At 38.4% G+C, this 60,948-nt stretch overlaps 2 protein-coding genes across 4 annotated transcripts; one reads left to right on the plus strand and one right to left on the minus strand.

Annotated features, from left to right (window-relative positions):
- The first annotated feature begins 20,285 nt into the window (after nucleotides 1-20,285).
- On the plus strand, nucleotides 20,286-42,913 carry LOC107827159 (serine/threonine-protein kinase TOUSLED). Of its 2 annotated transcripts, none has more exons than XM_075221877.1 (16): nucleotides 20,286-21,132; nucleotides 24,568-24,657; nucleotides 24,856-25,053; nucleotides 28,001-28,057; nucleotides 28,256-28,363; nucleotides 28,676-28,720; nucleotides 30,920-31,032; nucleotides 38,973-39,039; nucleotides 39,646-39,712; nucleotides 40,274-40,371; nucleotides 40,467-40,646; nucleotides 40,799-41,009; nucleotides 41,124-41,388; nucleotides 41,529-41,583; nucleotides 41,808-41,969; nucleotides 42,611-42,913. In XM_075221877.1, exons 1-16 carry the CDS (start codon nucleotides 20,902-20,904, stop codon nucleotides 42,704-42,706), a joined length of 2,043 nt encoding a protein of 680 aa, XP_075077978.1. In that variant the 5' UTR covers nucleotides 20,286-20,901; the 3' UTR covers nucleotides 42,707-42,913. The 2 variants fall into 2 exon arrangements, with proteins under 2 accessions (XP_075077978.1, XP_075077979.1); XM_075221878.1 differs by having other exon boundaries at nucleotides 20,297-21,132; nucleotides 28,007-28,057.
- A 6,220-nt stretch (nucleotides 42,914-49,133) lies between these two features.
- On the minus strand, nucleotides 49,134-60,689 carry LOC107827160 (putative pentatricopeptide repeat-containing protein At1g02420). Of its 2 annotated transcripts, XM_075221879.1 has the most exons (3): nucleotides 58,878-60,689; nucleotides 51,944-52,124; nucleotides 49,134-49,932 (listed from the first exon to the last, which is right to left on the minus strand). In XM_075221879.1, exon 1 carries the CDS (start codon nucleotides 60,549-60,551, stop codon nucleotides 59,055-59,057), a length of 1,497 nt encoding a protein of 498 aa, XP_075077980.1. In that variant the 5' UTR covers nucleotides 60,552-60,689; the 3' UTR covers nucleotides 49,134-49,932; nucleotides 51,944-52,124; nucleotides 58,878-59,054. The 2 variants fall into 2 exon arrangements, with proteins under 2 accessions (XP_075077980.1, XP_016509728.1); XM_016654242.2 differs by lacking the exon at nucleotides 51,944-52,124.
- Between the last annotated feature and the right edge of the window lie 259 nt (nucleotides 60,690-60,948).

Here is a 60,948-nt window from a genome sequence, read left to right on the forward strand (position 1 = left end):
CGATTGTTGCTATCCCAGTGTCCACCGTGCTGTATCAAAATCGGCAAAGTAGTCATTGAATCTGTTCTTCTATATAGAGAGATTGAAAACCTTCTTTAACCGATTTCTTTGAACTACAAAAATAAAGAATTTTGTTCTTGATGAAAGCACTAATTATTGAATCTGAATTCTGAAAATTGATATTCAGCTTCCATGATTGTTGAAAAAACTTCGAACCCTGTTTAATTTGTGAAGGAAATATAGTTTCTTATTTGGGTCGACTGGATAGTTACGCTTTTGAAGGGATACTTCGTGCAAGCGTGAAGGGTGGACAGAATCTTAAAAATCCCCCTATATTTGAGGGGTTATATAATCGTGTCTGTTGGGATTAGGCTATTTAATGCCAATTTTTTTGGGCTACTACTGCCAAACTAAATTTCAGGCCAATAAAAGGCCAATTATAGTTAAGCATTGTTATACGGTGTCAATTTCTCGTACAAAATTAACCGATTTGTAGCATATTAAAGATCCATATATGATGTAATGACCCAAAATATCATCTCTAAATTTAATAACTAATTATGTATTCTAAGACCTCAAAAAGTACTATTTATCATTCCTCAACTTGCGTGCGCAGTCCGTAAAATTTTCTGGAAAGTTTTTATGTGAAAATGGATTAAAATGTGGATTAAAGCTTTAAAACTCAATTGGGTTGACTTTGGTCAATATTTTAAGCAAACGGACTTGGATCAGTATTTTTATAGTTTCAGTAGGTCCGTATCGTGATTTGGGACTTGGGCGTATGCCCGGAATCAAATTCTGAGGTCCCTAGCCCGAGATATAAAATTTTGATGAAAAATTAAAATGTTTAAGTTCAAATAGTGACCGGACGTCTAATTATGTGAAAATAATCCCGGAATAGAATTTTGATGATTCCAACAGCTCCGTATGGTGATTTTGGACTTAGAAGCGTGTTTGAAATTTTATTTGGAAGTCCGTAATTAAATTAGGCTTGAAATGGCTAAAAATAAGAAGCTAAATTTGGAAGTTTGACCGAGGAGTTGACTTTTTGATATCGGGGTCGAAACCCAATTTTGAAAATTTTTACAGCTCCGTTATGTCATTTATGACTCGTGTGCAAAATTTGAGGTCAATCGGACTTGATTTGATAGGTTCCGGCATCGAATGTAGAAGTTGAAAATTTTTAGTTTCATTAAGCTTGAATTGGGGTATGATTCGTGGATTTAGCGTTGTTTGATGTGATTTACAGGTTCGACTAAGTTCGTATGATATTTTAGAACTTGTTGATATATTTGGTTGAAGTCCCGAGGGCCTCGAGTGAGTTTCGGATGGTTAACGGATCAAAAAATAGACTTAAACAGCTACTGCAATTTTTTTCTCTTCTGCTGGAAATTCTGGGTTATGATCGAGGCCCAAAAATCGAGCTCCCAAAAATCGAGCTCCCAAGATGGAACTCCCAAGATCGAGCTCCCCTGATCGAGCTCCCTGATCGAGCTTCCTGATCGGACTGGACAGATCTGTAAGTTATAAAAACAGAGGCATTCGACCCATTTGCCATTTTTGACAAACTAGAGCTTGAGCAGAGGCGAATTTTGACAGATTTTCAAGGAAAGACATTTGGGGTGAGTGATTCCAACTCGGATTTGGTCTATATACACAAATATATCATTATTTTCACCATTTAATTAGTGTTTTGAGATTGAAATTTGCAAAATTTTAGAAATCTCATAGAAATGAATTTTTGAGATTTCAGTATCGATTCAGAGTCGGATTTGAGTGAAACTGGTATGGTTGGACTCGTAATTGAATGAGTTGTCGGATTTCATAACTTTCGCCGGATTCCGAGAATGGGAACCCACGAACGAATTTTTTATTAATTTCGGGATTTTTATTAAAAATGTAGTATTTTCTTATATAATTGATTCCCATAAATTTTTAATGATTGTATCGAATTATTTTGGCTAGATTCGAGCCATACATAGTTGGATAATCGTGAAAAAGGCCTTATAGTGGATTAAATTAGAGCAAGACAAGGTAAGTCTCTTGTCTAATCTTGTGAGGGGAAAATTACCTCATAGGTGATTAAAATTAAATAATTGTTGCTAATTGTGGGGGCTACGTACGTACGAGGTTACGAGAGTCCGTGCGTAACTACTATTAATGCTAAAGTTCGGGTAGTTTAAAACTCAAAGCATGAATTACTTGTGTAAATTGTATTCTTTGTTTAATTAATATTATTTGATATATACATATATTGTGAATTGTTAGATAAAACTATTAAAGGATAAAAATCTCATATACTTGATTTTCTGTTTAAATTAATTATTGTTAAGAGAAATTGTTCTTCCTCCCGAATTTATCTTATAATAAATATACTCTCCTTCCGGAGGTACATAAGAAAATGTCCTCCTTTCTTGTGGAGCGGACCGAATGCCTCTGCAGGATATATGCATCTATGGATCGCGTCGCACGTCCTTCGGCAGTGTACACGACACTTTGGATCGGGCCGTACGTCCTCGGCAGAAATCGTGCTTAATAATAATAATTACACGATACTTTAATAATTTATTTTAGCTTGCGAAGCTAATTGATAAATTGAAAAATCCTTGGAATTTAATGAATTATTATTCTTGCTTGTTAAAGAATTAATTTTTATTCCTGTAAATGATATTTAATTGATAAATTAAAAATTATTTGAATTGAAGAAATTTAATTAATATATTGAGAAATGTTGCATTTGAAGGAATTTAATTATTTGCGTTGATTTAATAAATTATTTTAAATTCTGTAAATCATGCTGATTTAAATATCCTAATTGTATTTCATTTATTATTATTGACCCATAGTGAATGTCAAAGTCGGCCATCTCGTCTCTACCACTTCGAGATTAGGCTTGATACTTGCTTTGTACACGTTGTTTACGTACTCATACTACACTTGCTGCACTTTTTGTGCAGGACCTGAGGCAAGTACTAGTGGGGATCTATCGTCTTACACCCACGCTATCCAAGGGCATAGTGGTGAGCTGCCTTTCTGAGCCGTACTGCAGCTACTAGTGTCTCTCCTTGTATCTTTTTATTCTGTCTATTTTATTTCAAACAGTATTTGAGGTTTTGTATAATCTACTAGATGCTCATACACTTGTGACACCAGGTCTTGGCACACACATTGGTAGAATTTGGGCTTTATTATTTTTTTTGGTTTTAAATTTTGTCAATGAATGATTAATTTATTAACGGGGCTTGCCTAGCTGTAGTGTTGGGCGCCATCACGACCTATAGGTGAAATTGGGTCGTGACAACATGGTATCAAAGCACTAGGTTCACTTAGGTCTCACAAGTTATGAGCAGGCTTAATAGAGTCTTGCAGATCGGTACGGAAACGTCTGTACTTATCTTCGAGAGGCTATAGGGTCTTAGGAAATTACCTTTCTTCATATTCCATCGTGTAATTAATGTAGTACTAAATATCCTTTTCTTATTCTCTCACAGATGGTGAGAACGCGCTCAAATGAAGTTCCAGACCAAGGAAGAGCTACTCCCGCAGTTGCTAGAGGCCGAGGCCGAGGCAGAGGGAGGGCTCCAGCCCGTGGTAAGGGGCGAGGACATCCCAGGACTGTTCTAGTTATGCCACCAGTGGGTCCAGCAGAGAATCCTGTTATTGAGGAATAGGGTGAGGTGCCTGTGGCAGAGCCAGCTCCGGTGGATTTCACATCTGCACCAGGATTTCAGGATGTCATGGGTCGTATGCTGCGGTTCATGGATAGTATGACTCAGGCCGGTTTATCTCCGGCAGACCCAGCCACATCTCAGGAGGGCGGGGGAGCACAGACCCCTACCACGTATGCTCATGGACAGACAGTTGTTGTATATCATACCCAGGGTGCACTACCCGTGGGTGGAGCCCAGCCAGTGGCAACAGCGACACTTGAGCCCAGGCCAGCTGTAGCCGCCGATCCTCAGAAACTATTGGACAGATGGACTAGACTACATCCTCCTATCTTTAGGGGTGAGCGACATGAGGATCCACAGGACTTCATTGATCGTTGCAGGGACAGACTGCATAACATGAGGATATTAGAATCTCATGGGGTTGACTTTGCTACTTTTCAGCTAGAGGGCAGAGTCCGTAGATGGTGGCAGTCTTAAGCTCTTGGTAGACTAGCAGATTCTCCTCCCATGACTTGGGACAGGTTCACCCGTATCTTCCTGGACAGGTATATTCCACCCTCCCAAAGGGAAGAGTTGCGGTATCAGTTTGAGCAGCTCCAGCAGGGTCAGATGTCAGTGACTGATTATGAAGCGAGGTTTTCTGAATTATCTCGCAATGCACTTATGATACTCCCAACTGAGGCAGAGAGAGTGCGGAGGTTTGTAGCTGGTTTACATACTGGTAGGCCACTATGACTCTAAAGGTTGAGATGGGTACTTCTTATGAGCGTGTTGTGGAGATAGACCGGAGGGTTGAGGGTGTGCGTCAGCGGAGCCGAGAGTAGATTATGAGAGATAAGCGATTCAAGTACTCTGGAGAGTTCAGGGGTGCTCCGTCTGAGGGCAGAGGTCAGTTTGTGAGGGGGAAGTCCAGCAAACCCCAATATCCAGCACCACTACCTCCTCGAGGTGCTCCAGTGCGACCTTATCTCAGTGTTATACCAGAGAGTTCCTACCGCCCACCAGCTATTCAGGGTCCTCCCAGTGGGTATTCAGTTCCCCAGGGCCAGACACTTAGTCAGCATCTCATCGCACCGAAGAGTTGTTACGAGTTCGGGGATCCTAGTCACATACGGAGGTTTTGCCCCAAGCTTTGGGGTAGACCAGTACAGCAGGGTCAGCAGCCTATGCTTACCGGACCAGTTGCTCCACCAGTAGTCCGACCACCAAGAGGTGGAGGACAGGTGGGTAGGGGTCGTCCTAGAGGCGGAGGTCAGCCTGGCGGAGGCCAGCCAGTTAGCACTCCAGCTCGGTTCTATGCTTTTCCGGCTAGACCAGATGCAGAGGCCTCATATGCTGTGATTACAAGTATTATTTCTGTTTGCGGCAAAGATGCCTCAGTATTATTTGATCCAGGATCCATGTATTCATATGTGTCATCTCTATTTGCTCCATTCCTGGGTGTTTCTTGTGAGTCCTTGTGTACTCCTGTTTATGTGTCCAATATTGTAGGCGATTTTGTTATTGTGAACCGGATCTACCGGTCTTGTATTATTACATTCTGTGGTTGAAACTATAGCATATCTCTTATTGCTCGAGATGATCGATTTTGAAATTATTCTGGGTATAGACTGGTTATCTCCATATTATGCTATTCTAGATTGTCATGCCAAAACTGTTACCTTGGCTATTCCATCTTTGCCTAGGCTGGAGTGGAAGGGTTCGTCGGTTAGTTCATTTAATCGGGTTATTTCTTTTATAAAGGCTCAACACATGGTTGGGAAGGGTTGTTTGGCTTATCTAGCCTATGTTCGGGATACTACTGCAGAGACTCCGGCTATTGATTCAGTGCCAGTAGTTCGGGAGTTCTCCGATGTATTTCCTTGAGATCTTCCAGGTATGCCACCTAATCGTGATATTAATTTTTGTATTGACTTGGCTCCAGATACTCAGCCTATATCTATTCCACCATATCGCATGGCTCCGAAAGAATTGAAAGAGTTGAAAGAACAGCTTGAAGAGTTACTAGCCAAAGGGTTCGTCAGACCGAGTGTGTCACCTTAGGGTGAACCGGTATTATTTGTGAAAAAGAAGGATGGAACAATACGGATGTGTATTGATTATCGCCAATTGAACAAAGTCACTATTAAGAACAAGTACCCGTTGCCGCATATTGATGATCTATTTGACCAGTTGCAGGGTGCTAGGGTATTCTCTAAGATCGACTTGAGGTTGGGGTACCATCAGTTGAAGATTCGGGATTCTGATGTTCTGAAGACTGCTTTTTGGACTAGATATGGTCATTATGAGTTTCTGGTGATGTTCTTCGGTTTAACTAATGCCCCAACAACATTTATGGATCTGATGAACAAGGTATTCAGGCCATATATTGATTTGTTTGTCATTGTCTTCATTGATGACATATTGATCTACTCGCGTAGTAAGGAGGAACATGAGCAGCATATGAGAGTAGTGCTTCAGACATTGCGGGAACAAAAGCTATATGCCAAGTTCTCTAAATGTGAGTTTTGGCTAGAGTCTATAGCATTTTTGGGACATATTGTATCGGGCGAAGGTATTAAAGTTGATCCCAAAAAGATTGAGACAGTTCAGAATTGGCATCGCCTCACTTCGGCGACTGAGATCAGGTTTTTTCTGGGTTTAGTAGGTTATTATCGTCGATTCGTGGAAGGTTTTTCATCTATTGCAGCACCTTTGACCAAATTAACCCAGAAGGGTGTTCAGTTCCGATGGTCCGATGATTATGAGTCAAGCTTTCAGAAACTCAAGACAACATTAACTACAACACCCGTGTTAGTGTTACCTTCTGGTTCGGGAATATATACAGTGTATTGCGATGCTTTGTGTGTTGGCTTGGGTTGTGTATTGATGTAGGAAGGGCGAGTTATTGCATATGCTTCACGTCAGCTGAAGCCTCAAGAGAAGAATTATCCGGTACATGATTTGGAGTTAGCTGCGATTGTTCACGCTCTTAAAATTTGGAGGCATTATCTTTATGGGGTGTCTTGTGAAGTTTACATTGATCATCGCAGTTTGCAGCATTTGTTCAAGCAGAGGGACCTAAATTTGAGGCAGCGCAGATGGCCGGAGTTACTAAAAGATTATGATATTACTATCCTGTATCATCCGGGCAAAGAAAATGTGGTTGCAGATGCCTTGAGCAGAAAGACGGAGAGTATGGGTAGTTTGGATTTCATTTCAGCAGAGGAAAGGCCATTAGCCTCGGATATTCAGTCCTTGGCTAACAGACTTGTGAGGCTAGATATTTCAGAGCCCAGCCGAGTTCTTGCATGTGTTATGGCCCAATCTTTACTATTTGAGCAGATCAAGGCTCGCCAGTATGATGACCCACACTTGATGGTTCTTCGTGAAACGGTACTACGAGGTGGTGCCAAGGAAGTTACTATTAATGCGAATGGTGTTCTGCGACGCCCAGGGTCGTCTATGTATTCCTAATGTGGATGGACTGAGGAAAAAGATCCTAGAGGAGGCACACAGTTCTCAGTATTCTATTTATCCAGGTGCTACTAAGATGTATCGTGACTTGAGGCAGCATTATTGGTGGCGACGAATGAAAAAGGACATAGTTGAGTATGTATCTAGGTGTCTAAATAGCCAGCAAGTTAAATATGAGCACCAGAGGCCATGTGGCCTACTTCAGCAGATGACTATACCAGAGTGGAAATGGGAATGAATTACTATGGACTTTGTAGTTGGGTTGCCGCGGACCTTGAGGAAGTTTGATGCAGTTTGGGTGATTGTTGACAGGTTGACCAAGTCGGCACATTTTATTCCTGTTGTGACTACGTATACTTCAGAGAGGTTGGCCCAGATTTATATTCAGGAGATAGTTCGGTTGCACGATGTGCCAATTTCCATCATATCAGATAGAAGCCCTCAGTTTACTTCACATTTCTGGAGAGCAATACAGAGTGAGTTGGGGACCCGTGTAGAGCTCAGCACAGCCTTTCATCTGCAGAACGACGGGCAGTTAGAGCGAAAAGTTCAAATTTTGGAGGATATGCTCAGGGCATGTGTGATTGACTTTGGAGGTTAGTGGGATCGTTTCCTACCTTTGGCCGAGTTTTCTTATAGTAACAGTTACCAATTCAGTATCGAGATGGCTCCATTTGAGGCTTTATATGGCCGTCGATGCCATTCACCTATAGGATGGTTTGAGCCCGGTGAGGCTAAGTTATATGGTACTGATTTGGTAAGGGATGCCTTGAAAAAGGTAAAGTTGATTCAGGAGCGACTTTGTACAGCACAGTCCAGACAGAAGAGTTACGCGGATCAGAAAGCTCGTGATATATCATTTATGGTAGGTGAAAAAGTTCTCTTGAAGGTTTCGCCGATGAAGAAAATTATGAGATTCGGGAAGAAGGGCAAGTTGAGCCCAAGGTTTATAGGCCCATTTGAGGTGTTGAGACGAGTTGGGGAGGTTGCTTATGAGCTTGCATTGCCTCCCAGCCTATCGGGAGTTCATCTGATTTTTCATGTATCTATACTCCGGAAGTATCATGTCGACCTATCACATATGTTAGACTTCAGTACAGTTCAGCTAAATAATAGCTTGGGTTATGAAGAGGAGCCAGTTGCCATTATTGATAAACAGGTTCATCAGTTGAGGTCCAAGAGGATTTCTGCAGTAAAAGTCCAGTGGAGGGTCCAACCAGTCGAGGAAGCGACTTGGGAGGCCGAAGAAAATATGCGGAGCAGATATCCACACTTATTCATCACTTCAGGTATAATTCTAAAACCGTTCGAGGACGAACGTTTGTTTAAGAGGTGGAAAATGTGATGACCCAAAATGTCATCTTTAAATTTAATAATTAATTATGTGTTCTAAGACCTCGAAAAGTACTATTTATCATTTCTCGACTTGCGTGCGCAGTCCGTAAAATTTTCTTTAAAGTTTTTATGTGAAAAATAGATTAAAATGTGGATTAGAGCTTTAAAACTCAATTGAGTTGACTTTGGTCAACATTTTGAGCAAACAGACTCGGATCAGTATTTTGACAGTTCCGGTAGGTCCGTATCGTGATTTGGGACTTGGGCGTATGCCCGGAATCAAATTCCGAGGTCCCTAGCCCGAGATATGGAATTTTGATGAAAAATTAAAATGTTTAAGTTCAAATAGTGACTGGATGTCTAATTAAGTGATTTTTGACTTAGGAACGTATTTGGAATTTTATTTGGAAGTCCGTAGTTAAATTAGGTTTGAAATGGCTAAAAACAAGAATTTAAGTTTGGAAGTATGACCGAGGAGTTGACTTTTTGATATCGGGGTCGGAACCCAGTTCTGAAAATTTTTACAGCTCCATTATGTCATTTATAGCTTGTGTGCAAAATTTGAGGTCAATCGGAGTTGATTTGATAGGTTTCGACATCGAATGTAGAAGTTGAAAATTCTTAGTTTCATTAAGCTTGAATTGGGGTATGATTCGTGGTTTTAGCATTGTTTGATGTGATTTAGAGGTTCGACTAAGTTCGTATGATGTTTTAGGACTTGTTGGTATATTTGATTGAGGCCCCGAGGGCCTCGGGTGAGTTTCGGATGGTTAACGGATCAAAAATTGGACTTAAACAGCTGCTACAATTTTTTTCTCTTCTGCTGGAAATTCTAGGCTGTGATCGAGCCCAAGATCGAGGCCGAAAAATCGAGCTCCCAAAAATCGAGCTCCCAAGATCGAGCTCCCTGATCAGACTGGACAGATCTGTAAGTTATAAAAACAGAGGCATTCGACCCATTTGCCATTTTTGACAAACTTAAGCTTGAGTAGAGGCTAATTTTGACAGATTTTCAAGGAAAGACATTTGGGGTGAGTGATTCCAACTCGGATTTGGTCTATATACACAAATATATCATTATTTTCACCATTTAATTAGTGTTTTGAGATTGAAATTTGCAAAAATTTAGAAATCTCATATAAACGAATTTTCGAGATTTCGGTATCGATTCGGAGTCGGATTTGAGTGAAACTAGTATGGTTGGACTCGTAATTGAATTGTCGGATTTCATAACTTTCGCCGGATTCCGAGACGTGGGCCCCAAAGACGAATTTTTTATTAATTTTGGGATTTTTATTCAAAAATATAGTATTTTCTTATAGAATTGATTCCTATAAATTTTTAGTGATTGTATCGAATTATTTTGGCTAGATTCGAGCCAGACAGAGTTGGATAATCGTGGAAAGGGCCTTATAGTGGATTAAATTGGAGCAAGACGAGATACGTCTCTTGTCTAATCTTGTGAGGGGCAAATTACCTCGTAGGTGATTAAAATTAAATAATTATTGCTAATTGTGGGGGCTACGTACGCACGAGGTGACGAGAGTCTGTGCGTAGCTACTATTAATGCTAAAGTTCGGGTAGTTTAGAACTCAAAGCATGAATTACTTGTGTAAATTATATTCTTTGTTTAATTAATATTATTTGATATATACATATATTGTGAATTGTTAGATAAAAATATTAAAGGATGAAAATCTCATATACGTGATTTTCTGTTTAAATTAATTAATTGTTAAGAGAAATTGTTCTTCCTCCCGAATTTATCTTATAATAAATATACTCTCCTTTCGAAGGTATATAATAAATATCCTCCTTTCTTGTGGAGCGGGCCGAACGCCTCGGCAGAATAAATGCATCTATGGATCGCGCCGCACGTCCCTCGGCAATGTACACGACACTCTGGATCGGGTTGTACGTCCTCGACAGAAATCGTGCTTAATAATAATAATTACACGATACTTTTATTTCAGCTTGCGAAGCTAATTGATAAATTGAAAAATTCTTGGAATTTAATGAATTATTATTCTTGCTTGTTAAAGAATTAATTTTTATTCATGTAAAGATTCAATGAACTTTGAAACTTTAACTTGCGCAAACGATGCCGAAACCTATCAAATCACATCCGATTGACCTCAAATTTTGCACACAAGTCACATTCAATATTACGGACCTGTTCCAACTTCTGGAATCAGAATCCGACCCCGATATCAAAAGGTCCACTCCCGGTCAAACTTTTCAAAATTTCAACTTTCGCCATTTCGAGCCAAATTCAACTACGGACCTCCAAATTACAATCCGGACGCGCTCCTAAGTCCGAAATCATCCAACAGAGCTAACGGAACCATTAAAATTACAATCCGAGATTAAATGCTAAAAAGTCAAACTTGGTCAACTCTTCCAATTTAAAGTTTCAACAATGAAATCCATTCTTCCAATTCGATTCCGAAATACCTGAAAACCAAAACCGACGATTTACACAAGTCAAAATACATCATACGGAGATACTCACACCCGTAAACTATCGAGCGAAGTGTAAACACTCAAAACGACCGATTGGATCGTTACACCACCAAAAGTGATTAATGGTCAATTTTTGGCTAAACTAGATAAATCAGAAATAGATTTAGAAATAGAAAAATGGAGAAGAGCACTGGTTATATATGTAATTTGGGAGACACCTGGATATAACTACATGAAGAGATACATGTCGCAGACTTGGAACAATATTGTTGAGCCAGAATTATACCTTCATGAAGACGGCTATTACATTGTTAAATTCCAAACCATTGATGATCTAAGGAAAATATTATATGGGGGACCATATAGTATTAACATCAGACCAATTGTGATAAAGCAGTGGACACCTGACTTTGATTTCAATGCTGAATTCCTAACTGAAGTGCCTCTATGGGTCAAGTTTTCAAAACTCCCTATGAGTTGCTAGGGCTGTAAAACACTAAGCAGAATGGCCAGTACCATTGGTACTCCACTGTTTGTTGATGCTTGTACAACAAATCAACATAGGATATCATATGCTAGAATCTTGATTGAGATAAATGTGACTAAAAACTTGCCTACAGAAGTGACTGTGATGGATCCATCCGGAAGGCAATTTCAGCAGGCAGTGGAATTTGAGTGAAAGCCGGAGTTTTGTACTGAATGCTTGAAAATTGGGAATGACTGTGCGAAGAGGAAAAAGGAGCAGGAAGGTCAACCACTGAAGAGAAGGAAGCCAACAAAAATAGTGCAAACATGGGTAGCAAAAAGGGTAATACAACAACAAAGTGCAGGAAGCCTAGGAATGTCTGACCAACAAGAAGTTGCAGGGATACTTTTGATAGATAAAGGTAAGGCAGCTGTAAGGGGAGCAGAAGGTGAGTGGTCACAACCAAAGAGTAAAGGCAATAGTCTAAGGCAGAGAACAGAATACCAAAAGGCTGAGGCAGAGAAAAATGAAAGGAATGAGGGCCATAAAGATGCAATGGCCAACTCAGAAGGAGTGTATGCAGTGTCAAAAAAGAATGGCTTCCAAGCTATTCTTATGCATGAGAAGTAAGTGGGTAATGCAATGCCTCCTGATACAAGAGGATGAGTAAACACCACTCAATGACTTGGTTGTTTTGAAATGTGAGGGGAATAAATAAGAGGTACAAACAGAAGAAAATTAAGAAGTACCTCATAGAAAATCACATAAAAATAGCAGGTCTTGTGGAAACAAAAGTCAAGGAGAATAATGCACAACATATTGTTGGGAAAATTGCATGTACATGGAGTTTGCTCAACAACTATGGTGATGCTAGTAATGGGAGAATTTGGATTATGTGGGATAGTAGAATCTACAATATCAAGAAATTGGCAAGCCAAGTACAATATATACAGTGTCATATCATAGGGAAGCACAATGGAGTGGATTTCTTAATAGCAGTTGTTTATGGCTTTAATACAATGGAGCAGAGAAAGACGTTATGGTCTCAGTTAAACTACCTGGCTTCAGGGATTAATAAGCCTTTGGTTAATATGTGGAGATTTCAATGCTATACATATCCTCAAGATAGACATTATGGAGTACCAGTGACACTGGCTGAAATTAAAGATTGCAGATTGCTATCACAATCTCTCAGTGAATGAACTTCCATGGAAGGAAAATTATTACACTTGGTCAAATAAGCAGTAAGAGAGTGATAGAATATATAGCAGACTAGACAGAGTAATGGCTAATGATGAATGGATGCTTCATTATGGGCACTTGAGAACAGAGTATGGGGAGCCATATATTTCTGATCATGCACCTATGCTTATCTAAATGAGAAGCACTATGAGAAACATAAAAGTCCCATTCAGGTTTTTAACATTTATGCAAACTGCATACAATTCAAACAGCTGGTGGAAGATGGATAGGCAAGGAACCAAACAAGAGAGAAAATGAAAAATGTTAGCTTAAAATGAAGCCTCTTAAAGTAGACCTTAAAAGATTGAATTCTGAGTTTAATGGGATAGCAGAGAAGATTAATCAAGCTAGAGAAGCACTAAAGGATATACAAGGGAGGATACAAAATCATTACTCAAATAGCTTAACTGATCAGGAGAAGGATTGCTTACAACAACTTGAAAAGTGGTATATGATTGAGGAAAGTGCACTGCAACAAAAATATAGAGCTAGCTGGATAAAGCTTGGGGACTCAAACAATAAATATTTCTCAACTGTGATGAAGGAAAAGTAACAGACCAAGCAAATTATGGAGATCAATTCTCTAGTAGGGACGAAGCTATTGAATATGGGAGACATAAAGAATGAAATTCTGGATTTCTATAAGTCTCTAATGGGGTCAGCTAATGCCTAGCTTCCAGCAGTAAACAGAATAGTTATGAAGTCTGGACCATGTTTGACACACAGAGCAAGTTGCATTATGTGCTGATGTAACAGATGAGGGGGTCTATGAAGGACTATGTTCGATAGGAGATGACAAAGCACTAGGAATAGATGGATTCAATGATGTGTTCTTCAAGAATTCATGGAATATAGTGAAACAAAAAGTATGTGACGCAATCAACGATTTCTTCATCATAGGGAAACTCTACAAGGCAATTAACTACACCACTCTCACTCTGATTCCAAATATACCTAATCCAACTACAATCAAATAATACATGCCCATAGCATGTTGCACTATACTATACAAACTAATATCAAAAGTGTTGGCTGCTAACTTACAGAAGGTGATGAGTTACATTATATCTGAGGCTCAGGTAGGGTTCATCCCAGGAAGGAGGATAGCATGCAATATAATTTTAGCTCATGACCTAGTTAAATCATATAATAGAAAACACATTTCACCATGTGCATGATAAAGGTTGATATACAAAAAGCGTATGACTTTGTAGAATGAGTGTATTTGCAACAAGTCATGGAAGGAGTGAGATTCCCTGAGAAGTTTATTGGATGGATAATGACTTGTGTCCAGACAGTTAACTACTCTATGCTTAATTGTGAATCTGTGGGACCTTTTAATGCAGGTAGAGGACTGAGGCTAGAGCATCTAGTATCCCCTTTTATCTTTGCTATTGCTATGGAATATTTGAGCAGGCTGCTTAATGGACTGAAGAAGGAGAAAGGGTATGAATTTCATCAGAAATATGGAAAGCTGGCATTACTCATCTGAGTTTTGCTGATGACCTGCTGTTATTTGCCAGAGGGGACAAAGAATCCATTCAAAAATCACAAGCATGCTTTACTACATTCTCAACAATATCAGGAATGAAGGCTAAAATGACTAAGAGTGCAGTGTATTATGGAGGCATCAGCACTAAGAAGAAAGATGAGATACTACAATTGTTAGGCTACAGTCAAGGAGAATTGCCATTTAAATACTTGGGAGTTCCACTTGACACAAAGAAGCTGACTGTAATAGGGAGAATAGTGTCCAAGATTACATCTTGGACTGCAAAAAAATTATCATATGCAGGAAGAATTCAACTGGTGCAATCAATAATCTTTGGCATGCAATCATACTGGTCCCAGATCTTCACATTGCTAGTTAAAGTCGCAAAGTTAATTGAAGCCTATTGCATAAGCTATATGTGGTAGAGGAGAAATGAGATTAATAAGAAAGCACTAATTGTCTGGGAGAAGATATGTCAACCTAACGTAGCAGAATGACTCAATTTACACAACCTGCAGGTGTGGAATAAAGCAGCAATCGCAAAGACATACTTGGATCTAAGCCAAAAGCAAGATAAGCTATGGATAAAATGAAAACATGCATACTACATCAAAGAGCAAAATGTAGATAGCATGACCATCCCACAAAGTGCAAGCTGGATGGTGAGGAAAATCCTAGGAGCCAGGAAGATAATTACATAGCTGAGCAGACCATTGAGTGAGCAAAAAAGGTTTGATCAAACAGATCTACTTACGAATGAGTCCATTTTATCCAAGGGTACAGTGGAGAAGGATGATGCACCACAACACTGTTAGACCAAAAGCCATTTTTACAATGTGGCTCCACAATAATGGAAGGATGCTAACCGCAGACAGACTGATAAAATAGGGACTCAATGTTAATCCCACATGTGTTTTCTGTCGAGCTGAGAATGAGACAAAGATCATCTCTTTGTAGAGTGTGGATATGTCAACCAAACTGTGGTGGATATTGTTCCTATGGCTACATATGCATCCTGCTGCAATTAATACTTGGGGGCAATTCATTTAGTGGTTCATAGAGCAAACAAAAGGAAAATCAAAGCATGCACACGTACTAAAAATGATATATGCTGAAACTACCTATGCATTGTGGAGGGAGAGAAACAACAGGATATTTGAAGTAACTTCGCGAGACTATGAAAGTTTAGCACGTGAGATTATATGTGTCTGCAACCTTAGAGCTGGAAGGAAGGTGAAAGGATGGGTACATCATCTTTATTACTAGACTTGTAAATAAAAACAGTAGCTTAGATAGTAAAGTTGTATAGGAATTAGTTTTTTTTTGTATACTGTCTTTAGTTGATATAGCTAAGCTGAGTTTAAGCATAGCTAATGCGCTATACTATTTTCACTAGTGATTAATGAAACTTTTAATTACCAAAAAAAAAGGGAATGAGTAAGCCTCCATCAAGATATTGAACTTTACATGGTTTATCATATTTGGCAATTATTGATTATCATTGCGTGAGTATTAATGTGTCGTAACTTTTTGAAAATTAGTAGTTTTAGAGATGTATTAGGTAGGACTGCGTGTCGCTTTAGAACTTGTAGTTGTTCTTCCAGCTGATTTCTTTCTAGCCTTCTTATGCTGGTAAGTAGGGGTGGCAAACGGGAAGGTCGTATCGGATATAGAACGGGTTAAAAATGGATAAATTATCCGACCCGACCTATGTTAAATACGAATAAAAAATAAATTAATCGGCGAATAATATGGATATTCATATTATCCATGGCTTCTTGGATATGATAACTTTTGAGAGAATTCCTAGTCTCCAAGTTTGAGAAACCCCCAATTCGAGGCTTTACAAATGTAAAGATTAAACTCATTAGTTATCTATTTGCTAAGTGGATAGTATGGTTCTTATCCATATTTGATATGTTTTTAAAAGGTTCATTATCCAACCCATTTTTAATGAATAATATGGGTGGATAAATGTTATCTTTTACCCATTTCTCCACCACTACTCGTAAGCGCTCTCTCTCTCTCTCTCTCTCTCTCTCTCTCTCTCTCTCTCTCTCTCTCTCTTGCATTAATAGTTTACAGTCGTCGAAGTTATGGTGTAATGACCCAATCGGTTGTTTTGAGCATTTGCACTTCGCTCGGTGGTTTGAGGGCATGAGTAGCTCTGTATTATGTATTATGATTTGTGTGCATCGTCGGTTTCGGTTTTTGGGTGATTCAGAATTAGTTTGGAAGAATGAATTTCATGTTTGAAGCTTTAAGTTGGAAGAGTTAACCAAGTTTGACTTTTGAGTATTTGACCTCGGACCAGAGTTTTGATGGTGTCGTTAGGTCCGGACGGTGATTTTGGACCTGGGCATATGCCCGGATTAGCATTTGGATATTTTTAGAAAGTTTTGATACTATTTGGCGAAAGCTGAAAATTTGAAGGTTTGAAATGTTCATAGGTTTGATCAGGAGTTTACTTTGATGATATCAGGTTTGTATTATGGTTCCGGGAATTGAAATAGATTCGTTATGTCATTTGAAACTTGTGTGCAAAATTTGAGGTCATTCCGAGTTGATTTGATATGGTTCGGCACGAGTTTTGGAAGTTGAAAGTTCAAAAGTTCATTAAGTTCGATTTGAGGTGCGACTCGTGGTTTTGATATTTTATGCGTGATTTGAGGCCTCGAGTAAGTCCTTTTTATGATATGTGACTTGTTGGTATGTTCGGATGGGGTCCCGAGGGGCTTGGGTGCGTTTCGAATAGATTTGGGTTGTGTTGCGCTCATTTTTTATGTTTCGACGTCATTTCTTCAAGCATAAATGGTACCACACTAATCAAATAAGCTCCAATTTCTGTTTTGATTGAAACATTAGATACGTATTGTAATTACGTAGCCATAGAAAAAAAATCGTCAAATTTGGATATCGTATAAGGGAGTTATGCTCATTTTAGTGTCGGAGAAGAGAGTTGGTGCTGGTGCTTCGCAGATGCGAAGTTGGGTCCGCATCTGCGACCCCGCAGGTGCGAAAAATGGTCTGCAAAAGCGAAAACGACAACTGGAAATGGGCAGGTGCGGAGTTTTTGTCGCAGAAGCGAAAATCCCTATGTATAAAAAATCAGACTGCGTTTTTTTGGTATTTTGAGCATATCTTGAGTTCTAGAGCTCCGATTGAGATGATTTTCGCGGCGTTTCTTCTCGTCTTTTCATGGGGGTCAGTATCTAACTACGTTTTGTATTTAATATGATCACATAAGTTTATTTTTGAATTAATTCATATTTTAATTGGAGAATTGGGGGTTTTTATCAAAAACTTTTCTAAAGTGAATAATTGAGTTTTGAATATTGATTCGGAGTCAGAATTGAATGAAATTAATATGGTTGGACTCGTAATTAAATGGGTTGTCAGATTTTGTGAGTTTTGTCAAGTTTTGAGGTGCGGGCAGGATTTAACTTTTTGGTTGACTTTGGATTTTGATTTAAAGATTCAACCTTTATCGATTGGGTTTATTCCTTTGGCATTATTTGATGTTCTTGAGTTGCTTTTGGCTAGTTTTGAGCCGTTCATAGGTTGGTACGCGTGAGATGGTATTTCTAGAGTATTGTTTGGCTTGCTCGGTATTAAATTTGGCTTGTTTGAGGTAAATATCTTATCTAAACTTAGTTGAGGCACTAGTTTCGTGAATGATTTGTGATAGCTACGTGCTACGGGTGCGCATATGTGTGGGGTTTAAGCCCATGTGCGAGCACCGAGGTATTTATTCTTGCTCGGGGTGGTGCTTAGGCTATGATATGCCTAGAGTTGACTGTTAAGCTTTAAACTATAATATTTCTCATATTTGTACCATTGTTGTGAACTATCTGAGTCACACTTGAGGTTACGAAGAGGCTGATTCCCTGAATAAACTTGATAATTACTATTTCTGTGATAAATTACCGATTTGAGCTATGATAGTACACATTGCACATGCCTACACTTTAGCATGTTATTATACAGTCCTAGAGTATGAAATATGATATTTATCCATCATTTATATGTATTCGTGTATACTTACTTCTGTGTGATATGAGTCGGACTGTATGCTTGTGACCACATCAGGTAGATTGTGTTGTTATGCTTGTGACCATGCTAGGCGGATTATGATATTGTGCATGTGACTACGCCGGACACATTGTGTTGTTATACTTGTGACCATGTCGAGCGGATCATGATATTGTGCCTGTGACCACGCTAGGCGGATTGGTATTATTAGCACGTGAGTTGTCAGTGCATCACATGAGTTGTCCGTACGGATTCATATATTGATATTATTATCACGTGAGTTGTCCATGCGGATCCAGATATTGATATTATAGCACGTAAGTTGTCCGTGCAACACCTGAGTTATCTGTGCGGTTGATATTATTAGCACGTGAGTTATCCGTGCAGCACGTGAGTTGTCCGTGCAGCGTGTGGATACGGATCTATCCCCTAGGGTCACTCTCTCATGTTCCTCTCTTGATGGTGTACACGCGAATTGTGAGAAACTGATGGGTTTCTGGTTGATGTGAGCTCTAGGAGAGCTGGTTACTATATTTGGATCGGGTTACGCACCGCAACAAACTGATATTTGGTTATGGCATTTTATCTTTACTTGCAATTTCCTTGACTGTTTACCTGATTTACTTGCATATCTTCCTTATATGCTGGGTTGTTAACTGAGTAGAATACTTTGAAATAAAGAATTGTGAGTATCAAAGTGGTTTTACCTGAGATTTCTTAATTTGATCATCTATCTGTTTTATACTTGTTGAAATTATGAACTGCTCAGGTGTTAGTGAGTATCATCTATAATTCTTGCTTCTTTTATCTCGCCGAGGTTAGTTAGGATACTTATTGAGTACATGAGGTCGGTTGTACTCATACTACGCTTCTGCACCTTGCGTGCAGATCTTGGAGTTGATGTTGTTGTGTACGACGAGAGCTGACATTGAAGATGTACTTGCGTTCCAGTTATGGCCATCACTTGTCCTTGGTAGCTTTAGATTTAGATTATGTTCATTTACATTTCAAATAGATGTTGTAATTATTTTAATTCAGTTTTGTAAAAATCTAAGTTTTAGTGGCTCATGACTTGTACTATCAGCCCTTGGGAAGTTGTATAAAAATTCAGCTATTTTATTTTTGACTCTTATCATTATCACTATATTTTATTTTATTGTTATTTGACTTACCTAGCGGGTTGGATTAGGTGTCATCACGCCGGGTTGGATTTTGGGACGTGACATGTGGCTTTTAATAGTTGTTATCTTGTTCCATTGAAGGCTTTCTCTCGATAAAATGGATAATATGATCAAGTCGCCTATTCAAAATGTTGGGGCTCCAAGAGTGCAGGTAATTCATGAAGCTGGTTATAACTCTAGCAATACTTGGGAAATTTTGAGAGTTGGAGGCGCGACTTGAGATATACGAGGGAGTTCATTCAAACATCTTATTGCCATCACCGAATTCTTCAAGAAGTTTGAGCTGTCTAAGATGAAATATTACGGCGAAATCTATTATAATTGGCTAAATGTGCACAAGCTTTAGAATTTTAGAGAACTATTAACGCACCACGTAATATAATATGGACTAATTTGAGTGAAAGCTAAAACAAAGGGACGATTCAAACCTTTTATGGACCAAAATTATACTAGTTTTTGGATTAAAAAAAAACAGTTTTAGAAACAAAAAAAGGTATTTCCCCTCCAGGTTCAAGAATAACGATGATTTTGAGTAATGGCCAAAATTTAGGGACTATTTTGGTTTTTTTTCTCTTTATTATGGGAAACAAACATCTTTGCTTCACTATCTTTATTTTCATTTCCACTTTGTATTTCAAACAAGAGAGGAATATTTATGTTTCTTTCCCTTCCTCTCTGTCCTCTCCAAAACAAAGTTAAAATATCACTCGATTCTCATTGCGTGACTATCAATGTATCATAACTTTTAGAAATTAGAAGTTTTAGAGATGTATTAGGTCAGACTACGTGCCACTTCAGAATTTGCAGTGGAGCAACTCCTTTGGCAAATGAGGGAGGAATAAGGAGAGTACCCATTACTTAAGAATTCCTATTTTGTGGAAATGGGAAGAATTAGGGACTATTTTGGTCTTTTTCTCTTTATTATGGGAAGCAAACATCTTCAGTGGCACGTAGTACTACTCCTTATTCCTTCCCTCTACAACTCCTTATTCCTTACTTAAGGAGTTGTAGAGTGGAGCAACTCCTTTGGCAAACATCTTCAGAATTTCCCTTCCTCTCTCCCCTCTCACAAACGAAGTTAAGATTTCACTTGTAAACACTTTGGCTTTCCCTCAAAATCTTACCCCTTTCCCCGTAAGCCCCAATTCTATTAAGTAGCTTTTTGGATATAACAGCACATAGGAAACAAAATTGACCTCCTCAAAAATAACGACTCTTCTGATTTCAAAAATCTCCCCCTCACCACCCACTCTACAACTCCTTATTCCTTCCCTCCCTTTAATTCTTCCCATTTCCACAAAATAAGAATTTAACCCTAAATCTCCACAGTACCCATTCACTTGCTTTCTTGTTGTCAAAAGGGTTGAGTTCATTTGAGGGACACTGGCGTTTTTTGGTTTTACAACTCTTTTTGACTAAAAGGGGTCTCCCAAAATCGCTTCGAATCTTAAAAAAAGATACCCAAGTTCTCTCTTTTATGTTTTTGGTCTTGAAAGGCATTATATTTTGTTCTTTAAGGTAGCATTTTGAAAAATGTCAGATGATATGGTCGCATTTTGAAAAATGTCAGATGATATGGTCATTCATTTTGCATCCAATTCTTCAAACCAATCAGACCAGTCTCTGCCCACAAAGATTGCAAAACTTGAGGCAAGAATGGTGGGCAAAGCCTCAACTACTACATCTACATCCCAGGCTACTTCCTGGTCTGCCCCAGCCAACTTTGGGCTTGGGCCTGGGCCTGCTGACAATGTTGCTGAGCCTGCTGTCTCTAGTGATTCTGATGATGATGATGTAAGTATTTGTGAAATTCAGCTTTTTCTTTCTTTTAATTAGCGTAGCTATGGAAAAATGCAATTCTTATTGTTGTTTAAGTTTGTGCACGGACAGTGTAAAAAATGTGTGATGTCACTTAAAAGGTAATTGTAGGTAACTTTATTCATGTAACCTGCTATAACATGTTAAATTAGTCTGATAGTGCTAAAATTTATTTCATTGTCAGTGTATATAACTTAAATCCTTACAAAATGGGGTTTGCTAAATACAGCAAAATCTTGTAAATCACATCATTATCTGTAATGCTGGTGCATTGAAAACCTTAGAATTAACTTATTTGGACTTCTCTACATATGTGTCAACTTAATTACTTTCTCTACTAGTTTATTGGTCCGCGTTCCATGTAGACACGTACCTCTGCAAACATTTTTACTTGTGCAACACTAAAGTAGTAGAGAATAATTGTAGAGAACTAGAGATCTATTAGCTTTTGCAGAATGAGTATGAGTAGAAGTAATTTGACTTCTTGAACGAGTGCAATAGTACTACTGCTCTATATGGTTGGTGCATCTTGGACTTTTATGAATAACTTGCTATTTATAACTTGTATGTTCTTGTATATTCGGATAGTAGGTTGAAATTTTGAATGACTAATTTGGGAAGTCAGGAAAAGAGAATTGACAACTTTGTTTGGAATAGTTCTCCACCAGCGCTAGACGCGCCTCGGTGAGAACCTGTCTAGCTTCAGCATTGCCCCAAGTGCGAGATAGAATTGACAACTTTGTTAGCTAGTTGTCAAATTGGAAATGGTGACTGTGGCTGTACTATAAATGCTAGTTATGACTAGGTGTATCACTTATCTTACCCAGCCTACACTGAGAAGATAATAGAACGTCAATGCTCCTATAATTTTGGCATTGCATTGTCAAGGTATTTCACATTTTCTTTCAGGGGTGTGTTGGTCTCCTTATATATATATATATGAATCCAAATCTGCAGAATCACTCATGTGCCGAATCACTCATGTTATGATCTTCTACATCATGGGTCTTTCCGTTCCTTCATCTATGTTCTTCATGTAGAATTCAGACTGAATGATTATGAAGTTACGTTGAAACTTCCACATATTATGGGTAACGTAGGAGACATCTCTATTTTTTCCCCGAGGAATCTTTACAGTTCCCACCGCTTAACTTTCAACTCCGTTTTTGGTTCTGATGAATCTACATAGATCATGATCACCAGAAATACTAGTTATCTCCACTTCTTGGAGTTTTGAGTTTTCATATCATGGTTGGAGACACACTTGAAAGCTCATGGCACGTGGGGTTGGATTTGCTGTGTATGTTGCTTAAGTTCAGGTGCAATGATTTTATAAAGCAGTATCAGGTTCAAGGATATTATTCATAAATGCGTTATCAATAAAAAAAATTGTGTTAAAAGATTCTAGAATAGCGCTTCTCAATTGCAGGAAGAGGTAAACTGTGTACAATTCTAGGGAAAACTAACTGATAGAAAAGAAAAAGAATGCTTGTTATGAGGATGACAGTAAAAGGTGGGGCAGGAAGCATGATACCAGAAATGATGCATGATCATAATAAAGTGAACCATGGCTAGTACACGAGACATTTTTCTTCAAGGCTTGCTGGCAATTTTTCGTGGATGTCTAGATGCCTTTATCCCTGTGTTAGCTAATATGACCCCTCAATGTAGAGAGAAATTGCTAATTATTATACCAAAAAATGGAAGCTAAATGTGCAATTCTTAATGATCCATACATGGAAGATTACATTTGGTTTTTAGCCGTTCAAAAAGAATGCAATTGTTTTGAATCTCCGGCCTAGAGAAGGTAGGCAAGGTGGATTTGGGGGCAGCAATCTGCATTGACCACTTTGCTTTTCTTCTGTTGCAAATAAAACCCAATCACATGCTTGGTGACTGCCTTTGGAATAGTTGAAATGGGATAAAAGAATATCCTTCTGGACGGGGTGGTGTCACCATACACTCATCCTTCAGCTTCTATAACTTATATCAGCAGTATTAGGCTGTCATTGCCTTTAATTCTTTCATTCATACTATTAAGTATTGAAGCTGCTTAAGTAAGAGGTTCACCGAGAAAATAAAAAAAATAAAAAAAAAGCCAGAATGAATAATTTTGTTGCTGGTTATTTCCAATTCCCAATAGGAAATTAGAATGACTGTTGCGCATGAAATTAACAGTACTACACCTTCTTTAAACCTTTTGAAGCACGAGGCTAGATCAATAGCATCATTAGGTCGCATAGAGCCCTGCTTTAGTGGCACAACAAGCCTAGTAGGAGGATAGTCCATATGAGTTATGTGATATGTATGATAGAAATAAAGTGACTATAATACTCTACAAACAGTGAAAGGTTAGCAGAAGATGTTGTACTGTTAATTTCATGTGAAATAGAATTCTCTTTGTACTTTAGAATTAGAATTACTGTTGCGTGTGAAATTAATAGCACTACATATTCTGCTAACTTTTCCCACTTGTGGGATTTCACTGGGTTTGTTGTTGTTGTTGTTGTATTCTGCTAACTTTCACTTTTTTGTAGAGTATCCTTTTTACTTTATGTCTGTGTCAGAGCTATATGCATATCACATAACTGGTATGGACTATCATACTCTGCTTATTGTGCCTCTAAATAAGGGCTCTATATGACCTAGTGTTGATACTAATCTAACCTCGTTTTTCACATGGTTCTTTCTATGCATTTGAAATATGTGGCCGCATACCTATATTTCCCAATGTAATTGTGTACTAAGTACCATTCTCTTTGTATTTTGTCTATCAGTTACGTATGCACGCCTTGTTTCCATCTCCTCTCTTTTTGTACAAGCTAAATTTCTGCAGGAAAATTCTACAACTCATTCTAGAGAAGTTTAATAGTTTCTGGCATTCAATTGCCAGTAATTATGTTCAAGAAAAAACTTATCCAGTCGTATTAATGGGAACTGTCTTCCGTAAAAAGCTTTCATACCTTGTAGGTTTCAAACTTCAACCAGTTCACATCTACTAAAGTTTCTTCCTTCCAAATTCCGATCCAATAGTTCTGAACAGAAAGTCTTTTTGAGTCATCAGAACCTAGTAGTTTGTGACCTCAGCATCTCGAAAGAAACACAACTCTGAATTGATTATAAGGTGCATTGGATGATTTTCCCCCCTATGCTTTTTAATGAGAAATCTGGATCCGAATATCTTCAATCTTGGAATAAATCTAATATCTACTTTAATAAGCCAGGTTTTGCTCTGGTATAATAACAAATATTCCTGGCTATGATCAAGAAGAATTAATTACTCTGTATGAACTGCACAAACTACTGATTGCAAATTTGCTAGTTTCCAGTGCTGCAAATCGTTCTCCATCTTCTGCTCTTAAAGCAAGATTTTCTTTCTCGTTGCTGACATTTCCCCTTCCCCTCAACCAGAATGGAAGGGAATTTCTCATACAAGCAAACACTCAGAAGCGGCGCAAACTCGAGGATGACAACAGCTCAACTTCATTTGAACATGTGGAGGTATATCTTATATTTATATGCTATGTTTTATATATAACGTCTTGCTCTTCTTGGCAGTTTCTTTAGGTGTAAAGCATTCTAATAACTGAGATACTCTCTTTTACAACTGTTGATTTGTTAGCCATGTTATCTTAGGGTGTTTTTCTTACCCTTCTGGAAGAATGTATATGCTAATGCTGAAGGAAATACTTTTTGTAGACAGCAGCTGATACTGTGAAAAAGATAGTAGACAATACAGACACAAGCAACGTGGGTTCAGATGTGAGTAGACGGAAACAAAGCCGTGTCAAGGGACAAACTAATTCTGGTAGAGGACGTGGTTCCCGAATTAGTGATCAGACCAAGCCACAAGCAGTTTCTGTGTCAAATGGTCAGCTCGAGAACTCTTACCAGAAGGTGAGTTTTTCCTGGCATGATTTTAGGTTTGTTTTAGGATAATATGAGTATTAGTAGTGATTGAGCTTGAAAAGATAAGTGTAAAATATACTGGCAAATGTTTGTCCAATACCATTGACAGTGCATATGGATAGTACTAGAGAAGATCCTGCTTTATCAATGTCAATTCTGAAATATTTAAGCTTAATATTAATACATATTAGTGTTACGGCTGATATTTTCTGCTGTTCATTTCTTTGTTGTACCTTTACAATGGTTGAAATCTGGACTTATGCTGCTAGTTCTACATTCTATATGCTGAAACAAATTTAGTTTTCATTGTTGTAATGTGTTTCCTTTTTTCTTATGTCATCCTTTATACCTTAGCTACTCTTGTTTCAGCAGATTACTGGGACAATTTGATAATAGCTATTCAATGTTTAATGGATTATCACTTAAGATGACTACAATTGAACAAATTTGTAACTGGATGAGATATTTTTGGGTGGTATCATCAATTTACTCTTGTGATTTAGTAAGTTTAAAGATGAGTCGGTTTATCCTGCTTATTAGTCAGCATTTCTCCGTCATAGTATTACTGGCTAAAATCATGATTTTAAACATTGAGTAGACCAGGTTCGCATCGGCCTAACGAGCACATTGCCCATCCTTCTTCTTTTTTTTTTCTTGTGGGGAGACGAGTTGGGAAACCTATTGTACTGGATTAAGCATAAATATCCTTTTACCCCTTTCCCTTACCACCGATCATTCCCCAACATGAGCACTAACTCTTCACCATGCCTGCTCACGTATCGCTGCTCGCACCCCTACACCGCCCTGCCATCACGCCTAATTTTTGTACTATTCTTTTTTAGCTTTAATTATACAAAATTTGGTATGATAATTAAATGAGTGTAATTTCTTCTTTTTGCTCTTATGGTCTCTTAGATGTGCTTATCATAATCGGGAAATGTTGTATTTCATCTTTATACCGTCCATGACTCAAAAAGCCCAGCCCCCCTATTGGCAATGATGACTAAAGCAGCAGAACTTCTTCAATCATGGAGAAGAGGGTTCTGAAAAATGAGGGGACTACTCTTTGACATGGTTATGGATATGCAAAGTCTTTATCTGATTGGTGAGTTCGATGAATTGGCAAAAACAATCTAGGACAGTGCTTTAGAGATGGAGAATATGGTAATATTTGTGGAAGAACACTCCTTGCTCGTAAGAGATAGAAACACTAATATGGTGTAAGGAGAGGTGTCTAGTGGGCAGATTGAGTCAAATTTGGTTGCTTGATCAGGGTAGAACCAGTGTAAGTATGCACGGGTCTAACAGCCCCTTGTAGAGGTTGGAGCTACCTTCTTATTCGAGAAAGGATAGGCAGGTCAGTATTGCTTATGGAAAACTTTAAGTCAGACCCAATCCACCCAATGTTTGCTTGGCCACTATGGGGTTGGGTCAACAATGGGTTTAGGTGGGTGATAAACTAACCTGCCCAAAAGACCTTCTCAACTAGCCTCAATATATCAATATGAACAACAACAACAACAAAAAACCCGAGTCCCACTATTGGGGTAAATATATCAATATGAACAAATTAATTAAAAAAGAGATTTATATCTATTGCACTTTTTGCAATCATATCTGCGAAAGGGTTGACACTCTGCCAGTATTACAGCCCAAAAAAAGAAAAATTAGAAACATTAGACATGGGCTATTTTGGGCAGGTTAGAAAGTGATCTGTGAACAGAATATGACTAGGGACTAGGGTCACTATGGGTTGGGCTAAAGGTGACCCAAAGTGAAAAGCATCACTCACCAAACTCATAAGTGCTTGGGCAGGTTGCTGGTTACTAATTTCTGTGTTGATCTTGTCACTTCTATGTTATACGAGATGTGAGACTTTGTATGACATAATAGTTAAAGGTTTTGGCCTTTGGGGAAATACCAGGTCAGAACATTTGGTAGAAAATGAGGAGAAACAAGAGAGATACTGCAATTGAAAGAGGAAATAAATAAGAAAGAAGGAAGGAGAACAAGCTAGCACCAGAACTTTAGAGATCGGAAATACACACCAACTATGAGTTAAAGGTTTTGGCCTTTGGGGAAATACCGGGTCAGAACATTTGGTAGAAAATGAGGAGAAACAAGAGAGATACTTCAATTGAAAGAGGAAATAAATAAGAAAGAAGGAAGGAGAACAAGCTAGCACCAGAACTTTAGAGATCGGAAATACACACCAACTATGAGAACAGAAAGAAGAAAGAAACCACTAAGATTGTTCATAAGGTCAGTAGGTCTCTGATTTTGTCCATAAGATACCAGCTAATACATTATAGCTTTATATTTTTACCTATTCTTTTTTTTTCTTGTCATTTTTGGCATTTATCGAGCATTAAATTCTGGTTGGATTGACTAGCTAAGATCTTCTGAAAAAGATATTCTGCATGATTAGTTATCCTTGTATACCTTTTCCTGCTGTGTAGTTATATAGGACACTAGCAATGACTTGTGAGTTTCTGGACAGTGTTTTGTCATTTAGATTCCTTTGACCCAGGATTGTGCTTCTTCAACTTGTAGCTATCTTAATCACAGTGAAGCAATTGAGCTTGCTTATGTAGGTTTCCCTAGTTGTCATGTGTTGCTTAATTGTTAAGAATGCTTCGTTGCCGTGGAGGGTCACTCCAGGTATATTTGTTTTGCTTTTTATTCTTCTCTGTTGAGCACTTAATACGTAATATAAATCCTCTGCAACCCCAACCCCTAATGATATTTAATTGTAAACATCAGTTTGTTTTGGAAAGTATCAAATGCAAATAGATTGTAACTTTACTCTATGTGAAGTTGATTACAAAAGGTAACAGATACCAATTTTGAAACTTTACAATGGAAAGGATGATAGATTGCAGAGTAGGCAGTTGTTCATCAGTGGATTAACACATTATCGTTTTGCTTGGTGTAGTTGCAGGATGGTTTGCCAAAAGAGCAAATTGGGCACGATCGACAGACTGTATTCGAAGTATGGGTTTAGTTACAGTTTTCAGATTTCTTCCGTTCCTTTTTACTGTCAAAAAGTGCATTCTGACCTGCAATTTCTATGCAATGAAATTTATCCCAAAAAAAGTGTTGCAGCTCATCAATTTTATGCAGTCACTGTTTGCTACTATTTTATAGCCTCTAATTTATTAAAATGATGTGGAATGCCCTTGGAACTTAGGAGGAGATCACTTCTTTACGGGCAAAAGTTGTGGCTTTGGAGGAAGAGCTTAAGAAATCCCGTCAAGAGGCATCAGATTATCAACATCAGTGTCAACAGCTGGAAAAGGTACAACTTCTTTCCTAGACATAGCGGTTGTTTGGTTACTCGCATTACTGGAAGTGATCTCGACATTAATAGATCCAGGGTATTATTAGAAACAAATGTTTTAAATTTTATGTACAAACTTTTAAATGGTTAACCAACACTTTGATAACAAATGCAAGTACTTCAGAAATTATTATTTGTTGAATTAGCATCCCTAATATTATAATCTGTATATAACTTGTCCGTATGCAGACGACCCATTAGTTGCTTTCACTTTCAATAATAATTTCAGTTGCAACTGATTATTCGTCATTGCATGATTCGATTATACAGGAATTGAAGGATCTTAAAGATTATGAGCAGCAGATAAAGCCAAAGGTGTGCTTCATCAGTTGCTTTACTTCTTTTGGTTGGTTAAGTTCTGTTTCTGCCCTAGAAACAATAAGTATTGTTTGTGCAAGGAATTATTTAGTTTGTGCGGTTGCCTCTCTAAACCTCAAGACCAAAGAAATATATGTGACACTATTATTAGCTGTATCAGTGTGCTTGTCGCCAAATCAAATTTTTGTTGACTCTGATTGGCACTATCTTTTCTTAAAGTTGTATTCCTTTGGAGATATCATATTAGTCTGAATATGCTATTAAAGAATGTATCTGTTCATATGATTTTCCTTTGGAGGAAACATACAGAGATCGTAAGAGGTGTGTATTCAGCTTGACCATTTCAGTAGAACATATAATTATTCAAATTAAAAACCAGAGTTTTCTACCTTGTGTAGAATAGAGGAATATCAAATAGCCTGTACTACTGAAGTTCTTTACATATGTATGGTATATATTATATGCAATTTGTGCACGGCCATTTCCATTCAGCTTGTCTATCAAAATATTGTTGTGGAATCTGGCTTTATTGAATCTAAAATGCTTCCTTTTGCTATGGTCCATCCGTGGACATATTTATCATCTCATGCAAGTTGTTCACGAACATCACTATTTAGCTTTCCTCTCAAATATTGCTGTCAAATCCTGATTTGATAAACTTTAAAATGTTCCTCTTATCTGTGTTCCATTTGTGTCTGCAATGATCTCATGTCGACAAGAAGGTTAAAATACCTATCTGAAAGGCGTTGTGGTGGTTTGTGGGGGGGGGGGGGGGGGACTAAAGATGTCAACATGCCTTATGGTTGTGGGTTATGGAGGAACATTATGACGGGATGGGCAGAATTTAGTGGCAATATATCATTCAAGGTAGGAGAGGGGAGGAGAGTTAGTTTTTGGAGACATAGGTGGTGTGGAGATAATATGTTGAAAGATGATTTACCGAACATGTACAAAGTATCATTCCAAAAGGAGTTGACAGTCCAACAAATTCGGAGGATAGAGGGTGGAGAGATTTTTTGGGATTTGAGATTCGGGAAGAGTTTCCATGATTAGGAGGTGATTGAGGTCCAAAGATTGATAGACTTGCTCCATAAACAATGTACATCACCAGATAGTCGTGATGCATGGAGGTGGGGAATACAGAGTATTACTATTAAGTCTTTCTATGAAAAGCTTTTAATTAGGGAGGAGAATGTTTTTCCATATAGCTCAATTTGGATCCCAAAGGTGCCGAGGAAAGTATGCTTCACTTGGTTAGCAGCTAGAAGGGTGATCTTGATGGCCGAGAACCTTAGGAAGCGGAAGGTCATTTGTGTCAATTGGTGCTTCTTGTGCAAGGTGGCGGGTGAAGATGTGGATCATCTCCTTGTACATTGTCGTGTTGGCTCAAGGTTATGGGGGGGAATACTTAGTTGGTTTGGTATTTCATGGGTGATGCCAAGTACTCTTAAAGAATTAAGGATCAATTGGAATTGTGGGACTAGGAGGAAAAAGCACATGGCATGGACTGCTGTTCCACTAGCACTCATGTGGTTTATAATAGAAATGGACCCTGGGCCTAACTCAACCTCAAAAGTCAGCTCAAAGGGTGAGAATTGCCAAGCCATATAAAGAGTCCAAGGAACTCATCCATCTCCGATGTGAGATTCCATCACCCCGCCGCACGCCCAGACTGGCCAATTGGAGCGTGAACAATCTATCTTGAGGGCCCAACAACGGGGGCCTGGCTCTAATACCTTGATAAGAATGGACCTTAGGCCTAAATCAATCCCAAAAGCTAGCTCAAAGGGTGAGGATTGCCCAAGCCATATAAAGAGTCCAAGAACCCATCCATCTCTGATGTGGGATTCCATCAGTTTATTTGGAGGGAAAGAAACATATGAGCTTTTGAAGGGGTAGAGATGAGTTTTGTTCAGTTGAGGAGTAGCCTCCTATCCCTTATTTTCTTTTGGTGCACCCATGAAGTTCCTTGTTGTATAGGATATTGGGTGTCCTTCGTAGAGAACCATATTTTTTTGTAGGTTTTTTTACTTTTTGGTATACTTCTCGTATACGGGCACTTTTTGTTTGGCCCTATCATTAATGAAAATTTTATTTACTTGATCAAAAAAAAATCTGAAGAAATATGGTTGATGTATTCCTGTTTATTTGTATTTCCTCATGGCAGTGGTTCATACATATATTTTTATTCTGCAGAGAACGAAAATAATATCTGAATTATTAATATCTGTTTCAAAAGCTGAGAGGCAAGAGGCACGTATGAAAGTGCGACAGGAATCTTTGAGACTGGGTAACGTGGGAGTAATCAGGTACCTCATCCTTATCACGTGTTACTTAGAGCAAGCAATTTGCTGCTTGGTCTAGTGTATATAATAAGTTCAACAGATGACTTCAACTAAGCTGTCCATAGGAAGCTGCCAGCAATTATATTGCCTCATCAAACCTACTTAAAGAAAGTTTGTGTACCCATCAACAGAAAATCTATTTATAGAGTGCCCAGTGTTATATAAGCTTCACATTTTGATCTAGTGGTAGAATTTTGCTAAAGTATCAAAATGTTCACTCATCTCCAACGATGCTGTCCTTTGTTTATCTGTTGTGTCCATTTTATATTTGATATGAGGGCAAATGCTTCATAATATTTCGATGCTTTGGAAGCGAAGGATACTTAATCTAATATGCAAAATAGAGCCTGTATTTCTGCTTCTTATCTGGAAATGTACTCTGTGTTGTCTCTAGGGGTTTTGAATTGTTTAGCACTATGGTATCTATTGAAGGTCACATGCTTCAACAAATTCCCAACTGTTGTTCTGACCATGCTTTTAGAGATTTCCATGATTTCTTTCAGAAGCTTGCATAGCAAGTTATTGCTCAAAAAGCACATTCACTTTTGGAAAATAGTGATGAATGTTGAAGGTGCTTTACAATGGACTTGGTCATGGTTTAACCATAGGATGCCAGCGGAAGATTGTAGGTGAAACTTGAGCTTTTGTCTTATGTAAGATGCTAGTCAAGTTAATTCTGAAAAAGAAATGGAACCAAAACGAAATATCTTGAAAGAAAGAATGGCTTTACGGTTTATGTGGATTGATATCCGCAGTTCACTGGACATGTATACCAGATGACTATGTGCTATCATTATCAATCCAAGGAGTAAGAAATAGATTCTCTAGACTATGCACTATGTGTACTGCGCTACCTCTATTTTGCTTACCTTGCCAGGGCAAACTTAGAACCAAAATATTCAAGTATCTTGTTAGTTTATGGTAAGGGAATTTGGAGTCTTGATCCTTGCACTTAACAATTTACTAGGGGTACCATTTAGGCCCAGAAAGGGCTGGTGATTTCTTCATAGACGTTTGTAAGTGGCTTTGAAGCAGTTGTAGTAGTATGGCGAACCAAGATATTCAATGACATATTTAAGAATGAAAAGATGCCAAATTAGTAAGAAAGTATATCTGAAATGAGAACCTGTTTGATTTTATGCTTAATAGATCTGCAATAGTGGTTATATTTTTTATAAGAAGATGGATGATATTCTATAGGAAGAGACAGAAAGATCTGATATGATATTCATTGGCCTAAATAAAGCAGATGATAGAGCACTAAGAAAAATCTTTTAGTTGTTTGAAAAAGATTCATATCAAACATACAAGTTCCATAAAGGATATTTGTGAAGGAGCATTCACACAAGTGTGAGAAGTGAGAGAAGGTACAGAAGGGTTCCTATAATTGTGTTAACACGGAGGATCTCTCTTGAGTCGGTACTTGTTTACCTTAGTTATAGATGAGCTAACAGTCATTTACATATAGTCAACCCCAATTAGTTTGGGATTGAGGTTCTTGTTACAATCGTATAATGATGGATTCTGTAAGTTTACAGATATGTATAGTGTAGTCTTGTCCCATATTGGAAGGGGAGTAATATCTCCTTGTAGTGTATAGCTATAAATAGGGATCTCTTGTATTGTATTTATCATCTAATATCAGTAACATATTTTCTCCCGTACCTTCTCACATGATATCAGAGCATTAGTGAGAAAAGATCGATGTGCGTCATTCCAGCGTTAACCGGGAAGAAAGAACTTAGTCATCGTGCAATTTTTCCGGTGACCTAAGGCTTATCTAAGTGAAAGTCACTTTCTGTCGGTGTTGTGCTAAAACCAACACCACCACGAGGTAGATCACCCTCCGACGACCAACCCCTGAAATTTTATCCGGCAGAAAAGCCACCACGCTCCTCCACGCGCCGGCAACAACTTTTCCGGCGAAGGTTCCGGCCATTTTTTCGTGAAGCTTCTTCAGGACAGTGTGCTCTCCTCAAAATTCCGAGCCTACCCATCTAATTCAAATCAAATTCTGACCACTTTTATATTTTTCTGGCGTGAACAGTGACCTTTCCGGCCATTTTTTGAAACCATTTCTTCAGGACAGCTTGCTCGCAAAGGAATTCCGAGTCTATCCATCCTGGTTACGACAAATTCCGACAACTTTGGAATTTTTCGGCGAGCTACGGTGTTTCCGGCGCAGAACAATGTTCTGTTTTCCTGCTGTAAATAGTGTTTTTCAAGCTATTTCTTCAGTTTTCTCACAGGAATTACTTATTTCCACTATTTCAAGTTAACCCTATTACTGCAAATTGTAGCGACATGGGAACCGATGCTTTGAATAGTCAGATGGTTTCTTTAGCAGATTATATTGAGTTCCTTCAGTATAAAGCATGTAAGCAGACATCTTCTGAGATAACTTCTGTTGTTCAAACAGGTAATATCGTGACTTGTTTCTCCCAATCTTCATCCTCTGAGTCTTGGGTCATTGATTCAGGTGCATCAGATCATATTTCTGGTAACAAACCTCTTTTCACTACTATTTCGTATTCTCAATCTCTTCCAAAAGTCACAATGGCCAATGGGTCTCAAATCATGGCAACTGCAATAGATCAAGCAAGCCCACTTCCTTCCTTACCTTTAGATTCAGTACTTTATGTTCCCAATAGTCCTTTTAATCTCATAGCTGTTAGTCGCTTAGCCAAATCACTTAAATGCGCTGTTTTATTTCTTGATGACCATGTTTTTATACAGGAACGTAGTATAGGGCGGATCATTGGTACCGGGCGTGAATCAAACGGACTTTATTACCTTATCCTTGCTAAATCACATGGACTCACATCTTGTCTTCCTTATACAACTTGTCCTGTTACTGATTCACCAGATTTATTACATAAACGGTTGGGACATCCCAGTTTGTCAAAACTTCAGAGAATGGTATATGGTTTATCTCACTTGTCAGCTCTAGAGTGTGAGTCATGTCAGCTCGGTAAGCATACCCGCTCCCATTTCCCTCGGCATCTTGATAATCGAGCAGTCACCTTTTACTTTAGTCCATTCAGATGTTTGGGGTTCTAGTCGGGTCAATTCCACCTTGGGATTCCGCTGCTTTGTCAGTTTCATTGATGATTATTCTAGGTGCACTTGGATATTTTTGATAAAAAAATCGATCTGAGCTGTTTTCTATTTTCCAGACCTTCCACGCTGAAATTCAAAATCAATTTTGGGTTTCTATTTGCACATTTCGTAGTGATAATGTCCGAGAGTATTTGTCTTCCCCATTTCAACAGTTTATGAAATCTCATGGGATTATTCATCAAACATCTTGTCCGTACACATCTCAACAAAATGGGGTAGCTGAAAGAAAGAATAGACATCTTATTGAAACTGCCCGTACCCTACTCCTATAATCTCATGCTCCGCTGCGTTTTTTGGGGGATGCAGTTCTTACATCTTGCTATCTTATTAATCGTATGCCATCTTCAGCTATCCAGAACCAAGTTCCATTCTCTGTCATGTTTCCCCACTTACCTTTGTTCTCTCTTCCACCCCGTATCTTTGGAAGCACTTGTTTTGTCCATAACCTTACTCCAGGAACAGATAAGTTAGCTCCTCGTGCTCTTAAGTGCGTATTTCTGGGTTTCTCGAGAACACAAAAGGGGTATCGATGCTACTCTCCTGACCTCCAGCGGTACCTTATGTCCGCTGATGTTACCTTCTTTGAAACCCAATCATACTTCACAGGTTTAGGTCATCACTTAGATATTTCTGAGGTACTACCAGTTTCATCTTTTGGAGATTCAGTCACTCCAGCTCCACCACTTATAGCTTCAGTTCCACCACCTACAGGTCCGGTTGTAGCTCCACCACCTATAGCTCCAGTTCCTCCGCATAATCTAGTTCAACCTTCTGTAGCTCCACCACTCTTGACTTATCATCATCGTCCACATCCAGCATCAGGCCCAGGTGGTTTATGCCCCGCATCAGATTCTGCACCTACTGCGGACTTGTCTCCTCTTAGTCAACCAATTGCACTCCGCAAAGGTGTACGATCCACACTTAATCCTAATCCCCACTATGTCGGTTTAAGTTATCATCGTCGTCGTCACCTCATTATGCTTTTATATCTTCTTTGTCCACTGTTTCTATCCCTAAGTCTACAGGTAAGGCACTATCTCATCCAGGATGGCGACATGCTATGATTGACGAGATGTCTGCTTTACATACGAGTGGCACTTGGGAGCTTGTTCCTCTTCCTGCAGGTAAGTCTACTGTTGGTTGTCGTTGGGTTTATGCAGTCAAAGTCAGCCCGGATGGCCAGGTTGATCGGTTTAAGGCTCGTCTTGTTGCAAAAGGATATACTTAAATTTTTGGGCTTGATTATAGTGATACTTTTTTTTCCGTGGCTAAAGTAGCATCTGTTCGTCTCTTTTTGTCCATGGCTGTTGTACGTCATTGGCCTCTTTATCAGTTAGACATTAAGAATGCTTTTCTCCACGGTGATCTTGAGGAAGAAGTTTATATGGAGCAACCACCTGGTTTTGTTGGTCAGGGGGAGTTTAATGGTTGTGTGTGCAGATTGCGCAGGTCACTATATGTGTTTGAAACAGTCCCCTCGAGCTTGGTTTGGTAAGTTCAGCACAATTATTCAGGAGTTCGGCATGACTCGTAGTGAGGCTGATCACTCTGTGTTTTATCGACATTCTGCTCCTAATCTGTATATTTATCTAGTGGTTTATGTTGATGATATTGTTATTACTGGTAATGATCAGGATGGTATTACTAATCTGAAGCAACATCTCTTTCAGCACTTCCAGACTAAGGATCTGGGCAGATTGAAGTATTTTCTAGGTATTGAGGTCGCTCAGTCTAGCTTAGGTATTGTTATTTCACAGCGGAAGTATGCCTTAGACATTCTTGAGGAGACTGGAATGATGGGTTGCAGACCTATTGACTCTCCTATGGATCCGAATGCTAAGCTTCTGCCTGGATAGGGGAGCCTCTTAAAGACCCTACGAGATATAGGAGGTTGGTTGGCAAATTGAATTACCTCACAGTGACTAGACCTGACATTTCTTTTCCGGTGAGTGTTGTAAGTCAGTTTATGGATTCTCCCTGTGATAGTCACTGGGATGCAGTTGTTCGCATTCTTCGGTATATAAAGTCAGCTCCAGGCAAAGGATTACTATTCGAGGATCGAGGCCACGAGCAGATTGTTGGGTACACAGATGCTGATTGGGCAGGATCACCTTTTGATAGACGTTCTACATCTGGATATTGTGTTCTAGTGGGAGGTAATTTGGTCTCGTGGAAGAGCAAGAAACAGAATGTAGTTGCTCGATCTAGCGCCGAAGCCGAATATCGGGCCATGGCTATGACGACGTGTGAGTTAGTTTGGGTCAAGCAGTTACTCAAGGAGTTAAAGTTCGGAGAAATCAGCAAGATGGAACTAGTGTGTGATAACCAAGCTGCTCTTCATATTGCGTCAAATCCGGTGTTCCATGAGAGGACTAAACACATTGAGATCGACTGTCACTTTGTCAGAGAAAAAATACTTTCAGGAGATATTGTTACAAAGTTTGTAAAGTCGAATGATCAACTAGCAGATATTTTCACTAAGTCTTTTATTGGTTCTCGTATTAGTTACATGTGTAACAAGCTCGGTACATATGATGTGTATGCACCGGCTTGAGGGGGAGTGTTAGTTTACAGATATGTATAGTGTAGTCTTGTCCCACATTGGAAGAGGATTAATATCTCCTTGTAGTGTATAGCTATAAATAGGGACCTCTTGTATTGTATTTATCATCTAATATCAATAACATATTTTCTCCCGTGCCTTCTCACAGATTCCATGGTGCATATTATTTTCGTATGGCATTAGGTTAAATGACTAAACCAGTAAGAGAGTGAATCAAAGTTTGAAACTATGGATAGGCACTCTAGGTAATGAGGTTTTAGGATAAGTAGAAGAAAGACATAATATATGCACTGAGTTTAGCTACCACAAAAAAATAAAAAATAAAGGTGAAGTGGGATTTGACGGGATTGTGATGTCTAAACACAAATATCGAGATACCTAAACTTAGTCCTGCAGGAGAAGGCATAATAGATGCAAATGTAATAGATAGAACCACTCTTCTCAAAAAATGTAATAGATAGAACCACAGTAGGATGACTTCTTAGAAAGAAAAAAAGAATTAAAATTGCATGTCTGGAATAGAGGTATGCTACAGGAGTGATATTCAAAAAGGAAGATACATAACAAAAAGAAAGGTAATTTCTGTATAAAGGTTGAGAGACCAACAATGTTATATGGGAGTAAATGTTGGGCATCTAAGGTCTAACATATCCCTAGATGAAATTGTAAAAATGTGAATTTTAAGATGGATGTACAAGATTGGACAAAATTAGAGTGATCACATCCACTTTGCAAGTAGCACATATAGAAGATTAAACAAAACAGAGTTTCATCTGGCCATATCTTTATGTAAACTTGCATATCACCGGTCCATAGGTGCAACACTATAATGATTGAAGGTAACATAATAAAACAATGAGATAACCTAAAATGACATGGAAAGAAGTTGACTTAGAACACCAATCTTTCAGATGCGGACACATATAAAACATAGAATACAATGGAAGCAGAAAATCCGTATGATTAATAACAACTAATTTGGAGTAAGGTTTAATTGTTATTATTATCTTACTTTAGGTGTGTTGTTTACGAGTAATTTTTTATTTTAGTTAGAGGCTTGTTGTTGTTGTTGTGTAGGAATAAGTTTGAGAGTTAGAGAAACTCTAGCTTGAGAGAACTCTTAATATGTTTTTTTTTTTGATGGGTAAATAATATATTATATAATTATTTGCACTAAGCCAGTGCAACAGGCATAATTACAGGTTGTGCAAATCAGCAATTGCGTCTAAAATATCATCTACATCAGGTGCAAAAGCACCAAAAAGTGATCAACAAAATGCAATTAAGCTTAAGGCACTGTAAATTTCTTCTTTTGCCTTCAAAAATTCTCCTGTTTCTTTCAAGCCAGACAGACCACCAGATAACTTGAGGAACAGTGTTCCAGGTCTTTTGAGCTTCCTTGCATAGACCCTCCCTGGTCCAGCACTTCAGCATTTCTGAAATGGAGTTAGGCATGGTCCAAGACATACCAAATATTGAAAAGAACATGTTCCATAACTGGTTTGTAACCTTGCAATGCAAAAAAAGATGGGTAACATCTTCAGATTGTTCTTCACATAAAGGGCATCTGCTGCACAGCTTGAAACCCCTCTTCTGGAGATTGTTTTCTGTGAGGCATGCCTCCTTAGCCACAATCCAAGAGAAGCAAGAAACCTTTAAAGGTGCCATGTTGTACCATATTTTTTTCCAAGGCCATAACTCACTGTTGCTACAACCCAATATATTGTAACAGCCTTTAACTGAAAAAATGCCCTTGGAGTGACCCTTCCAACTGATAGAGTCCATTTTTGTAGTGGTCCAAAACAGTGTTGCTTAGCATTTGTAGCAAGAGGCCTACCCTCTCCATATCCCAATCATTAATATTCCTTCTAAGTCTCAAATTTCAGCCTTGCGATGTACAGAAATCTGCAATTGCCCCATAGAACTCTTAATATGTCTTAAAGGACAAATATTCTAGTGTTGAAAACGAATGGTCTGAATTGAGCAAAGTAGACATAGAGGATTCATATTATCCAATCCCAACTATGGATTGAGGTGTAGTTAATTGATTGATTGTAGTTGTGATTTTGTAGATGATACCTATGAAACAGGTTTACCATTAGAACTCCATAATATCAGTATCCTGTATGCCAAACTCCTCTTAGTATCATTTTAATTTAACCTCTTCATTTTTGTGACTGCTGATTGTTTTCTGTTCTTTATGTTCTTTGGTTAATTGCAGAGCTGGAACCATTATTTCTGAGGCCTGGGAAGATGGGCAAGCACTAAAGGACCTCAATGCTCAGCTTGTACGTTCCTTAGTTTGGTGTTCTCGCAAGAGAGTGCTTGTTTTTCATTTTAGGGATATATTAAGGTGTCTATACTGACGATTAACATAGTTACTGCACTTCTGTTTAGCTTATACAGTACAATAGAGCTTCAACTTATGTCTTAACAACCATGCCCACAAAAGAAGGGGAGACTTAAATTAGGAAAAATTAGTATACTGAAATCTAAGAGTTCAAGTAAAAAATTTAAATAACAGTTTAAAATTTGATGAAGGGCTATAATTAGTTGAAAACACACACCACTAATAAGAAGGACGAACTGGTACTAGTTTATTCTGCCTGGATCCTAGAACGCACAAGAGTTGTCCATCAGGGAAGGAGGTCAGTAAAATTGATGGATAAAAAGGAAAGCAGGCCAAGTAACTTTGGACATTTTCCAGTTTAGTTCTATTTCGAAGAAACTTTTGTTAGATTTCTTGCAAGCTGAACTCACCGATAAGCACAATATACACTTGTCCTATGTGCTATTTAGTTTCTGCTGTTTAATATTAGTTACACTTCTAATCATTGCTTATCATATGCCTAGATTCAATAGGTGTTATCGTTAATGGATTTTTTTTTCTTCAGAGAAACTTATTAGAAACTAAAGAAGCTATTGAACGGCAGCGTAAATTGCTCAAGAAACGACAACCAGGTAAAGTTTTCCCTTTGAATCATATGTACTTTCTCATTTTTCCTTCTCTTGCTAGAAATGGTGTTATTTTGGTGCATGAATGTGATTTCCTCCTGAAAATGTCCCTAACCTGTATGCTTTTTAGTAATGGTACTAGACCTCTAAAACTTCTTTTACTATATTTTTCTGGACTTGAATCTGCTTTGTGTTAAATGGTTGCATGGCATTCCAAAGGTCAAGACATGTTGGGGTGATTTTCAGTTTCATTCCTGTCTTGTCAGCTGGCATTAAAATAAAGCTGGAGCTTTAAGCACAAAATATTTTATTTCATGTCAGTGTGGAATCAGCAACATTTGCTGGAGGTCCTGTCTTATTATAATTTATAGTTGCCTATCTCTTATCAGCTTGGAAGTAATCTTTGGTTAAAATGACTTCCACGTTGGGCTTCTTGTTCATGACACTTTTGTCAAAATTTCAGCAGGAATATCTGTTCATTTGATTTTTCAATTTCCTGGACTGTCTAAACTATGTTTCTTGAGGTGTAAAAGGTTACTAGCAATAATGCTTACCCTACCATTGCAGATAAAAGTGATGGAGGAGATGTGGAGGGAGGTTTGCAGGAAGAAGATTCTCTCATTCAGGATGAGATCTACAAGTCTCGTTTAGCCAGCATCAAACGTGTAACTGTTCTCTCCTTTCTTTTCTTTTTTTTTGAATATTTGTCCACATGTCAGTTCTTTGTCCATGCTTCACACCACATTTTCTTTTTAATTAGGAGGAAGATGTGATAATGCGTGAGAGGGACCGATATGAACTAGAGAAAGGAAGGTTAATTCGTGAAATGAAACGCATACGTGATGAAGATGGTTCTCGTTTTAACAATTTTCAGATTTTGAACCACCGATATGCCCTCTTAAACCTTCTTGGAAAAGGAGGATTTAGTGAGGTGTATAAGGTAGGAATTTCAAAGTGACTGCTAGTCTTATTTCCAGTCAAAGGAACCAATAGAATGATCATTTACCAAATGGCAATGTAGACCTCTTTTATGTGTTAAAATGTTGAGACAAAATATCCTTCCATTCACTTCAAATTACAAAATTCTGGCAGGCTTTCGACTTGGTAGACCATAGATATGTTGCATGTAAGCTACATGGACTAAATGCTCAGTGGAGCGAAGAGAAGAAGCAAAGTTACATACGGCATGCAATCAGGGAGTACAACATCCATAAGACTTTGGTGCACCATCACATTGTGCGGCTTTGGGACATTTTTGAGATAGACCAAAACACATTTTGCACTATCTTGGAGTACTGTAGTGGTTTGTTACTCTCTTTACTGCATAATCAATATGGTACAGTTGCTATTGTTCTCAGTGCAATGAGGTATTTTAGGATTCCCCTCTCATATTGGTCATAAATATTCTTGTCTCTAGGAAAGGACCTTGATGCAGTTCTCAAAGCAACACCTGTGTTGCCAGAAAGAGAAGCAAGGATCATCATTGTGCAGATTTTTCAAGGCCTTGTCTACTTGAATAAAAAGTCACAGAAGATCATCCATTATGATTTGAAGCCAGGGAATGTTCTGTTTGATGAGTTTGGCATTGCTAAGTTCACTGATTTTGGCCTTAGCAAGATAGTGGAGGATGATGTTGGATCCCAGGGCATGGAGCTAACATCCCAGGGAGCTGGAACGTACTGGTGAGTTTTAAATTTTTGAATGTCACAGTTAGCATTGTGTATTTACCGAGGTGCGTTAGTTCTGAACTTACTTTTGCTGTCATCTCTTGCCTCCGTAAAATATTAGTAAGGTCCACTATTTCTGTCAATTGTTTTTCCAGGTACCTTCCTCCTGAATGCTTTGAGCTAAGCAAGACGCCTCTTATATCCTCAAAGGTGAGAGTTCCTGCTTTGCTTTCACTTGCTGATAAAGTTAAATAGGTATTCACTGAAAGCCAGGAAAAAGGTTCCCAACATTTTCTTAGTTCTTACTTCTAAAGATCTTGGACTTAATGCAGCGTTTGCATCTTGATTGACGCATTTTATCCTAAAAGTCCAAGTGAACTGTTATTAGTTTATAAACTAAACTTGTACAGTTATTTTTTTATTTATGCAACTAGGTTGATGTCTGGTCGGCTGGTATTTTGTTGTACCAAATGCTGTTTGGTAAACGGCCCTTTGGGCACGACCAGTCACAAGAGAGAATACTGAGGGAGGACACCATTATTAAAGCAAGAAAGGTTGAATTCCCTACAAGACCAGCTGTCTCTAATGAGGCAAAGGTGAGTTTTTCCCTATCCTTATCTGACAAAGATCTGATTAACTGTCCCTATTTTTTTCCTTCTTTTTGTGAGCATTATCTAGAGAAACTGGTGGCCCTCAAACTCAGGCAAGTGTTGTTGTTACCAATGTGTATTAGATATTTGTGTACCCGATTTTGATAAAATGAATCAACCGACCAATGGTTTGCCTTCTCTTCTAGGGTTATTTGATGCCCCGAGTGTGGTTAAAGTTTCAACACAGCTATATTATATTTTTAGCGATACAGAATAGGTATGGTTTCAATTCGAGCACATTTGCTGATGCTCAAATTGACTCCATGCTCTACCTCAATCCACATGGACTACTTTATATTGTCAGCATGAGAGTTGTCCAAACATACAAAGACCAAAGACTTCTAGTACATATCAAGATTTGAGATCAGGATTCGGAACCTATGTCTAGTATCCCATATGATTACTCTAGGCCATAACACTTGGTATACTAGCTGGTCGATGAACAAAATTCAATTAAGCAATGTACAAGATAAGTTACATTCCAACAGAAAACAGTATTTACTAGGACAAAAGGGAATTATGTTTTATTTCTTCCTGCCACTTATTCTTGGATAGTTGATTCTCTCTTTTCTATGGATTTTGAGCAGGAGTTCATTCGTCGTTGTTTAACATATAATCAAGCAGAGAGGCCAGATGTTTTAAGTATTGCTCAAGACCCTTACTTGACATACACAAAGAAATGATAGGAAGATGTTAATCACAACTACTTGGGCAGAGGGTCGTGCCTCTCGTCTATGAAAAACGCTGATCTTCTAATGTTGGGACGAGGAGTGGTGCTCTGGGAATTTTGTATAGTTGTAAAGCCATGTAATTTTTTGTCCCTCTACCTTCGACTAGAGGGCCTTTGCTTGAGCCCCCAAAAACATTTAATAGTGCATTTTATGATTTTATATTCGTCTAGACAGTATTGAAGTTTGTGGGAAAAAATATAAATTTTTTATTTTAAAAAAAAGGAAGATGACTCCGTACTTAGTAATTGATGGTGACTAAAAACAACTTCTATAGAAAGGAGTCGTGAGAATTTGGAAAAAATTATATTAACCTTGAATGTCTCTTAAAACGTAATAACCAATTTGATAATAACGGTTAAATTTACTTTAAAATTAAGTGTTCAAGAAGAACCGTACAAGTAAAAGATAATGGAGTAGCACTTTAATGGGAATAGGGCAAAAAATGTCCCTCAACTATAGAAAATAAAATAAATTTGTCCTCCATTTGAATTGGGTCCAAATATTGTCCTTAGCTAGCGTTTGGATATCGATTTGGTTAAAACTTGAAAAAATGAGTTTTTGAAAGTTGAAATTGTGTTTGAACGTGCATTTTATTTGAAAATAATTTAATGTTTTGTGAGTAGAAAATTTCAAAAACTACTTCAGAGTTGTTTTTGGGATTTGAAAATTTTATTTTCAAAATCTGCCAAACAGTGTTAAAATCGGTAAACAAACATGTTTGAAAATAAAATTTGAAAGAAAAGCTCCTAAATTCTATGGTCGGGACTCCTTCAATTGTGGAAAATAGAATGAATTTGCTCTTTTGTTTGAGAATTTTATCCTAAGTCTTATCGTTAGTGGATTGGCTTACAATTATCATCTAAAGCTAACGAGATTTACTTATTTTTTATCAACCCTTTTATTTTAGGGTCAAGGTTTAGGCTTCTATTCTATAATGATAAGAGGAAGAATGAAAAGAAACATGTAAAAAAAAAAAAAATCTTCAGAAAAACACATTAAAATTAGAGAAAATATCTTTGCAAATGACTTATAGAATAATGTTAAAAGTTCCTAAAAATATTTGCCTCAACTGAAGGATGCTTTTCAAAATTGAATTAATAAAAATTTGATTAAAAGATCAACAATGTATTAAGAAAGATTAAATGAATTGATTATATTTTCAATTCATAAAGAATTATTGAGTGTGTGTGTGTGTTTTATGTGCGTGAGGGTCTTGCTAACCTACTACACGAAGGTAATAGGTTAGCAATATCCCCATTTTTTCTTTGAATTAAATGCCCCTGACATTACACGAGCAACATATTAGTAAGATGGGCTTTACTGTCTTTTTAAGCAGAATGTAAATTCAATTCTCCTTCCTCTTTCTTTTTCTTTTCTTCTCTACCTCATCAATGGGTGACTCCATCGGCAGCAACAAATGTAAAATAGAGAAGTAGAGGGTGTTTGGCTTTAACTTATAAGCTGGTCAAATTGACTTATAAGTATATGTTGTGAAAGATCGTAGGTTAACTAGCGCACAATCACACACAAAGCAAATAAAGAAGAAAAATCAACACAAGGATTTAACGAGGTTCGGCTAAGCCTAATCCTCAAGGCAGAAACAGAGAGAGTTTTTCACTATGAATGAGAAGAAAAACACAATACAATCTACAGAATTCTCAACTACAACCCTTATATATAGATCCCATATAGTCCCAAACCTATAAGAGAAAGGTTTCCTAATTTGACAAGGACAATAAGTTTTCTTTTCCCAAATCTATTAGGACAATGAGTTTGCCTAAACCTATAGGGATTATGGGTTTCCTAAAAATACAAGGAAATAATTCAAGCAACAAATTAACAAATCTTCCCCTTGGCTTGAATTCTCTTCATCAACATAAACAACGTCTCTCTACCTTGCCCTCAGCCCTCGCAAGGGCTCTACCCATTGACGCGCACATCAACCAAGTCTAGGCAACGCCTAAACTTGTTAAGAGACTCAATCTCTTCAGCCATAGCACTAATCAGTCGATTTGGTTCTGTACCCGGAATAGCTTCTGGATAGCTATAACACTCAAACGCATCAATGGTCTCTGCAACTGCCAAAGCAAATCCCACATGATTCGTGTATCCAAGAAGATTCCCATCAACTACGTATGCAAACATTTGTGGTCGGTTGATCACTCTCTTCTCTCCGCCTGTTGCAATGCTATATGGTTGATGTTGCACAAGTGCATTAATATTATCATCTTGATCAATATTTTGCACCTTCTCCACTTCCTCTACTTTAGAACTACTGGGCTGAGCTAGTGGAGATTCAATTTCTAGCTCTATGCGGTCACTGACACCACAATTTGTTTCTGCTATTGCCTTCTCCCTCTGGATGTCCAGTGAGGCAGATTCATTAAATGTTACATCCCTACTGATAATTAGCCCTGGAGTCTTTTGATCTATGCACCACAACCTATAACCATTCACTCTTGCATACCCTAGAAATATGCACTTCTTTGCCCTCGGCTCAAGTTTTTCATCCCTCGCATGAGCATAAGCAGGACAACCAAATATCCTTAAATTTGAATAATCAGCAGGCGAACCGGACCATACCTCAAAAGGAGTTTTGAACTCAATAGTTGTGGATGGAGATCTGTTGACCAAATAACAAGCTGTATTGATTGCTTCAGCCCAAAAATCCTTGCTAACACATGAGTGTGAAAGCATGCTTCGTGCCCTAACACAAAGCGTTATGTTCATACGTTCTGCAATACCATTTTGTTGTGGTGTTCCGACACAAGTGCGGTGTCTCACTATGCCCTCTCTGCTACAGAAATTATCGAACTCAGAATTACAAAATTCCAACCCATTGTCAGTTCGAAGACGCTTAACTTGTCTTTCCGTCTGCCTCTCAACCATCGTCTTGCATTTTAACAAATGTCGGAAATGCCTCATCTTTTGTTTTCAGAAAATACACCCACACCATCCTTGAGTAATCATCAATCAAAGTCATAAAATACATGGCACCACTCTTGGAGGGAACTCTGTTTGGACTCCACAAGTCTGAATGTATATAATCTAACTTGTCTCTGGTCTTATGCTCGGCCTTCTTGTTGAACTTTGCCCTTGTCTGTTTACCAAACACACAATGCTCACAAAAATTCAAAACTTGATTTCTGTACCCATTCAGCAAATTCTGCTTACTCAACAAAGACAATCCCTTATCACTCATATGACCAAGTCACAAGTGCCACAACTGAGATTGATTCAGATCACTTTTCCCAGAAGCTACAACAGCTTCCCCTTCAACTACACTGACCTGAAGTTGATATAATTTAGAATGCAGTTTACTCTTCATGAGAACCATAGAGCCTTTACACACTTTAAGTATTCCATTCTCGGAGTGAAACTTATACCCTTGATCATCCAATGTCGAAAGAGAGATCAAATTTCTCTTTATCCGAGGAACATGCCAACACTCAATGTTTCTGATAATTCCATCGAACATTCTAAATTTGATGTTACCAATCCCCTCTACTGGTAATGGATTGTCATCTCCCGTGTAGACAGTCACATTGATCTGCTTGTAAGTTGTAAACCAATTCTTGTGTGGACACATGTGAAAAGTAGCACTAGAATCAAGAATCCAGGAATTCTGCCCATGACTAGAACTCTAGCACAGACTTCCCCTACATAATCACTATCATCAGAATTATTGCCAGTATCAATAATATTTGCCGAATTATCTTTTTTCTGCTTCCCTCCTTTCTCCTTCAGCTTAGGACAATCTCTCTTGTAGTGATTTTGCTCCCCGCACTCATAATAGCTTTGCTTCCTTGCTCTAGACTTTGATCTGGCGGTTGACATTTTTCTGTTAAAGTCATTTTGTTGTGTTCTTCCTCTACTCACAAGACCCTCACCCTCAATTTTGTTGTCCGGAAAGCTCTTTTTCAACTCTTTAGATTTTAGTGCATTACTAACATCTTCCAGTGAAATACTGTCTTTCTCATACATAAGTGTATCGGCAAAAGTACATAAGTCGGTGGTAAAGAACATAACACTATCAAGGCCTGATCCTCACTCTCAATTTTGATATCCTCGTTCTTCAGGTCCATTATAGTTGAATTAAACTCATCAATGTGTGTTTTAACAGGTGTACCTTCGTTCATATGGAGATTGTATAACCTCTTTTTCAGCTAGAGGCGATTTTTCAGCGATTTTTTATAATACAGATCTTCCAGCTTCTTCCATGCTATTGCTGTAGAAGTTTCTTTAGCAATTTCCCAAAGAACGCTATCTGTAACGCTCATGAAGATCGTATTCAAAGCTCTCTCCTTCAGGTCTGCCTTCTCTATCTCTTTCATCTCTTCCGAAAAATCCTCATCAATTGCCTTCCATAACCCTTGTAACACATGGACGATTTCATCCTAATCTTCCATAGACTCAAACCGGAAACCCCGTCAAATTTCTCTACTTCGTACTTTGTTGAAGATGATGACGACATCTTACCCTAGATTATATGTAGAAACTCACGCCGAGCATCGACATCACTACGAGCGAAACCATTCGAAATAGACGACAGGTTGTCATCAGTTGCCTGGCGCCCACCACGATCCAACGGATTAAACGCGTTGAAAAGTAATTTCCTCTCATTCACCACAGTCAACTGCGCCTCGAACAGCCGAACCACTCAACCACTGACATGATAGAATTATTTGGTGACGTTGATGACGATTCTTACTCTAATTTTCCCATTTCCGTTATTTTTATCCACTATTGGTTTGGTGTTTAAAGCATGGCCTAATTTCTAAAATAATTGGTTATTTACAAAAATACCCTCTAGATTCTTTAACTTTATAATTTTATTGCAACAATTTTATTACCCTCCACGTTCTTTACTTTCTCTAAAGCCAACTTTTTTTACAGGGGAGCAAAGTGAAAAGAGAAACTAATAAATATTAAAGGTTAAAGAGAAGAAAATTTAATTGCTATGACATATAATATAAAATATCAATTATTAATAAAATGGGTAGATTTTAACAAATAAAGAAAATTTCAGCTTATACTTTGAACGAATTCATAATCAAATTTAGTATTAAATATGGTGTGTTTTTAGTATAGTGGAATGCTAAAGGGGAAAAATTAATTAAAATATCAGAATATAAATAAATATATATAAAATATGGCGGAAAGTATTTGGAATAGGCTTTAAGGAATTTGAGGGATAAATATGTATTTAACAATGTTTATGCAAGTACTAAAATTCTTGCATTGCTAATAGCCTAATACCATGGTTTACTATATATTAGTTATAAATAAGATAATGCCAAATAGGATACATGAGCTGAAAAAATATACCAAACAATAGATTAGTAATGCAAAAAGCTAATATTTGCATTGTTTTTTCTAGTACCTCCTACCAAACTACCCCTTAGTGTTGTTTAACCTCCTATAGCAATTTAATTACATTTTAGTGTAATTGTTTTGTCAAGCAAGATACCTATTGTATAAATAATTCCTATACCTGTTAATGTACAAAACTTGAAGTCAAAGAAAATTATTATTGTGAAAGGAAACTGGCAGTTATATAACTCAACCATAGTAGAGATTTTGGACAACTTCAGTATTCGTCAGACTCATATGATGCATGGAGTCATAAAAGTATGGTATTTAATTCAACCAAGTTAAGCTTAAAGGAATTTATTTTGATGAAATTTATTTAATTACTCAATGTTCAAATCGAGATATAATAATAACAAAAGTAAACGGGGCCTTTATTATTCCGAGGGAAAAACTTAAATAGTCCCTCAAGTATGGAGGTAAACTTATTTTTGTCCTTTATATATCACAGCCAAAGTCTTGCAATAGGCCTCTAAACTTTTACTTTTACTAGACGTCATCCAACGGTACAAGGTAAAACTTATTAGTGTCTAGGCTAACTTTATGAATACATGATATGTGTCTTTATATATACTCTTTAAGTCTTATCACTAAATTGCAACTTAACCATAGTAAATTACTATAATTTGGTGTAAACACCAAACATGGATAAATTTCTTCTCTCCAATTCTTATTTTCTTTGGGTCGTCAGTTCCCAGACTCGTTACCTTGTTCGACTAAACTCGTTGGTTCCGCGCTCTATTCGGTCGTAACCCGGTTCGAGAACCTTCTCTCATTTATACTGTACAATGTAATGATGGGAAGCTGCACCACACCTTAAATGATCATCGGATGATAATCATGTTCTTGCTAATGAATATCTTCCAAGATAGATTACAGTTTTAATTTGAAAAACAACTTAATAAAACTCAGAATATTCTGGGCAGGCTCAAATGATAGACAATGGAAGTGTAAATATTAAACAGTTAGAAGAATAAGAAAGCAGTAAACACAAAGAACACTTCGATAGTTTTTGTATTGGTTTAGACTTTGGACCAAAGTCCCCAAACATTTAGCCTATATTCAGCTTCCTTGACTTCCAAGGGATTCTGTTACTCTTTCTTTTCTTATTTTCACTGTTACATGTAACAAGTATGGTTACCACAAAACTATAGTTATCTCGATCACCACAAAATGCTTACAATGTTAGTTTTTCCTCGCTCACCAACAAGAGAATAAAAGTGGTTTTTTAGCTTGCACACCACAAATGTCGCAGCCCTATATAGTACAAGCTTTTCCTTTTTCAGTCTCTACTCTTCAATGCACCAAATAGCTTTTTCAAGAGCATAGATAATGCAAGGCTAGTAATATTTACCTGTACAAGAGTGAAAATTGAAGAGGTGACAGTCAAAAGTCTGTGAATGTTGTCCTTCACTTGCTATTGCAAATTCCTCAGCATGCTTGTCTGGGTCACATTCTTCTTCAAAATCTGACGAAGTAATTAATTCCTGCCCCGTGCTTTTTCATCCTAACGGCTTCAAATCTTCATTTACTTCCCTTCTTGTGATAACCTTCTTTTGAAACTTGATGCCTCACTCAATAATTGGTGCACTATTTACACTTTGCACACTTGTCTGACTGAATCTTCCTCATTCAGTTCTTTCTTCTTGCTCTCATTGTCTTCATCTAAATCATTCTTCTATTTATGATGATTCAACAACTCCTTTCATCCGACTTGATGCATCTTCTACTTGAGCTACTTCTATGGGGTGTATCATTCGACTCGTGTGTATGCTCTTCATGACTTGACTCACTCAAGCGACATTATCCTGTCAAACACATAACATATTCTCAATTATTCAAGTTTTTTTCACTTCAATTTTGTCACCATAAAAATATTTCTCAAAGCTAACAATCTCACCCTTTTGATAATGGCAAACCTGAAGTTTAAAATAAGTCATCGTATTTAATAATATAAAATAATACTCCCTCTATTATATGCTTCCTCCGTTTCATGCAGAATTGAACTCCCCCTATCTATGTGCTTTTCCTCTTTATATGAAACTCCCCATCTATTTGACCCATCTTCTCCCCCTTTTAGTTTTGACATCAACCAAAACACTCAAAGCAGACAAGAGATAATTACAATAATAAACATTCTACTACTGATGATAATTAATCAGTTCAAAATCAAAAGATAATTAACCATCCACAGTGACTTAAAACAACCTCAGAATTCCCACTAGAGCTTGTCATTGTATTAGAAGCCGCAGGCGATGCCTTCTTGCTTCTGTAGTTGGCCTTTGCTTACCATAATGAAATAAGCAAGCAAAAGAATTAAATATATTTTACGGTCACCCAAACCAAATATAAAGTTATCCATCCACAACCAGTTTAAAACTCCTCAGAAAATTCAGTCAGTCAATATTAGCTAAATGCTCCCTGACAACTTTCAAAAGCAGTGCTCCAAGGGTCAAACTGATTGTGCACTTGATTCTCAATACAGTCTATTTTCCTGACTACTCTAGCCAGTCAGAGTTAAACCTTGTAATCATGTCATTCAAGTCCTTCCTTTCGCACACATATATCATTTTTTCCAGGCTTCTGACCTTTCCCAAAACCTCATCAATGTCGTGCTTCTTAGGCACAAGCGACCATCTTGATGTAGTATCTCGCTGTTGATCCAGCAATCTGGGCTTCAGGCATTTGTTCTAATTCGATTTTTCCCACCCACTTTTCATTCTCCATGGAAAAATTCATACTCTCAAAAGCCTTCTCATTGTAAGTGCTTTTGATGACTTTCTCTTTCGAACCTTCAAGATTGACACCTTCATGTTCAAGCAATCAAGTGATTAACATTTTAAACGGTAAACTACCCCCTCCCCCCCTCCAACATATAAATCATTAGAACTCTCAATCATTTAGTTAGTTATCCAAGTGGACAACTTTATCTTTCCATAACTGACCAAACTGAACAGAATAGATGCATAGTAAGTAGACTATATGACCCAACTCTGGGAAATAAAATGGTACCCATTATCATTATGTTTTCAAACCTTAATGCATGTGCACTCATTCGGTTTTCAAAATTTTCTTGCGAACACTCACTGAGTTCAGTTCACCTATTCTAACGAGAATTTGTAATTTCTAGCCAAATATTTTGAAATGCATAGAATCCCCAACAAACTTAACCTTAAAGACTTCATCAAAATTCCTCATCAATGATCAATCATCTACCTGCTACTAGGGTGTCAAAACCACCATGGTCTATTACATTTAAATTTGCATAAACGTTCTAACAATATCCTCATATACTCTGTTTGGATACTTCTCAAACATTTTTCTCCGACCTTAATACCCAAATATCTCAAAAATATTACACCCTATATTCTTTTAGAAGTTTAAAATCAACTATTCTTTCGGAGGTAACGAACTTTGATTTCAATCACATACCTCTGTTTAACGGACCTTTTTCTTATGAAGTACCTCTGTTTGGCGGACTTGTCCCGGAATATAAGTTATCTGCACAAGATCCCACCTGCCTTGATTTTCTTGGCAGACCTTGGCTGTTTTCTCATGAAAACTTTACAGAATTCGAAATGCGAGAGGAATGAATTGTCTCTTGCCTTAAAAGAGATGGATAATATCTTCTCGTAACAGTCAAACGTTCCCTTGAATCCGGATAAAACCTTTTCGGAAGAGATACCAATGAAAAAACACCACTTTCCAATGAATGCAACGATGTCGGTTTTAAAATTTGGACATTACTACTTTCTTCCAAATTTTTGAAGGAAAAAAACACATAATACATTAATTGGTAAACAGTGCACGAGAACTTACAATACCAATTCAGTCTCTTTATGTGCAATATCTCCTTTCAGATTAAGCCTTCATCAAGATATCAGCCAATTGATCTTCAATTCCACAATTTTTTTTGACATCTCTTTTAGCAATATGATCACGAATAAAATGATATCTGATCTCAATGTGCTTCTTCTTGCATGCTGAACATAATTTTCAACTAGAAAAATAGCACTACTTATTATTATTACAATAAACAAGAATATTTTTACAAATTAAGTTTTAGTCCATAGGAGCTGTGTATAACAACTTCCAAAGGATATATTATGCTTACGTAGTGGAAAGTGCAACTGATTCTTGCTTCTTGATATGCCAAGAAACAAGTGACTTTCCAACTAATTGACACAGACAACTTCATCACTTGCAAAGTCTGCATTTGAGTAACCAATTAGATCAAAACCTATTGTATTTGGATACCATAGACCATCTGTCTAGGTTCCAATCAGGCAATCAAGTATTGAATGATTCTTTAAATGGTGGTCGCATGTGATTCTTTTCGATTCGACTAGATTATAGCGCACTTAATATACTAAACACGATATATGGTCAACTGGAAGTGAAGCAGAATAATGAGCCAATCATTCCAATGTATTGCTTTTCATTCACACTCTTACTGTTCTCATCTTTATCCAGAATTGTCGACATGCTCATTGGAACTATGCTCATTGGAGTTCCAGAAGACTTAGCCTTTTCCATTTCAAACTTTGAGATGAGTTCCTTGGTATGCTTGGATCGACTTAAAAAAAAGTTCTTGGTTTGTTTTATTTGTAACCCAAGAAAGAAGGTGAATCCTCCATCAAACTCATTCCAAACTCACTTTTTATTAATTCAACAAATTCCTCCCACAACAATTGGTTAGTGCTTCCAAAATAATATCATCCGTATAAATTTGAACAATTAAAGTGTCATACATATACCTTTTTATAGACAAAGTTGTATCAACTTTTCCTCTGGAAAATTGATTTTTCACCGGAAAATGACTTCCTCATGGAAAACATTTTCCCATTAAATAACTTCCATCAACATTGTCTAAACATTTAATGACATGTTTCAAGAGAATAAAACAAGGATGAAGGTGACGAAGAAAAACAAGGATGAAAGCTAGTATAATTAAAAGAAAAACAATATTGATATATATTTTTTCCACCATTGCCCTTAAGTAGAAAAGAGGCTCTCCAAGAAATTTATAAATTCGCCTAATTTCAGGAGTAGTTTTGGAATGAAAGGAGCTATTTTTAAAGATGTTACGGAAAAGAAAGAGGGAGAACTTTTAACCAGAGATAGTAGTTCGAAGGTTTAACCAGAGAGATTCTGTTTAGTGTTATAGTTATTTCTATCTAGTACAGAGAAGGTTTATTCAGTAATATATATAACCAGAAACAGCCACCACAAAGAAGAAAAGAATGAGATTTCACTCTCGAATATCCAAGTTATAGCTGACAGGAGCAATCATTGTGGCAGTATACCAAACATCTATAAACATACTTCACACTGATAATATCATCTGCACAACAATAATAAGCAAGCACGGGACAACACTACTAGTACCTGATTAGTAGAATAAGTAATCCCCCCCCCCCCCCCCAAATTCTCACGATACCTCAAAATGGAAGAGTGAAATGGCAGAGAATATGTCTATAAGCCAATATCAGCCTTCATTGCTAGAAGATTAAAACACCAAATGTTACTCAGCTCAGAAGGGATAAATACTTGTTCTGAGCCTAAATTAAACCACAATATGGAATTTAATATTAACTGAGTTTGATTCCCACAAACTATTACTCTAAGAGAAAAACACGTTCTCTCTCTCTCTCTCTTTGTAAAAAACTAACACCGTCTGCCATCGTCATCGCCGCCGTCTTCCACCATCACCGCCGGCAACACAGGTAAGGCCTCTAACCTTCATCTCTCCTCTCTCCGGCAACTGGTCTCCGACCTTCTCTTTTTCTCTTCTTCCCCCTTCTTCCCGTCTTCTTCTTCTCTTCTCTCTCCGGCGACTGGTCGGAGTGCACTGCTTTCTCTCTCTATTCCCCTCCCCCTCGCATCTTGCGTGTGGGGGGGGACACAGCGGCGGACCCCGTCGAAATCAGCCAACCTTCCGGCGAAGATCCAGCCACGCGCCGTCGCGTGCTTCTCCCTCCAGGAATCGAGGCCCAAGAACGACCAGCAGATTTCCATTGCTTCTGACAAACAGAATTTCAGGCGTTGCGATCCAGCTTTTATCGTTCTTCTCTTATCTCGATATTTGTTATTTTAGCATTAACAGTATCTGTTGCCTGTTTATTTGATCTTGTCCATATTCACTCTTACTAATTACAGTAGCAAGAACTTCGGTTACTGTTTATTATTTTGTCTTGAATCTTTGCTTGCTGGTTTTTGTGACTGCTAGTTGTAGAATTTATTCCCTTTAGTTAGTGTAGTTTAATCCGTTGTCTGTTTTACTGCCTTTTAGTTGAAGATTATATTTCGGTGATTTCTTTTATTTGTAAATTCGTCGCGTGTTTTGGGGTAGCAAGAACTTCGATTACTGTTTATTATTTTGTCTTGAATCTTTGCTTGCTGGTTTTTGTGACTGCTAGTTGTAGAATTTATTCCCTTAAGTTAGTGTAGTTTAATCCGTTGTCTGTTTTATTGCCTTTTAGTTGAAGATTATATTTCGGTGATTTCTTTTATTTATAAATTCGTCGCGTGTTTTGGGGTAGTGCTTGTGTAGTGTCCCTTAGATTATAGTGGCTTTGGTGAACAATGATAGGGTAAGGTCTTGTCCTCGGGGGGGAAGAGGGGTCATTGCGGGGGATTGGGTGCGGGGGTAAGAGGGCTAAGGGAGCCACCAGGTTGAGAGTTGGGTCTTGGAACATAGGAACTTTGTCTGGAAAGTCTAGAGTTAGCAAAAATTCTCTGGAAGAGGAAGATTAATATAGCTTGTGTATTGGAGAATAGATGGGTAGGAGATAGGCCGCGGGATGCGAACGGGTTAAAACTATGGTTTTCTGGGAGCAAGGGGCAGGAACGGGGTTGGTATTTTGGTTGATAAGGACCTCCGGGATTTAATGGTAGAGGTTAGGAGAGTGAGCGACAGGCTGATGAGTATTAAGCTAGTTGTTGGTTGATTTACTTTGAACATAATCAGTGCGTACGCACCCCAGGCAGTCAAGAGGCGTTTCTGGGAGGATTTGGATGAGATGGTGCGCGGTATACCGCACATTGAAAAGCTTTTTATTGGAGGAGATTTCAACGGCCACATTGGAGCGACGTCTGGGGGCTATGATGATGTGCATGGTGGTTTCGGTTTTGGAGATAGAAATGGATGGGCATCTTCACTGTTGGATTTTGCTAGAGCGTTTGATTTGGTGATAGCAAACTCGAATTTTCCGAAGAAGGTGGAACACTTGGTCACATTCCGGAGCTCGGTGGCCAGGACCCAGATTGACTATCTTCTTTGCAAGAGATCCGATAAAGGTCTTTGCACGGATTGCAAGGTCATCCCGAGCGAGAACCTCACGACCCTTCATAGGCTCCTGGTCATAGACCTTGATATTACGAGAAAGAAGAGGAAGAGGGCGGTGTATGGCCAACCTAGGATCAAGTGGGGAGCCTTGACTGAAGACAAAGCGCAGGAGTTGGGGGTTAAGTTGTTGCCTATGGGAGCTTGGAGGAGTAGTGGGGATGCGAGCCTGATGTGGACCACGACGACGTTGTGCATTAAGGAAGTTCCAGAGAGGTTCTAGGGGTCTCGAAGGGTTACAATGGTGGTCGCAACGGAGACTGGTGATGGAATGGAGAGGTCTAAAGAAAGGTAATGTGATGACCCAAAAGGTCATCTTATGTTTTAGAACTCGAATCTGCGCTCTTAAGCCTTAAAAATCTCAATTTTTTTACCCTTCTCGATTTGCGTGCGCAGTCCGGGTAGATTTTCGGAAAGCTTTTATGTTGAAAACTAATGAAAATAAGAATTTTTGCCTTAAAAGTTGATTTTAGTTGACTTCGGTCAACATTTTTGGTAAACGGGCCCGGATCCGTGTTTTGACAGTCCCGATAGGTCCGTATCGAATTATGGGACCCGAGCATATGCCCGGAATCGAATTCGGAGGTCCCTAGCTCAAGTTATGAATTTTTTATGAAAATTAAAAGTCTGAAATTAATTATTTTTAAGAATTGATTGATGTTTGGCATTGTTAGTACCGGGTCCGTATTTTGTGTCGGAGCCCGGTACAAGTTCATTATGATATTTAAGACCTGTCTGTGAAATTTGGTGAGAAACAGAGTTGATTTGATGTAATTCGGACGTCCAGTTGAGAAAATAGAAATGTTAAAGTGTTCTTGAGAATTTCATTTGATTTGGTGCTAAATTCGTAGTTCTAGGTGTTATTTTGGCGATTTGATCGCGCGAGCAGGTTCGTATGATGTTTTTAGACTTGTGTGCATGTTTGGTTTGGAGCCCCGAGAGCTCGAGTGAGTTTCGGATAGGCCACGAGATGTTTTGGACTTTGGAAAACTGGTTTTTCTGCAGAGTCTGTTTTTTGGCATGTCCTTCTTGGTACTCTCGCGAACGCGAAGAGTAAACTGGGTAGCTGAAGTTTTCTTCTTCGCGAACGCGAAGGCCTGGTCGCGAATGCGAAGTAATGGGGGACTTACCCTTCGTGAACGCGAAGCGTGTGTGTGGGGGGGGGGGGGGGGGGTGTCGAGCCATGCCTCGCGAACGCGAAGGCCAGGGGGAGTAATCATCGAACGCTAAGGCTAGGCAGCCAGTACTCTTCGCGAAACAGTGCTCTTGCGAACGCGATGAACACTGTCGCCCAGCACTTATCAGAATCCAAAAACGGGATTTTAGCCAAAAACTCATTTTTCTCAAAAACCAAACGGTGAGAGGCGATTTTTCAAGAGTCATTTCTTCCCCAAATTGTTGGTAAGTGATTCTAAACCATTTTCTTTCAATTACCCATTACATTTCTTGAATTTTCAACCTAAAATCTAGAGTTTTCATGGTAGAATTAGGGGGTTAGGGTAGAAACTAGGGATTTCGGGAATTTGGGGATTTAGACCTCAATTTGAGGTCGGATTCCAAAATTAATTACATATTTGGACTCGGGGGTGAATGGGTAAAAGGATTTTAGTCCGAATAAGGGTGATATCCAAAATTGCAACAACTATCGGGGTATTAAGCTGCTTAGTCATATTATGAAGGTGTGGGAGAGGGTGGTGAAGTTAAGGGTGAGGAGAAGGGTGTCTATTTCCGAGAACCAGTTTGGGTTTATGCCGGGACGTTCGACTACGGAAGCCATTCACCTTGTTACGAGATTGATGGAACAATATAGGAAAAGGAATAGGGACTTGCATATGGTGTTCATCGATTTAGAAAAGGTTTATGATAAAGTCTCGAGAGAGGTTCTGTGAAGATGTTTGGAGGCTAGAGGGGTACCTGTGGCCTACATTAGGGTGATTAAAGACATGTACGAGGGAGCGAAGACGGGAGGGGATTCGGACCATTTCCCGATCATGATGGGGTTGCATCAGGGGTCGGCACTCAGCCCTTTTTTGTTTGCCCTGGCGATGGACGTACTGACTTGCCACATCTAAGGAGAGGTGTCGTGGTGCATGTTATTTGCAGACAACATTGTTTTGATTGACAAGACACAAGACGGTGTTAACGCGCGATTAGAGGTGTGGAGACAGACCCTGGAGTCTAAGGGTTTCACGCTGAGCAGAACCAAGACAGAATACTTGGAGTGTAAGTTTAGTGGTGCTACTCAGGGAGTGTAAGGGGAGGTGAGGCTAGATTCACAAGTCATCCCTAGGAGGGGAAGTTTTAAGTACCTTGGGTCTATTATACAGGGGGTATGGGGAGATTGATGAAGATGTCACACATCGTATTGGGCGGGATGGATGAAGTGGAGACTTGCTTTCGGTGTTTTGTGTGACGAAAGTACTACCAAAACTTAAAGGTATGTTTTACAGAGCGGTGGTCAGACCGACTATGTTGTATGGGGCTGATTGTTGGCCAGTCAAGAGCTCCCACGTCCAGAAGATGAAGGTAGCAGAGACGAGTATGTTGAGATGGATGTGCGGGCACACCAGAATAGATAGGATTAGGAATGAAGTTATTCGGGATAAGGTGGGTTTAGCCCCTATTGAAGACAAGATGCGGGAAGCACGGCTTGGATGATTTGAACATGAGATGAGGAGAAGCACAGACGATCCGATAAGGATGTGTGAGAGGTTGACATTGGAGGGCCTTAGGAGAGGTAGAGGTAGGCCGAAGAAGAGTTTGGGTGAGGTGATTAGGCATGACATGGCGTAACTACAGCTGACCGAGGACATGACCCATGATAGGAAGGTGTGGAGGTCGAAGATTAGGATAGTAGGTTAGGTAATCTAGATTATTCATACTGGTAGTGTTAGTACATACTCTCGCATTTGGTTGGTAGTGGGCTTATTTAAATACATGTCATTTTTTTTTTGCATTTCGATCATCTTACTATCTTGTTATGTATGCTGCTTTTACATGGTTTTTCGTTGTTGTCCTGTTTTGTTTTCTTGTTATTATTGGGGTACCTATGCTTGCATGAGCCGAGGGTGGTCTATTGGAAACAGCTTCTCTACCTCCACAAGGTAGGGGTAAGGTCTGCGTACACACTACTCTCCCCAGACCCCACTATATGAGATTATACTGGGTATGTTATTGTTGTTAAGATCAGGTTATACAAGATTTGTGGGGCAGCTTCCCCAAGCCCTGACGAAGAACCTAGGACCCAATGCAAGATGATATCAAGGTTCATAGAATCAGTTTCACCAAAGAAATTCAGAAAGTGCAGGCAAAAATAATAATTGGAAAAAAAATGACCAAAAAAAGTACAGCAAACAAGGAAATTAATGCAATTGACTTTTTTTAACTCTAATGCATAAATAAACAAACCTCATTTGTCGAGTTCTGCATTAGGTGCCTACAGTCAAAGGTCCATTGATTGAAGAGTCCACCTCTACATAATAAAACCAATTCATCCAATCGAGGACCGAAGAACTCATTGGACCATAGTGAGACACAGGAATAACAGTCAGCATTTAGCAGGTTGTAAAGTCAGAACTCGATTGTTCATAAATCATATTCCACTTTATCCTCTTGGATCAGTTGGGTGGAGGAACCAAAAGAAGCCATCTTTTCTGACAAAAGCTTAAGGGCTTCCTGTTTATTAGCCAATTCCATAAGCACCTTGATCCTCCTAAAAGAAACATTACTTGGCTTTTGCCCTTTATCCACCATTTGCAAGAAACATCGTTCTGCCTCCGCCAATTTTCCCAGATCACAAAGCAAATCAAACAAAACATCAGACACTAAAATATACGAGCCGAATCCTCTCACCACCATGTCATCCCACAACTCAAGTGCCATCTCCACCTTATCGTGTCTCCTGATCAACCTGATCAAAAACATACATGACTGTGTACTCGGTAAGCACCAAGTCTCCTTCATCCTCTGGTACAAAGACCACGAACTTCTCAAATCATTTGCCCAAAAAAATGACCTTAAGAACACATTATAAGTAGTAGCGTTGGGGCTCAAGCCATTCATTATCATCTCATCCATCAAACTGTATGCGTCCCCAATCCTCTTCGCAATGCAGAAGTTCCTAATTGCAGCATTATAAGCTGCCGCATCCGGATAACATCCATACTCCCTCATATCCTTCAAAACACCCCTCGCCTTATCGGGTTGTCCAACCAATCCCAACCCTCCAATTAAACTCGTATAAGTTATCACATCGGGAGTAATATCCTTCTCTCTCATCTCCTTCACCACCTTAAACGCCTTCTCCATCTCTCTCCCTTTACAATACACATCCACCAAACAATTATACGAAACAACATCCGGTTCAACACCCAAATCCCTCATCTCATCAAAAAATCCCTCTGCATCCTCGGACGATGTCCAACCAGACAAAAGTATATTAAAAGTTTGCAAATTTGGCCTAAACTTAAATTTCAAGCTATGGTACACATTCCTAGCATCACTCATACTCTTCTCCTGGCACAAAGCCCTCAACAATGCATTGAAACAATCAACACCAAACTCTTTCAACAGTTTTTTGAAGCCCCAAAAAGCCTCAACAGTTTGCCTAACTGAACAAACTTTAGCAACTCTACCCAAAACAACTTGAATTGTTCGGGGCGTTATTAAAGATTGATCTTTTCTCTTCATTTCTATTAAAACCTCCCAAATCTTGTCAAATTTACGACTCCTACCAAGTACATACAACATGGTGTCTAAAGAAAAGCCAGTATGGTAAAACCCTTTACGCTTAGCTGCAAATTTAAAGAACTCTAAAGCTTGTAATGGGTTGGAGTGAGAAAAACGTACCCTTTTGAGAACTCTATCAATTAAGTCGTTTGATAAGCTGATTTGTGATGATTTGAGCGATTGTTTTAGTCCCTCTGGTGTTTGTGTTATTGTTATGATGCGGTAAAGGGTTTCAACTTCTTTGTCAGTGGAATCGGAGGATTGAGAATGGAGGAGGTAGAGGGAAGAAGGAAGAAAATGGCTGTTCGTTTGAGGGGCAATAGAGAGATGTTTGTAGGAGAAAATTCGAGCCATTGCTGAAAGTGTGGAGCGTTCAAGTCTGCTGATTTATGAGCGAATAGAGTTTGGAAAAACTGTGAGAAGTTCCGCCTTTCACCTTCTTGCTTTTTTTTCTCCTTTGTTTGAACTTTTGGAAGGAAGAGCAAAAATAATAAAAGGAGAGGGAAATGATGAAAATACCGAAAGACTGAATACCTAAATTCACTTAGGGCTCGTTTGGTAGCCGTTAAAGAGGAGTTATTCATTAAAATTAGGATAACTTTATACATTATTTGGTTAAAAGAAAAGGAAAAAATAATCACCACGTAGAAGCTAGCATAAGTTATACAATGTTTGGTTGTTTTTCCTCTTTTTCACATAAAATATAGCATTGTTAATACAATATTTGATTCATATTTTTCTTTTCCGCATA

Source organism: Nicotiana tabacum, chromosome 9 (assembly GCF_000715075.1).
Source record: "Nicotiana tabacum cultivar K326 chromosome 9, ASM71507v2, whole genome shotgun sequence".
Classification (NCBI taxonomy): domain Eukaryota; kingdom Viridiplantae; phylum Streptophyta; class Magnoliopsida; order Solanales; family Solanaceae; genus Nicotiana; species Nicotiana tabacum.

Coding starts and splice junctions, on each gene's coding strand:
- LOC107827159 (XM_075221877.1), top strand. CDS start 20,902: ATGTCAGATGATATGGTCATTCATTTTGCATCCAATTCTTCAAACCAA. Junction 39,713..40,273: donor GCTCAAGAAACGACAACCAG/GTAAAGTTTTCC, acceptor CTACCATTGCAG/ATAAAAGTGATGGAGGAGAT. Junction 40,647..40,798: donor GATTTAGTGAGGTGTATAAG/GTAGGAATTTCA, acceptor AAATTCTGGCAG/GCTTTCGACTTGGTAGACCA.
- LOC107827160 (XM_016654242.2), bottom strand. CDS start 60,551: ATGGCTCGAATTTTCTCCTACAAACATCTCTCTATTGCCCCTCAAACG.